The 72089-nt window shown below is 34.5% G+C and overlaps 3 protein-coding genes and 2 pseudogenes across 3 annotated transcripts in view; 3 read left to right on the top strand and 2 right to left on the bottom strand.

Annotated features, from left to right (window-relative positions):
- The window catches only part of LOC123665750 (facilitated trehalose transporter Tret1-like), a 9987-nt gene extending 3830 nt beyond the window's left edge, over positions 1 to 6157 (top strand). The window contains exons 3-9 of the mRNA XM_045600010.1: positions 1 to 273; positions 1985 to 2087; positions 2170 to 2253; positions 2621 to 2838; positions 4028 to 4210; positions 4739 to 4832; positions 6009 to 6157. The exon at positions 1 to 273 is cut by the window's left edge and continues 48 nt beyond it. Of these exons, the coding sequence (XP_045455966.1) occupies positions 1 to 273; positions 1985 to 2087; positions 2170 to 2253; positions 2621 to 2838; positions 4028 to 4210; positions 4739 to 4832; positions 6009 to 6151 (1098 nt within the window). The 3' untranslated portion in view covers positions 6152 to 6157. The remainder of the gene's footprint in view (positions 274 to 1984; positions 2088 to 2169; positions 2254 to 2620; positions 2839 to 4027; positions 4211 to 4738; positions 4833 to 6008) is intronic.
- Positions 6158 to 11524: 5367 nt separating this feature from the next.
- On the top strand, positions 11525 to 21678 carry LOC123665749 (annotated as a pseudogene).
- A 10861-nt stretch (positions 21679 to 32539) lies between these two features.
- Positions 32540 to 46860, top strand: LOC123665481 (long-chain fatty acid transport protein 1-like). The gene is made up of 11 exons (XM_045599779.1): positions 32540 to 32754; positions 36263 to 36413; positions 36912 to 37149; positions 39289 to 39523; positions 41597 to 41798; positions 42493 to 42685; positions 43261 to 43339; positions 44348 to 44421; positions 44504 to 44699; positions 45263 to 45353; positions 46442 to 46860. Exons 1-11 carry the CDS (start codon positions 32540 to 32542, stop codon positions 46751 to 46753), a joined length of 1986 nt encoding a protein of 661 aa, XP_045455735.1. The 3' UTR covers positions 46754 to 46860.
- Positions 43920 to 44039, bottom strand: LOC123665791 (annotated as a pseudogene).
- Positions 46861 to 51883: 5023 nt separating the features above from the next.
- On the bottom strand, positions 51884 to 64889 carry LOC123665748 (facilitated trehalose transporter Tret1-like). Its single transcript, XM_045600009.1, has 10 exons — positions 64843 to 64889; positions 61229 to 61299; positions 59331 to 59527; positions 57713 to 57876; positions 56283 to 56433; positions 55967 to 56195; positions 54913 to 55084; positions 54407 to 54521; positions 52949 to 53338; positions 51884 to 52141 (listed from the first exon to the last, which is right to left on the bottom strand). Exons 1-10 carry the CDS (start codon positions 64887 to 64889, stop codon positions 51884 to 51886), a joined length of 1794 nt encoding a protein of 597 aa, XP_045455965.1.
- Between the last annotated feature and the right edge of the window lie 7200 nt (positions 64890 to 72089).

Here is a 72089-nt window from a genome sequence, read left to right as displayed (position 1 = left end):
TTCGCCATGTTTGTGTTCGGTTTGAGCAGTTGCATGTTCATCGTTGTACCGATATACGTCAGCGAATTTTGCGAAGATTCCATACGAGGTTCCATGATGTCTAGTTCGATGGTGTCCTATGGGCTCGGCATGTTGGTATCATACGTAATGGGAGGACTTTTGGATTATGATACTATGAACTACGTTGGGTTGTCAGTGGCCGTGCTGGGTTTGGTCCTTTTCGGTACTATGAAGGAGTCACCACTGCACCTCTTGAATATTGGACGAGAACGGGTACTTATAAAATTGTGAAAAAGTATGATTAAAACTGTCCATATCTTTTTTTAAAAATAAACTCACGACGAACAATCAATTAAGATAATAGCTTACTAAACTAAAGTCAAGTAATAATTAACCAACCTATGAAAACCAATGTCGATGATCAAACGCGTTTAAAAGAAACACAAAAGACCTTGAGAAACATCTGCATGAACCATTAGTACGTTACACCTAAATTGCATCGTCTGATATTGAAGAAAAGGTGATGCTTAACATAAAAGTAAAGATATACATCCAATATTTAATTAAAATGACCAAAAATGCTGACCGAGCGATATCTCTTCAAACCTCTGTTATTTGGGGATGGAATATTTAACACAGTTAAAGCAGTCTCTGCACTAACGTGTCATCTCATCTAGAATATTCCTATAGAACATATTTAATTTAGCTCGTCTGTATCATGATAACCATAATATGTTTATAGCATTATAATACCTACAATGTAAGAAGTATATTCCATGTAAATTATATCAAAATGTAATAATGTTAAATAAAGAGCTCTGACTGTTTGTAATACGCGAGATTAAATTAAGACGTTTATATTTTGTTTACAAATTACATTATGTAGTGCAATGATTTGTAAGATAAACTTAACTACCTTTTGTTTTTATGCATAGCTATATATTTGAATCAGATTGTAGCGGAAGTTTTAAACTCTCAAGGTTACTAGCACTATAATTATCCCACGCTCATGACGAAAACCTCATCGCGTTGAAACTTTTCTCCTGGGAATAGCATTAGTTTATGCTACATGCCATCTTGATTTTTCAATATTTCGGCACTTACAAGCTTATAAACATCCAGTTACTGGAACTTTTGCATGTGGACGAATGGTTGCAGAATCGTGTTTATCTGGGTCAGGTTTTAAACATAAACATGTAGCAAGAACGTCCATTTCTGTGCATTTTGTTAAAAAAGTCAAGGATTACTCTAAACATGCACATATTTATGGACCTTCAACTGCCCCCGTGTCTATAGCGCTAGCAGTATGCCCAATTTTCGGACAAAATAAAATTTTCTAATAGGGGGGTGAAACAAGCTTTCTAAATCATCATCATCATCATCATTTCAGCCTATCACAATCCACTGTTGGACATAGTCGTCCACAAGTTTGCGCCAAAAAATGGCATGAATTCATGTGTTTTGTCACCACGCTTAACTGAGGTAGGGCATATCAAGAATTTCTTGCTCAAAATATGGAGCAGCCCGACTGGAGAAGTACCTCGACCTTACAGAAGATCACAGCTAAATAATACTGCTTTCAAGCAGTATTGTGTTCCTGTTGGTGAGTAATGTGACCAGAGCCCCTGGGGGGATTGGGTCGGAAACGCGCTTGCGATACTTCTGGTATTGCAGGCGTCTATAAGCTACGGTAATCTCTTACCATCAGGTGAGCCGTACGCTTGTATGCCGAACTAGCGATATAAAAAAAAAAAAAAAAAAATTTGAAACGACGTGGCATGTGGTATGTGATCAGGATCAAATTTGAAATGTTTAGAAACGTTTCAGTGTGTTTCTCTTTAAGTGCGTTAATTTGAATATATATCTTGGAAAAAACATTCGTGATCAAATAACAAAACAGTCTACAGGAATAGTTAATATTTGAAAGTTTTGATACTTTAGAAACAACTGTTACGAGCGTGAAAATAATATACTTTGGTTATAGGAAGCGCGACGATCGGTTGCCTTTTACAGAAACGTAAAAATCACTTCAAAGGTAGTTGACGAAGAGATAGAAAAAATTAGAAGGATTCTAAATCCCGAAGATGGTGAGTTGAACTCATAACAAAATACCGTAAATACTGTTTTTTAACAAATCTGTAACATAACAATTAAAATTTATCCTTACAGACACAGATACAAAAATCGAAGAAAAGCAGGAATTAAATGTACAGGAAGCAGCAACAACGAAAAAATCTCAATGGCAATGCTTGAGTACGTAATTTTCTAAGTATAACTTAAAGATGAATGTATCGATAGGGGTCTGAAAGGGTATTTGCGAAATTGCACAAAGTTCAGAAGTTTCAAAATCTGGAGCAGCAGGACTGGGAAAAGTCCCTTAACTTTCCAAAAGACCATATCCAACCATAGTGATCTCAAATAGTTTTTCTTCCTGTGATGAGTGAGGTAGCCAGAGCTCAGAAGTATGTGCTGTGACAACAGGCTAGGGTGAGAAATGCGCTTATGATAGTCTTGGTATTGCAGTTGTCCTTAGACCACGGAAGCCATTTACCATCAGGACCATCATACGTTACTGTGATATGTTACTCTGATGGAATAAATCGAATATTTATTGTTCCAGAAAAATCCCGAATAGCACAAAGAGGATTAGTAGTCAGTATTGCACTCTACACAGCTTCAATATTCCAAGGACTTATCGTGGTTCAGGTGTACGCTGGCCCTTTGTTTACTCAGGCATTGCCGACCATGTCCGCCACCGTTTCGAGTGTGTTGTTCGCATTAGTTACTGTCATCGCTAGCCTTATCGCAGCTTATTTCATGGATATGTTAGGCAGAAGAGTAAGTAGGACTGTTTATCTTTGTTTGGAATAAGTGGATTCAATTATTTTGCAACAAAAATATCTGCTTTGATCGAATCTGAAATAATCGAAAACGTCAAGTTAGATGAAACAGTTCATTAAATATCTATTCAAATTACACGCCTTACAAAAATTTCAAATATATAATAAGTTATTGTTATATTTATTTTCTTTTTATAAGTTCTTTTAACCCTTACTTTTTACGATAAATCTGTAAGTCATGACACATAATAAAAAACCAAGTACCAAGTCAAATTCTTATAGGTACAGATATGTACATATACAAATATCTATCTATATATATGTACTAGCTGACCCCGCAAAACCTCATTTTGTCATATATGTTATAAACCCCCTTAACCCCACCTCCTTATAACTTAGGGGTATGAAAATTAGATGTTGGCCTATTCTCAGACTTACCCGATAAGCACACAAAATTTCATTAAAATCGGTCCAGCCGTTTCGGAGGAGTATAGTAACTGTGACATGAGAGTTTTATATATAAGACTAACTGTGGCCGCAACTTCGTCCGCGTTGAATTCAACAAAGTAGTTATTGTTTAGTTCGCAGTTATAGTCCCCCTCTCTTCCCGTGGGTGTCGTAAGAAGCGACTAAGGGATAACAAGGTTCTACCACCAGCTTGGAACTTAAGAAGCCGACCGATGGCGGGATAACCATCTAACCGCTGACTTTGAAACACACAGGCCGAAGACGGGCAGCAACGTCTTAGGTGCGACAAAGCCAGCCCTGCGGTCACCAACCCGCCTGCCCAGCGTGGAGACTGTGGGCAACACACATGAGTTCACGCATTTTGGCGCAAACTTGTGGAGGCCTATGTCTAGCAGTGGACTGCAATAGGCTGGAATGATGATGATGATCGCAGATATAAAATGAAAATAAAAGTAGCCTAAGTTACTCTTATTACATCAGCTATCTGCCAGTGAAAGTCCCGGCAAAATCGGCCCAGCCGTTTCAGAGATTAGCCGACAAACAGACAGTTAGACAGACAGACTGACAGACAAAAATTCAAAAAAATGTTATTTTGGCATATGTACCGCGTATACATACATATGAAATTATGAATTTAGTAAAATCGGTTTTTTTAATATTACAAACAGACACTCCAATTTTATTCATTTGTATAGATATTTATTATTTTATATTTGCAGCCACTAATGATCTACGGATCTATAGGAACGGGGCTATGTTCCGCAATATTCGGGTCTCAAATACATGTAAACTGGGGTCCGAACTGGTTGACGGCTGTGTTCATGTTCCTCTACAGCCTCACCTACATAATCGGTGCTGGGACGGTACCTTACGTCGTCGTTGGTGAAATTTTCATGCCTGAGGTATTAATGATATTGTTTTTTTTTTTCAATATTACAAATGTGTATAGCATAATTTTACTGAATTAGTTAATCTATATATTTTTACGTGAAGCAAAAACTTTGTACCCCTTTTTACGAAAATTGCGCGGACGGAGGAGTATGAAATTTCGCACACTTATAGTTTATATAGAGAAGGAGTGCAGAATGCTAATATTTTTTTTTAATTATGCATAAAAATAAATTAAATCGATAAAAAAAAACATTACACCACACACTACCATGTATTTGACACACACACGTATATCTCTTTTATTAATTATCAGTCTATAGTCAAATTAAATTTTTTTTAAAAAGGTTCTTCATTTTCATAATTTTTCGGTTTTCTTTCATTTAATTTTCTTATTATGGTCGAATTTCGATCTCTGGGCGACCACTAGTTTTAATAAATAGTTATTTTAATATTGTCACAAATAAGAATAAAAGAACAGTACAATATGGTATAGATGATATAAATTTTAATATTTTTTTTCAATGTAAAATTGTTTCCAGGTAAAGAGTCTGGCGTCAATGATCGCGACGGAATGGGCTTTAGTTTGTAACTTTATTGTGCTCTTTATTTTCAACCCTCTTGTTAACAGCGTAGGTGAGTATTTTTGTTGTTTTGTAATCAGTAATTACATAAATTATCATCGTTAAGTAATTATGTAAAAAAAAACCGTCAGCGTCGGACCACGTCCTAGCTTAACCAGGCAGTCACAGGACTGTCGCTTTGTAGTTCTAGTAAATCGCCTGTGGTATTATAATGCATTTTTAACAAAAGGCATCAACATTTTGAACCCTTGGATATTAATTTTAAATGAAAAAATAAAAAAGTAATTAGGTAGGACTCATCTAAAAATATCTTGTTTTAAATCTGAAGCAGCTCGACTTGGGAATTACCTCAACCTTACAGATCACATCTAAATAACACTGATCTGGGGGTCGGAGTAGGTTCGGCAACGCGCTTTCGATGCTTCTAATATTACAGGTGTCCATAACTAAACATCAGGTGGACCGTACGTGGATACCGATCCGAAGAGACGTGTAGAATTAAATATAATTGTTGTTAGTACATATCAATCTAGTCTTGACCCATGTTATATCGATTACATGTAATTTCTATAACTTGAGACGGTAATAAAGGTGAGCATATATTGTGGTCGATGCTGTGTTTGAAAAACTGGAAAAAATGCAAACTCAGGCGTATGTCTGTAATCTAAACTCATACGTTACATATTATATGTTATATGTATATATTCATTATTTCGGCAGTTAATAATCATAACTATAATCTATACAAATAAATAAAATTGAATTGCGGTTGTTTTAATATTAAAAACATTGCCTGTTACATACATATACCAAAATAACATTTTTTACAATTTTTGTCTGTCTGTCTGTGTTTGTTCCGGCTAATCTATGAAACGGCTGGACCGATTTTGACGGGACTTTCACTGGCAGATAGCTGATGTAATAAGGAGTAACTTTAGCTACTTTTATTTTAGAAATTTATTTTATAACTCTGCGAACTGAACAATAACTTTTTTGTTAGATTCTACGCAGACGAAGTCATTGAAGTTAATTTTTATTTGTCTTTAAAAAATATATAAAAATTTAACAATAAAGAAATATATTAATTAAAAGTACAAAAAAATAACATCGAAAAACCCCCAAAATATTTGAAAACGATACGACTGCTTGCCAGAAATTCTATTTATCACTAATGCATCCTGCTACAGTTATGTGGAATTTCTTACTTATGTATTTTAAACAATTTTAGGTCTGGGACCTGTGTTCTACATATTTTCAATTTGCTGTTTCTTATCCGGACTTTTCTGTTTCTACTACTTGCCGGAGACCAGCGGTCTAGCAGTCGACGATATACAGGAACGGCTGAAGCGACCTCGTAACAATAAACCGTAAAATATTTCAATTGTTTGATTTTGCAAGATTTCTCCTTTTGGACCGAAATTCCTTATGGGGCGTTGCGGAGTGGTACCCTAGCCGACAAAAAACGTCCTTAACGTTAAAAAAAGCGTAAGATTTTTATGTATAGTAGGTATATGGTATGTGTAGTATGATGGCTATAGTGTCTAATGTATAGTCTACGTGATGGCTGTAAGTTATTATTATTGCGGTTTGCTATTATTATTATATCATTCGATAATTATTATATATATTTACAAATCATTGTAAATAAAATAAAAGTTTTAAGATAATTTTGTAAAGTAGTTTTTGATTTTTATCGATAAAAAAATCATAAAAAAAATATATACCCGAATAAATGTTTCCTTTAGACCTCGAATAAAATTTGAAATTAATATTTTATAGGAAGGAACTTCGTTCCTATCTGGTGATCACGACAGCACACGTTTTTTTTTTGTTTTTTTTTTTTTATAATGTGCCTTATGATAGTGTTAATAGGTAACACTTTTCCTTAAAGCAACGGCTCAACGACTTCTATCCCTTCTTCCTTGCTTATTATAAATAATGATTAGTTTTTACATCTATTTAATTACATTTTAAAGGACATTCTTCAAAAGTTTTCTTGTCATTATTTCATTATTGACATTCTTTTTTGTGTAACAGTGATATTAAAACGGTGACATAGTTTTTATTTTTACAAAACCTAGCTGGACGTAATTGACCGCTACTGGCTTGGTCTTAGTAGTTGGTCTTAAAAAGTGTGGAAGAAGCCACGAAAGGCCTCTCTCGGCTAAGTTCGGCTCTGGTTATTGACGGTTCCTCGAGCTGAAGAATGACAGCGATGCAGTTGGAGACTTTCTTGGAGTATGCATGGGGCTCCAGTAAAGAAAGAAAGACTATCAGATGCGTATTACCAAATAGGGATTTAAGGGCTTATATTTTAGAGTGATTGTCTGCTTCTCTGCCGTCTGCTTTGGTTTTGCTTATTCTTAAACACTTCAAGGAACATGGAAAAAAGGTCAAGGGAGGTTCATCTTAAAGAACTGACCACTAGGTATGGATAATAAATATTATGTTTGCATTATTTGGTGGTGTTTGGGGAGGCGTCAAAATAGTACTAGTGTTGTAGGCGGTTTTATTTTCTATATTCATTTTACACAACTAGGTCGGCAAACGTACGGCTCGCCTGATGGTAAGCCATTACCGTAGCCCATAGACTTCTGCAATACTAGAAGCAATACAAACGCGTTACCAACCCTACCCCGACCCCCGATCCTCCCAGGAGTTCTAGTCACCTTACTCACCACCGGAACATAACACTGGTTGAAAGCAGTATTATTTAGCTGTGATCCTGTATAAGGTCAAGGTACTATTTTCTTTAACAACTTCAATAGTTATAGCATAATATATACATCTATACAAATTAATAAAATTCGAGTGTCTGTTTGTAATATTAAAATAACCGCTTTTTACTAAATACATACAGATGTATACACATTAAATATACCAAAATAATATTTTTTACAATTTTTGTCTGCCTGTCTGTTTGTTCTGGCTAATATTTGAAACGGCTGATGGAATAAGAAGTAACTTAGGTACTTTTATTTGAGAAATTTATTTATTTACAACTCTGCGAGCTAAGCAATAAGTTTTTTTTTTAATTCCACGCGGACGAAGCCGTCGGCACAGCTAGTATTGAATACAAATATTTGACGAACACTCAATACTTCAACTAAAAGGTTTTTTTTAAGATAAAGAATGACTTAGAATACGCGTCAGCCTGTAATATCCCACTGCTGGACATGGGCCTCTCTCCCCATCTAGGAGAAGGATCAGAGCTACAACAAGGATTAGATAAAACCGAAAATAAAATCATCATATCAAATATTTCGATTTAGCGGGTACATCGTTCCATAGCTTAATTGGCTAGAGCGCCGACACGGTCAGTCGGAGACGCGGGTTCGAACCCCGCTGGAGCGGTCAATTTTTTATATGATATTCAAAAATGTTTAGAATTCCTAATTTGTGGGTAACACAAAAATAAAAATCGTAGATATTAAGGATTTGATAGTTTATCTTTAATACCACACGCTGAGTCCTTCATACATTTGTGCGGTTACACTTGAAAACACCTCCCTATACCATGTTATTATAAGTTAAAATATATTGGTAGAAACATTTTTCAGATATGTTGCGGATTTTTTTTATAATGTAAGTATAAAACTTTCCGATTATGGTTAGAAAATCAATCAATAATTTAAACTTAACGTTACCAAGTTCACACTGAATATCCTAATTGAACACAATGTTCATCTAGCCTCAACCAGCAATCTTGCGTAGATCGTCTGTTCAGAAGTCTCCTATGATCTCCAGAAGGAACACGCAAGATTCTGTGCTGACTGCGATGAGTTTTTTGTCACTTCGAACTTCTTATACTAAAGTAAGTTGTTGTTAGCATACACATTACCAGTCCATTTTCACTAATACTATTTTATCTCATTTGTAAGTTAATCCTTATGAAGCCTGTCTGTAGCACATTCAATGACATTATATTCGTAGACAGTCAGTCTCGACAGCAGACATATGTCAACACAGTTAAGACGATTTAATCATTATTTCAGCCCATCTCAGTCCACTGCTGGACATAGTCCTCCATAAGTTCTTGCTAAAAATGGCATAAACTCACGTGTGTTGCCCATAGTCACCACGCTGGGCAGGCGGGTTGGTGACCACAGGGCTGGCTTTGTCGCACCAAAGACGCTGCTGCCCTTCTTCGATCTGTGTATTTCAAAGCCAGCAGTTGGATGGTTATCCCGCCATCGGTCGGCTTTATAAGTTCCAAGGTGGTAGTGGAACTGTGTTATCCCTTAGTCACCTCTTACTACACCCACAGGAAGAGAGGGGGTGGCTATATTCTTACTGCCGTAACCACACAGCGACAAATTAATATTGTAGAGGGAAAAAATGTTGTGACCTGTTTATTAGTATTATTTAACCATAGCAACTTTAAATTAGTTTAATTCGTGGTGTAAGTAAACCATTTATGTACAACGGCCCACATATAAGATACCCCCCTTAGGAACCGGATTCACAAATACATAAATAACTGGCGTGTTACAATCATGTTACGGTTGGACAGCGTTATGCAAGAAACCACCGTCTATTGTAAAATGAATTATAATACATAGAAAAATGTTTCTTAGTAACAACTTACTAAATCTATATCCATACAAATAAATAAAATTAGAGTGTCTGTTTGTTATATTAAAATAACCGCTTTTTACTTAATGCATATGGATGTATACACGGTACATATACCAAAATAACATTTTTTACAATTTTCGTCTGTCCGTTTGTTCCGGCTAATCTCTGAAACGACTGGACTGATTTTGACGAGACTCTCACTGGCAGATAGCTGATGTATTAAGGAGTAACTTGAGCTACTTTTTAACCGACTTCAAAAGGAGGAGGTTACTCAATTCGACCGTATATATTATGTATGTTTGGGGATAACTTCGTCGTTTATGAATCGATTTTGATAATTCTTTTTTTGTTGGAAAGGTGATATCCCAAGTGTGGTACCATAATAAGGACACCAAGATCTGATAATGGGGTCCCAGAGAAATCGAGGGAAACTCATGAAAATCTGCATAACTTTTTGCGTAAAATGCGTATTTACTTGCATATTTTTTTGTCTACTTACGTTGTATTACTTGTCGATATAATTGAAGTCAGTTTTTTTTCGTTTGCCTGCAAACACAATTATATTTTAGAAATTTATTTAATTTTATTACTCTGCTAATTGAACATTAACTTTTATGTTAAATTCCACGCGAACGAAGTCGCGGGGACAGCTAGTGTACTATTGTACACTAGCTGTCCCCGCGACTATTTACAATTAAGAAAGTCAAAAAAAAAATAGCACTACTATCTACTCCAAGGACGAAGTGTTTCGACTGCAAACAGCAAAAGATGTAATTTGGAGTTATTGAGGAATATTTGTGCTATTTTAGTTTCACCATCTCCACCATGACTCCCGCTCTTAAAGATGTCTCCATGACATGTTAAAGCCAGTGTGTCAGTGATGGTTGCGTCTCACAAAAATACCAGTCCCTTTCCTCAGGGAACCAACGTCATTCGATCAAGTCTCCTGCCGTCATCGCGGTCAATTTATATAATATTTAATTAAACGCAATATTTCTGGTATGGCGTTTTAAGTAAAAAAAAATGTTGCATGAACAAAACTTTTATAACACTTTAGCCTATCGCAGTCCTCTGTTGGACATAGGTCTTACCAAATTCATGCCAAACAGCAAAAGTTAAAACATTTATAAAATACTAGCTTCTGCCCGCGACTTCATCCGCGTGGAATTGAACAATCCTGTCACACATGATTTTGCGAAACTTTATCTTTTTACGCAGCACACGCAACGGAAGCTCTCAAAAGGAAGAAAACCCCAAATTTGAAACATCCTTCTTCGATGCTCCGCTACTATTGGTCTTAAAGTGATGATATATAGCCTATAGTCTTATTCGATAACTTGGTTATCTAATATTCAAAGAACTTTTCAAATCGGACCAGTAGTTCTTGAAATAAGCGCGTTCAATAAACAAACAAACTCTTCAGCTTTATAATATTATTACAGATAACTCACAAAACAAATGCACTGTACTGATCTACTGAATACCGTTGTTCAATTACGTGTAACCGTTTGCCACTTCCAGTAGTGAGTACGACAATCAGTCTTCAAAGATGAATTCGTATGCATACTTTTGCACCTACAAAAATGTTTCACTGAAGTTATAAATGTAAAAATGTAAGGAAAAGTGCATATAGGAAAAAAAAATAAAGCAAAGATGATTAAATAACGGGTATAACTTATTATTCATTTAAATATGACATTAAATTTAATAATGTTTCATTACGTTTATCAAGATGTTTATAAAGAATAATTAAAATACTTAAGTAGAATAAACGAAAATAATCCAAGTCGTTCGGTTTAATCTTCATTTTATTTATGTTTGCCTGGTACGATACCAAGGCAAGCAGCAGTAAGTGGTGAGTTTAGTATCAATTTAGACAGAAGAGGATATAGACATATTGAATCAAAATGATGTCCATAATTCGTCAAGCTTTTTTCACTCTAATAGGTAATTTATATAATCAATATTATCTCGTTTTCATTTGAGCCATTTCCTTCTTCAACATATTTGATAATGAATAAATTAAAGATTAAGAGCTTCCTTTTAACTCCATCTTCAACTACAGCTAGCTTATTTGCCAACCAAACTGCTCCATAATTATGAAACAGCTTTTCTAAAGCTGCAATATTTAACTTTATTTAGGAGACACCTTTTCTTAACTATGGAATGCATAATGGTAAGTATGTGTAGCATCATAAAAGTTCCAAAATATACAAAATCAAAATGTTAAGTGAATGTGTTGATTTTAAGTGATTTATTATTGTATAAATTATGCTAATTGAATGTCCTTTTTTCAGTATGTTTCACATCGTTTAACGTCGGTCTCATGTTTGCTTGGCCGTCATCGACGATCAAAATATTTTCATCAACAAACACAACTCTTAACAGGCCAATGACCGAAATGGAAATATCGCTCTTCGGTAGCTTGGCGTCTATAGGTGCAGTGGTCGGCACTCCTCTATCAGGTTTTTTTAGTAGACCGTCTTGGCAGGAAACCTTCCTGTATATTATTTGCTTTGCCACAACCAGTAAGTAAGCCAAATGTTTTTTTTTTAATACTTTAAGTGTAAGTAAGCCTACGGTCAACATTATAGTAACCGGTTATCTATGTCTGCAATACTAACATCATTGCAAACGCGTTGCTGACCCGACTCCAACCCTTCACGAGAGCTCTTGCTACCTTACTCACCACAGGCATGCATCAGTTCTTGGAAACAGTGTTATTTAGTTGTGATTTTCTGTGAGTTTGAGTTATTTCTCCAGTCGGACTGCTCTAAATTTTATGTACGATTTTGAAGATAAATAAATTTAAATAAATATAAATATCTTATAACATGCACACAGCCGTCAGTCTCCATGTTAAGCAATTTAATGCTTAACATGGAGACGCGGAAGGTTTTAATAATTTAAAAATAATTAAATTTTTACTATAAACTTTTAACAGAACGAAGAGTGTCCGTTCTCGGTCGATTTTTCACCTGAGCTATTACAACTATATTCACAATTGCGAAATTTACCTTCGTATTCTAACGATATTGTAGCCATTTTTTCACTGCCTAAAAACAGGGATAAAACGACATTTTCTAAAAATGAATCCTAGCTATATCGATTAATCGCCTCCGAAATCCCCTGCATACTAAATTTCATGAAAATCGTTGGAGCCGTTTCCGAGATTCAGAATTTATATATAAGAATTGTTCGTTTTATAGTATTAGATTGCCATAATAAGTATAAATTCCATCATGCGATCATTTTAATCAAATGTAATAAATATATTGACAGTTACGTTAGCCAAATTTTTAATCATCATTCATCATCATCATCATTTCAGCCTAATACAGTCCACTCTTGGACATAGGCCTCCACAAGTTCACGCCAAAAATGGCGTGAATGTGTTTTGCCCATAGTCACCACGCTGGGCAGGCGGGTTGGTGACCGCAGGGCTGGCTTTGTCGCACCGAAGACGCTGCTGCTCGTTTTAGGCCTGTGAATTCCAAAGCTAGCAGTTGGATGGTTATCCCGCCATCGGTCGGCCTTTAAGTTCCAAAGTGGTAGTGGAACTGTGTTATCCCTTAGTCGCCTCTTACGACACCCACGGGAAGAGAGGGGGTGGCTATATTATATTATATGATAATAAATATCTTTAATCAGAAATTTAGGAAAATGTGAATTTTCGCAGATCGCTTGGGCCCTAATATCAACTATACCAAGAGTCGAAGTAATACTAGCATCTGTCTTCTTATCTGGCATCGGTGGTTGTGTATTTATGGTGGGACCGAACATTATCAGCGAATTCTGTCAGGAAACCATCAGAGGGACCATGACATCTGGCGTGATAATTTTCTATGGGGTTGGTTTGATGGCATCCTATATATTGGGGGGTCAGCTCAGCTATCACGTCATGAACTATGTTTGTTTAGTAATATCTGTAGTGTTTACACTGCTAATTACGATCATCAAGGAATCACCAGTGTACCTGATACAGAAAGGCATGGAAGAGGTAATCTATACAAATAAATAAAATTTAAGTGTATGTTTGTAATATTAAAATAACTGCTTTTTACTTAATACTTATGGATGTATACACGGTAAATATACTAAAATAACTTTTTTTTAATTTTTGTGTGTCTGTCTGTCTGTCTGTCTGTTTGTTCCGGCTAATCTCTGAAACGGGTGGACCGATTTTGATGAGACTTTCACTGGCAGATAGCTGAGGTAATAAGGAGTAATTTATTATTATTATTATTAATACTTTATTGTACAATACATTAAAGAATTGTACAAAAGGCGGGCTTAATGCTAAAAGCATTCTCTACCAGCCAACCTTAGGACGTACAAGAGCAGAGGTTTGTAGGTGTGCAAAATCGGGTATAAGTAAAATTCAGATAAAGAAGAAGAAAAAGGGAGGAAATAACGTTAGTTGCTTAGTACTTGGGCTAATTTTATTTCAGAAATTTATATATTCTATAACTCTGCGAACTGAACAATAAATTTTTTACTACATTCCAAGCGGACGAAGTCGCGGGCACAGCTAGTTAATAATAAAATCGTTTAAGTATCATTAAAGTAGATAAGAAAACTTCGTTACAGAAGGCGCTTATCATTTGAGTATTATTTTTATGGTACTGGTTTTTTTATATAATTTATTTTGCTATATTTTTGTTCTTCGACGTAAAGAAATTATTAAAATTATTCTGGTATGATGCACACAGGCAGGTAGACCAAAATTTTTATAGACATTCCAATGAAAAATGTAAAAAACGAGTGTTATTTATACCACACGAGTGAAGTATGACTTCTTTAGCTCCATCTGACTTATATCTCACTCTCAACTTCCGTTTGCCCGACCATTCTTTTTGTAACGCTCTCGCCACGCACTAACCAGCGTACACAGTACAGAACGAAGATTTACTTCAAAAAAAAATTCGAAGAATTTTTAAGAGTGTATCCTACCTCAAATTGCTTATTTTCCACTCAGCAGGATGTCCATATCTTCCAAACTACTGAATATTTAAGTTTGAAATTTATGTATGGTAAAATTCAGGACATAAACTATCTTTCATATGTTTCGAAAATACGATTCCATAAAATTTTCTCGATACAAAAAAATCGCAAAGTTACCTCTATTTTTGTATTAAAATCTCAGTAAATATAGAAGTTATGAACTTGAGATTAAGCATGGTAATTGAAATAAGTATGAAGAACATTTTATATGTTGCGTTTTTTATATAATAACTATTGATAATGTTTGTGGGGAGAAAATACATATAATTCGCGCGATGAACAACCAAGCGCTCTCAATTCTCATGTGTATTTAGTACGGGTGAAATCTGAATTCGAGCTGAGGTAGTGTAGCCCCTTAATAGACTAGGGCCTGCCTGATACGGTTATATGGTAAATAAACTCAAACATCATTGTCATTAAAAAGGTTGTTTTTTAAGTGTACGCTCGTCAGTTTCGGAACGAATTTTAATAATAATTCATCATCATCATCATTCCAGCCTATTGCAGTCCACTGACACAGGCCTCCACAAGTTCGCGCCAAAAATACGTGAACTCATGTGTGTTGCCCATAGTTACCACGCTGGGCAGGCGGGTTGGTGACCGCAGGGCTGGCTTTTTCGCACCTAAGACGCTGCTGCCCGTCTTCGGCGTGTGTGTTTCAAAGCCAGCGATTAGATGGTTATCCCGCCATCGGTCGGCTTCTTAAGTTCCAAGGTGGTAGTGGAACCTTGTTATCCCTTAGTCGCCTCTTACGACACCCACGGGAAGAGAAGTATTAATAATAATTGTAGGATCAAAAAGCTATATCTATCTATCTAATCTATCTTAAGCTATCCAGGAAGTGAGTGGTAATATTTTATTTACTTTTAATGCAAAGGTGCACCACTAAATTTATTAATTGATTTTATAATCATTACAGCCTATACAGTCCACTGCTAGACATAGGCCTCCACAAGTTTACGCCAAAAATAACGTGAACTCATGTGTTTTTGATTTTATAAACTATTTTGCAATTAAAAATACTTTCCGCGTTGCTATTGGTCCAATAAATAAAACGTACATATTGTTTACAGGAAGCTGCAAAGTCAATAGCGTTCTACAGAGCCACAACTCCGAACTCCAAAACAGTTTTACAAGAAATGGAAGTGATTAGGCGAAGTTTGAACCCGAAATTTGATGGTAAGTTTTTTTATTAAGATAGAGGGAATTAGTTGGCATTACTGAAATTACCTAAAAATAGTTTAGGAAGATCTATGGGAAGAATGAAGGAATATATAATGAGAATCTAGTAGTGAGAACTCCGCCTAGGAATGGAAATTCCTACACGAACTAGAATACTAGTAGTTTATGATGAAATATATTGTTTATCTTAAAAGAATAAAAATTTTATGGAGCAACCTAGGTTGTGAAAAAATATCGATGTTCTTATATGAAACTAGCGACCCGCCCCGCCTTCGCATGGGTGTAAAAACTATCAGTGTTCCTCTACTATATTATGCATTTACTATACATATAAACCTTCTCTGGAATCACTTTATTTACTAAAGAAAAATTCATCAAAATCTGTTGCGTAGTTTTAAGGATCTAAGCATACAGACAGCGAGAAGCGACTTGCGTTTGTCAGACGTCTATGAGTATAAGCTACGGTGATCACTTACCATCAGATGAGCCGTACGCTTGTTTGCCGACCTAGTTACATAAAAACAAAATCATCTTTTTACGAAATTATAGTGTGATCTGTGGGTAAATTTACTGCTTGCCTTTTTAAGGTTATTTATTTAAGACTTAAAGCAACGTTGATCTTAGTCACGTGTATAGTTTGGAATAAGAACACGTAATAAAACCAACACTTGCCTTGGTTCCTTTGTTAAGATTGACATTTACAGCTCTGAGATAATCTTTTATAAACAACTAGCTTTTACCTGCGGCTTCGCTCGTATTGAATTTTTTTTGGACTGCTAGATGGCGTTGAAGTGGCTAGATTTTAAGATTTTTTGACAAACAATTTTTTTATTTTTCGTAATTTTTTTTTCACAAAAAGTATCCTGTGTTACTTCTAATACTTCCAAAAATATTTATACAAAGTTTCATGATGATCGGTTGAGTAGGTTTCGCGTGAAAGCGTAACAAACAAACTTACATTCACATTTATAATATTAGTAGGGATATTTTACGTTGTTCGTAGGAGATAATTCTCTTACATGTAATGACGTTTTTAGGACGATTCGTGTAAATTTATTTACACACAGCAATAAGATCTATATGTCTGCTGTGTGTTTACGGCAGTAAAGAATTTAGCCGCCCCCTCTCTTCCCGTGGGTGTCGTAAGAGGCGACTAAGGGATAACAAAGTTCCACTACCACCTTGGAACTTAAAAAGCCGACCGATGGCGGGATAACCATCCAACAGCTGGCTTTGATACACACAGGCCGAAGACGGGCAGCAGCGTCTTCCGTGCGACAAAGCCAGCCCTGCGTGGTGACTATGGGCAAAACACATGAGTTGACGTCACTTTAGCGCAAAATTGGGGAGGCCTATGTCCAGCAGTGGTCTGCGATAGGCTGAAGTGTGTGTACCTATGTACGAAATCCTAGCGCTAGTAAAACAGACAGTTACACAGAAGCCCCATAGCATCGTCAATTTTCATTATTTTCTTGTTTCGCACAACAATAAAAGCGGGAAATCCATTTAATTACGACGCAACTTTTATTTGCACAATACGTCAAAGACCCGTGATACAACGCCGTGCAATAACACAGTAATGATAGCGTTCTTAGTAAATTCCTTTTTATGATGTTACTGTTTATCAAATAATACAAACTAGATGTATTAATGAACTGTAATCTGGGCATGTTTTAATACCAATTGAGATTCGACGATATCTTGTAATAATTTCATATTGTCTTTATTTGCTTACCTGCTTTAGATGTGTTTACAAAACAATTTTATTATAAAACTTCAATATTTATTTATTGAGTTATAATATATCCACGGCGAGACGGTGCCGTTGTATGAAGATAATACTTACACCAAAAAAATGAAGTAAGGTTTACAGGGAACTGGAACACATGTGTATATTTCTGTGCGACATATAACTATATATTGCTATAGATCAAAATAGATGAAAGAGATAGATTAAAACTCTAAACCTATATTATTTTTGGTTTGGCTTCTATTAGGCCCATAGGTTCTATAAGTCTTAAATGTCTCGCTTGAGCAAAAAAAAAATGTCCGTGTCACGATGTATGTGGGCGATAAACTCCGAAACTACTGAACATATTTTTATCAAATTTTCTAATCATTTGTAATTTGATCCAACTTGGGAGATAGGGTAGTTTTTATTGCAATATGACCCAGTAGGTGGCGCTGCTATCGGTATGTAAGGAATTATATTTGGTAGTTGTTTTCCGGGCAGGAAAACGTCTGCCGGGTCCACTAGTATATATATACTATTTTTTATTTAGTTATAACAATAAACATTTGCTATTTATTATATGATATTATTATTTTCATCATGTTATTAATCTGGCGTCCTCCCATTTAACTAGAATATCAAAATCAATATCTAATATCAAATAATAATCAAGTTTTTTTTTTATAAAAAAAGTTTGAGAGGCTCCCAATCACAAGAAGTTTTTTGTAAGCTTTTAAGGTACTGAATAAGGATTATATTTTATTTATGTATTTAAATAAGCATTTTTTTTTTCAGAAAAATCTCCGGAAGAAGAAAATCTAAACATCGAATCAGTAACACCAAAAAAACTGTCTTTTATACAATTTTTAAGTAAGTATTTCAACGTTTTCTTTTAGTTTTTAAAGTTTTCCTGTGACTTTTTTTTCTAAATGGCAATCGTGGTAAATGCTAAAAATGTTTATTCTACAACAATTTTAATACCATTTAAAATATTTTTAACTGACTTAAAAAAAGAGGAGGTTACTCAATTCGACCGTTATATATATATATATATATATATATATATATATATATATATATATTAATGTATGTTTAGGGACAACTTTATCGTTTATGAACAGATTTTGATAGTTCTTTTTTATTAGAAAGGGAATATCCTAAGTGTGGTACCATGATAAGGAAACCAGGATCTTATGATGGAGTCCCAGAGAATCCGAGGCAAACCCTCGAAAATCGCAGTGTCGACTAGGTCGTCACTGATCGTCGAAGAGGCCTATACCCAATAGTGTAATATTACAGGCTGAAGCGTAGGATTTAACAAGTTATTATTATAAATTTGCAGAAAAATCCTACCCGTCTCGTCGAGGTTTGGTCCTGATTGTAATAATATTCTTAGCGACGATCTTCCAAGGTTTGGTTGTGATACAAGTTTATTCAGAACCACTTTTTGCGAGCGCCACACCGAACATGACGGCAAATTTGTCGAGCATTATTTTTGCTCTTGTAAATACTATCTCTGGATTCGTATCTGCGTATCTTCTTGATTATTTCGGACGTAGAGTAAGTAAACTTTATTATGCGCTAATAAAATATCTTTTTCAAATAACGCTGCCGCCTGAGAGTTTAAAATGAATTTATGTGATATAAAAATAATGGACAAACATTTCCTAGCCTTAGTAGAGCTTCTCCTCTTTAGATGACTATAAAGGAGACGGGGGCCATGAGGAGGGAGTGGGTAAAACGCAAAATTAATTGGGTATCGATTCAACTATAACCGATTTCAGAATTCAAAAAGAAAAGGTTACTCGTTAATTAACTCAAAGTATTTCGATACACAATTGAAGTTGTAAACAATAAAGTGCAGATAAATAAAGCTTTTAACATTAGTACTTTTAACATTAATAGCGAAAATATCAATTAATGTCTGATTAACCAAAATGATCATCGATTTCATATTGATTGACAGCTTTGACAGCTAACTGACATTGATACTAGCCGTTTATTTTCTGCACCGGACACCGCGCCATCTCCTTCTGTGTCCCGTCACTAATTTCTTGTTTACTGTTTTCCGATGCGTTCTTTGTCCATTTCTGATATTTATTTATAGTTTTAAGTAATTTAAGTTATCGATATTTGTAATGAGTTTTCGAACGTTGCTCACTAAATATAATAAACATTAATGCTATAAAGAACTTAGTGACCGCTTTTTTATTTTTTATAGACATTGAAACATAACCTTACTTCTACAAAACGTCTAATAACTCTGCTCTCAGATAGCTAAAATATAGAGAATTTTCTGCGAGGGATCAAAAAGCTGAGTTCAGTTCAGTTTGAGGTTTGACTTTTGAGGCGACTTCAGAGTGAAATCTAGTGATCAAGAGTGATACCAGCGAAACTTGCGACATTGGCTACGACCTAGGACATCGTTAGTGCTTAGTGTTTGAACCTAGTGCTTTGAGTTGGACGTAGTGCTAGTGAATAAAGTCTTGAAAAGAGTCAGCAGGTCTTTCTCTCCAAATCCTTCGAACCCTAACACGTAACAACTGGTGTCAGAAGTGGGATTTGGAGATGCCATTGACTCCGAGAGAGAAGCCGTAGGTCGTAGCCAATGTCGTAGGTTTCGCTGGTATCACTCTTGATCACTAGATTTCACTCTGAAGCCTCAAAAGTAACTCAAACTGAACTGAACTCGCTCGCCTCCCTGCGGCTATTTATATCTGCCGAGACGAGGCCCAGACCATTTTGGAAAGTTCGCACATGTACCCGGTTTTCGATACTATACTTCTGTATTGTTCCACAGTAGTTCCTCTAAAGCCACCTAGTATTGAGTAGAGGGTTTCATGTTGTCGTTGTCTTTGAGTGGTTTTCAATGGTTGACGCTAGATAGAGCTAGTTTCTTTGTGCCTTGTGTATTCGTAACAATATTTTAACAATATATATTATTTTACGTTTCTATCATAATAATATATAATCAAAGCCGTCTATGCAAGAATCAAATCTACTAAGCGAATTTATTTTATTGTTGTATGGTAGATCATTAGTTTCTAAACAACCTATTAGAAGGCGCTGCTAGGTATAATCTGTAAACAATTTTTCTTTCAAACAGTTTTTCTTTCAATTTTACACACAGGCCTTATTTTTTATTTTCAGCCAGTGTTAATTTATGCATCAATCGCAACAAGTTTTGTGTGTGTAGTACTAGGAACACAGATACAATTACAATGGGGTCCATATTGGGTAACCGCAATTTTACTCTTCGTCTACTGTGTGACATGTACGATGGGGGCCGGTACAGTGCCGTATGTGCTCAGTCCAGAAATGTTCCTACCTGAGGTGAGTTCTCCTTAATAGTTATGAACCCCTGATACTAATTAAAAAACTTCAGTTTGAGGAAGTCAACATAACTAAAACTGTGAAAAATAAAAATAAATTACTCACCAGATAGATCTATGAGAGAACAGTGAATTTTATAAACAACACATGGATTTTATTTGAACTATTTTTTTATATTTTTGGTGAAAATTTGATGTGTAGGGTAGTTGTTAAAAATATCGTTGTTTATAAAAATTACTTTTTCACTAATTTCAGAAACAAAAGTGAACGGTTACATATTATTAAAGACTTGGATATATATAGCGATGGTTTTCAGTAAATTCTCTGCTGCCTATAATTTTGTTACATTAGAAGCTTTTCATTTAAGAATTAACAAAAGACGTGTGTACTTTAGATCACACGACTGAAGTAACGGATCGTAACTCTCTCTCTTTCTATCTTCACTTACTTATATCTCCCTCTCAACTTCCGTTTGCTTCGCCCGACCATACTTTTCGTAACGCTCTCGTCACACATTCACCAACTCACTTCCCAAGTCAAGCATGAGTAAAGAAGTTTTACTTCAAATAAATCTAAAATAATTACCTGTGGCCTTTTTTACTTTTTGCAGATTAGAGGAAAAATGACAATGCTAATCGTGGAATGGGCGTGGATCTGCAACGCCCTAATACTCTACTTATACAATCCCTTGGAATCCGCCCTCGGTCTAGGTCCAGTCTTCTATATGTTTGGAATTTTCAGTGTGATCTCAAGTGTTTACTGCTACTTTTACTTACCAGAGACCAAAGGGCTTACTGTTGATGTTGTACAAACCTTACTGGCCAAAGAGAGGAATTCTTTAAAAACGTAACGAACCACTTATATGTTTAATTCAATAGTAGTTGTCAAGCTTGCCATATCTTGTTCAGCTGCTTATGGTCTCCTAGTAGAGGTTGAAACCTTTTACGTCTGAAATTTATATGAACACATTTCATTTGTATCGTTTTATGTTCTTGTATATAAAATGATTGTGTATATATTTGGAAATGTTAAAGAATATGGAAATAAATTTTATGGTTGATGAGTTGAGCATTTGTCAAGTTATTTCGATATGGTTATTTTAGACTTTGGAGCATAGTAAACAAGAATTTAGATAACAATTAGTGGTAATTTACAGCGAGATATATAATCTTTTTGAATTTAATATAATATAGAACTGGCTGTCAAAATCATAAATTTCTTTAATCAAGAACACCTTAAAAACACTTGAATCGTCATTTTACAATTTTTTTACAACTAATTCGCCAAACAAGCGTACGGCTCACCCGGTGGTAAGCGATTACCGTAGCTTATAGACGCCTGCAACACCAGAAGCATCGCATGCGCGTTGCCGTTTGCCCAATTCCCCCCAGGAGGTCTGGTCACCTTACTCACCATTGGAATACAACACTGCTTAAAAATAGTACTATTTACGTGTGACATTCTGATAGGTCGAAGTACTATCCTAGATTGCTGCCCCAGATTTTGAGTAGAACATTTCCTACTGTGTTCTACTTCAGTTAAACAACACGTTACATAGAAGGTGCCTCCTAACTTCGTTTCTTCAATTGGGGGATGCTGTAGGTTTAATAGATTACGTTCCACGTGAAAAAATAAATCACCAAATTTAATGTACGCGCATAACTTTCGAACGACTGCACGATATTGGATTTGGCTTTTTCACTACGTAAGATGTAGGCTGGATGGGGATTGCGGAAAACCGCGATGACTGGCGTCAACTTGGGGAGGCCTGTATCAAGCAGTGGACTGCGATAGCGTGAACTGACTGACTAACTGACTTTTTCGTTTGTGTTCGTTATTGTCAGAATAAAGATTGTTTAAAAAATTGATATAAATATAGTTTTCTGAGTTTATATTAAGGCGTTATAACAAACACTGACTCACATCACTTCAGCCCAATAAATTCTTGTGCTGCAAGCTGACGCTGCAGCCCGTCTTCGGCCTGTGTATTTCAAAGCCAGCATTTGGATGGTTATCCCACCATCCGTTGGCTTTTTAAGTTCCAAGGTGGTAGTAAAACTGTAAATTGAGGACATTCCCGACTAGAAAAAAGGTCAGGCTTAACCAGATCATGTATCTGGACCGGATCAGGATAGAATGAGGCATGCCAGATCCGGCAAGCTCTATCAGGACCCGGTCTGGTCCAGATCAGGATAGCCTGATGTAAAATATAATCAAGTATGGTAAGGCATACTGGATCAGAACCCGGTCCGGTCCAGATCAGGATAGCCTGAAAGATATTACGCGAACTGAGCCTGAATCGCGCTATTAATGTTTTAAAGCGCACTTAGTATATAAACAGTTATCAGGACAGTCTAGCAGGGAGTCCATTTCTACTCAGTGGTGCAATCGTAAGTAATAGGAAATAGTTAATTAGTAGTTAATTATAAGAAGTTAATAAATAAAATTTAATTCGTAATAATAATTAATTAATAACATAAACATAAATACATTGGAAAAAATAAACGGAAATAAATATCATAATAATTATATTAAGTAACAAACATGTTTATAATATCAATTCGCTTTTTTTTTGTTAAACAATGTTTTCAAGAATATACATTCGTGTTTTTTAAAAAGACGGGACCGAACCGGCAGATCAGGATGAGATGAGATTTCGTGATTTGGACTCGATCAGGAAATCTCATATCATCCTGATCAGGTCCAGACCAATCATCTGCGTTACATGCTTTATCTAGTCCTGATCAGGCATGCCTGGTCCGGTCCTTCTAAGGAAGACGAAAAAATTTCTACTCGGGTTTTTTTTTCGTATGGACATAAATGTACTGTGTGGCTACGGTACTAAAGAATATAGCCACCCCCTCTCTTCCCGTGGGTGTCGTTAGAGGCGACTAAGGAATAACACAGTTCCGCTACCACCTTGGAACTTAAAAAGCCGACCGGTGGCGGGATAACCATCCAACTGCTGGCTTTTAAGTACACAGGCCGAAGACGGGCAGCAGCGTCTTCGGTGCGACAAAACCAGTACTGCGGTCACCAACCCGCCTGCCCAGCGTGGTGACTATGGGCAAAACACATGAGTTCACTTTTTTTTTGGCGTAAACTTGTGTAGTCCTATGTCCAGCAGTAGACTGTATAGGCTGTAATGATGATGCACATAAATGAATTTCCGTTATTTCAACGATGCTGTAGACACCATGATCATGGCGACTCGTCTCCCATATAAGTAATAGTGCTGATCGTCAAAGCTTAAAACTTACAAATAAACGCACCCATTTGATCTTCCCTGAAAACCCCTATAAGTTTTGAAAGATTTATTCGTCCCTTTGTCAATTATTATAAATATCAGAAAATTTACAACCTTACAACGTACGTAATAAAGTTCAATGCTATAAATTTTCGCTCTAAATGTCCCAATCATATATGATAATAGAGACACGAATTAAATAAAAATAAACTTTAAACCTCTTTAATAAAACTCACTTTCTTTTGTAGCATATTAATAATAACATTATATATATCTCAAAGTAAATTGTGCCTTATTGTCCTTGAAATATAGGCTATTTCAGATTGGAGTGTTTACATATGCTCTAGTACCGATAAGCGGCGTGAGAGTGGGGCCAATAAACTCAATAGTGACGTTACAATTTCACATCACTCGATATCGATAGATTATGAAATAATTGAGATGTGTGAGATTATTAATTCTGTCTTTCATGCAGGATATGATTCAGCCTGTTACATTTTGCTGTTAAAGGTCCTCTTTCTCCATGTAAGAGTATGATCGGAGCTTAATCCACTTTGCTCTTCCGCGGGTTCAAGGATATATTACTTACTATGTGTAATGATCACTATCATTGTAATGAAACCACTTTTTAGGATTCTATCGCGGCTAATTAAGTTTTTTTAGATGCCCGACGTTTCGGATACTTTACAGCAACCATGGTGACGGGATCGCTATCATGTGTATACGATGATAACCGGGACCGACAGCTTAACGTGCTGCCCGAGGTATGGTGGGGACGCGACAAGGACAGACATCTAAACCGTATAAACACAATCCGATTTAAGCAGGATATAATAACGACTAAACGTTATTGGATATTACATTGAGGTGGTCCTTTGAGAGTAACTCTTGACTTCCTAGTTCTTCTTAGCAGAATCTCCATTTTGATTCGGAGCTAACTTCACACTAGCTTTAATTTACTTGTACAGTAATATTCGTAGCACGTTTGTTCTTTTAAAGTGTAGTTGAATAAGTAAATATCTTATTTTTATTTTTATAAAATTAATTTAAATTTTTACACAAAAATTCAACAAAACTATAATAAATATATGTCAGCAATAGCACTGTCGTACGCAATTAGTAAGGAATTTATAAACAACAGATGCACATCGTTCGATATTCAACTACCCTCACTTATTATATTACTCGAGTTATTCTGACGTGTATAAAACGAATAGTGCAACTGCCGCTAAGGCAGTCTTGGCTCTGGCTTGGCACGATACATTTGTTGTATCCTGCTAGTAGCTTAACCTAGACTCATTCGATAATTAATTTGTGCATACTAATTAATTGTTACATATTATGGCGGATAACTCGAGCAGTGAAGGTGAGCGTTGATACGTATCTCAAAGGAGATCTCCTTAAACCTACACCTGGGTCGCAAGTCCTAGGCACTGCTCTGAGTTACCTACTCCCTCCGCCACACGTTACAATTTTGTTATAATCTTTCTAAGTACTACCTGCATGATATTGTAAAGAGTGCGAGTATAACCTACGCCCGCGCCCTGCAAATATAGAAAAGGACCTTCCAATTCAGTCGAAAGACTACATATATAACAGTTCATTTAAAGATGTAGCATCTCTACACTTATTGAATTGCGTTAAACGTACAAGGTCATTTAAAAAACTCGTTTTGTAGTTGAAAAATTCCTAATAACGTTATTGATACACGAACTTTGCTACCAATAAATATAGAGATACATTATCGTCACATCAGCCTATCACATTGCTATTTGTTAGATATATCATATTCTATACCCAAAGTTTGTTTAGATCGCACTTTCAGAGATGTGACAGCCTTTGTACATATTTCATTATATGTATTTATTTTTTTGTTTTTTTTATGATGAACAATAAAGGGTTTTATTATTATATACAATGATAGCTTAGGCTTCAATTCATTTAAATGAATATAACGTTGCTTCAGTATTGATATGGTTTTTACTAATTATTTTTAATTAAAAGGCTTACCAGCATACACATGAAACAAATACACATTTAAAACTATTATATAATCTGGATGTGATATGAGTGACAAGTATATCTCATATACTATCACTGGGCATAACGGGATAATGAGCGTAACGCGTTCATCGATTTGTTAGACGTTGCCACGTTAATCATGCCTTGATATTCAATTATATAAATCTATAATATAAAAATGAGTCGCTGAATGTGTTGCTAAGCGCAAAACTCGAGAACGGTTGGACCGATTTCGCTAATTCTTTTTTTAAAATATTCCTTGAAGTACGGGGATGGTTTTTACGGAGAGAAATATTCTAAAAAAAAAAAAATTTATATTCCTGAAAAAGTCTAAAAACAACACTTTTCTATACTCCCATACAAAAGATTTGTGATAATACTTAAAAGTCAATTTGAACTTTAATACCATACGATAAAGTTTGTGTTAGGCGATACGAAGTTCGCCGGGTCAGCTAGTAGCTAATAAAAATTAAATACTACAGTAGTTTGAGTATCGATATAACAATCGACGTAAGTACATCACTGCGTCCCAGTGATCTCCACGGTCGTCGGTCAGTAGTGCTGTTGCATTTGTCGAATTAACTTTGTAACTTTGTTTATTATCAATAGTACATAAAGGTGTGTTACTTTTTTGTTACTATTTTATTATATATTATTTGATAAATAATTATTTCACAATATCTACTATTAATAAGTTTTAATTCAATTTTTTTTGCATTTTTTGACATTTGGTTTGTTTTTAAAAGTTTCTTGTAGGACGTTTCAAGGATTAGTGTTGTGGACAGTCAAAAGCAGGTTTTTATTATTTTTAATATATATAAAGAACTATAAACGAATTCGAATAAATATATAATTCGGATATAGGTACATATTATGTATATATTCGAAGATGTATAAAATCCGTCCTAGTTTATAAGTTTGATCAAATTATGGATTACGAAACTCCATCAAAATCGATTACATACATCGGAATAAGAGTTTTTTTGTATGTTAGATGAATTTTGTAGGTCTATAAACATTCGTCATAATACAGCAAAATCAAATTAATTTTAATATCTTTCCATGTTTTATTAAATTTTTCTTTTTAAACTTCTGGTGTCTGTGAAATTTAAATACTTATACTAATAACATTTACAAATACAAAATTATGTGGTGTCATGGGACACCAGGTAGGAACGAAGTTCCTTCGGATAGTATAGAAGCAACACAATTTGAAAAAAAAAATGTTGAATTTTATATATATTTTCTAGTTCTTGATTTCTTTTTAATTTTGTTGATTGCTTTTTAATTAAGTACATAAAAGTATTTAAGAAATTTAGTATTTTAGAAAATAACAAATACCGCAAAATAAAATAAATCAAACAAATAATAATAAAAATAATAATTCAAACTATTAATTGAAATAAAAAACATGTCTTTATTTATTTTTGTCGACAGTATAAAATTACATAAATAATTTTAAAAAAAGGTTTACTAGTAATATTTTAGTTTTACAAACGTCATATTATGACGAAAATATATAACGGAAGTGACGTAATATCAGTCGTGTGACTGATATTACGTCACTTCCGTTATATATTTTTCTTACGGTTTTAGTATCACATTTTTTTCAGTTCAGTCGCGCAGCTAAATGTCAAGCCTACCGTAAGGAACTTCGTTTCAATACACACAATCACGAACAAAAATATTTCGAGTAATTTTAATTTTGATTTACGATTTATAACCGATGCACGTTGTGGTACCGATTTTGATAATTCTTTTTTTAATCTTAATCTGTTTGTTGTCGTGTCGTCCCAATAAAATTTAATCGATATCTGACCAGTACCATTTCAGTTATCCCCTAATAATACTCGTTATTTTGATTTGATTGACTTTGATTGACCGTTTTACCGACTACCCACGTCATATTACTTATCGATGTAATTGAAGTCAGTTTTCTTTCATTTGGGAGCAAACAATAAAAAAATTGTATCATGTATCAAAGTTTATATTTTTTTATTTATATTAAATACATCACGGGCTCTTAGTTGTCCGTGCCTCTTGTACTACATAAAATATTTGTTTTATTATCGGCGTGCGTTATTTATTTCAATAGTTTAACTTCAGACCAGAATTTCTAGGATGGTCTGACACTGACAGCTTTTTGCTGTTATAAATATATCAATATACAATAGTTAAATATGTTAAATATACAATAATACATGTTTGTTTTTTTAATTTATCGACATACACGTATATGTGTCAAATATATTGTATTCACATGCAACACATTACTGTCAAAGTATTTGAAATACTCGATTTCCGATTTTTTTATTTATATATATTTTTTCTATTTTGGTTTAAGAAATTTTTACAGATAGGCTAACAAAAGTCAGTCCCATATTTATATACATATAGACTTGTTTGTGTTTTAGAGTTTTATCACAGGATACATAGGTCATTATAGTTGAATATTATGCATCAGTTCGTAGTTATGAATCTATATATATATATGAATGTTTGTCTGTATGTCCTTTATAGAACCGCAAACTATGCTTTTGATCATGTAATGATCTTCAGCAAAGTGTTGTGCATGAGCGCACAAAGGTTTCTGAGTTGGTACGATAAAAAAAAAAGCGGACAAGGCACGAAGACTACAGCTAGTTATGAATAAATGAATCTTTTTAACGGTTTTGCAAATATATCTCGCTACATATGTGACCACAAATTTGAATTAATACGTCAAATTAATATAAATCTCAACAATAAACAAGTAATTCATAACTATAATGTATACATATATGTATTTATATGTATGTATGCATGTAAGTGGGTATATATGTATATATGTCAGTATGTATGTATGTATTTATTTATGTATCTATTTATGTATGTATGTATGTATATGTTTAATTATTTGAATATTTATAGTAAATTTGTTGTAACTTGTACACCTATGCTGACGCTAGACCATTTCCTTTGCCCTAAGGTTGCCTGGAAGAGATCGCTTTTTAGCGATAAGGCCGCCCTTTGTAGCTAATGAATATATTGTCAATATTTTTTTTTCTTTCTTTGATATGTATTATTTCTGTTTTTGGTGTACAATAAAGTGTATTATTATTATTATTATTATTAACTTTATTTAAGCCCTAGCCCGTTGCCGCAGTTTGTAGTGCGTAGTGCTTTCTGTTCTGCGGATTGCGGGTTCGATTCCCGCTTGAGTCTGGGTGTAATATAATATTTGTATTTATATGTGTATTATTTCTATGTATGTTTATAAAAAAAATTGTTATAAGAGTCAGCTGTTACCTGTAACACAAGCATTAAGTTGCTTATCATAGGAACAGACGACCGTGTGTGTATGTTATATGATATTTATTTATTTATTATTTATTTATTTAAGTAATCTACAAATGCAGTTTTGACTCGTTTTTTTACAAATTAAAATTATACTTGTTGTAACAACCGCTCTGTGCATACACACCGACGGTTTACGATTATGGTGGTATGGATACGTCTATCTTCGTGGGTCTCCCCACTGAGAACTGCTAAATGACTAATCGTGATCGATCGTAATTGTTGTAATGAGATCATTACATTTAAGGTGAAGCTACCATCGATTCGGAACATAAATACCGCAGTAAAGAATTGGGAAGAAGCATCGCAATTACTTTTAAAAAACAGTTTAATTAACTTTAGTGCTCGATGGCGTGGGTACGGCGATGTTACTAGACTTTATTAGGTATAGGGATAGATAAACGTAATGGAAAACAAACGCACTAACACACGCATATACAATAAAGCCGCATTAAGTTTTCGATTTCATATTATGACCTATTTATGCAACACCACAATGTGGTTACATCTGTGTGATACAAAGTACAAAGTGTAGATTTCATGGATTTCGAGACATATGATTTATATGAATCTAACATTGAACGTGTTTTTGTCCCCCTTGTCAATTACAGCGGTACCTCTCGAACGGATGAGGATTCTTAGCCATTTAGAGAGCTGTAGATGTTTTCACTGACTTCGTAATACAGGAGTATTTGATTTGCATTTTTGTACCTACGCGGTTTTATTCGAGCTTGTTTTTTTTTAATGAATATTTTTGGTATTGAATTGTAAACATACCTCCAGATTATTGGCATGGTAGGTACTATTCTTGAGTATGTATTGTTATGCATACCAATACCAATAATTGTGTTGGCTTGCAAACGAAAAAAAAACGACTCCAATTACATCGACAAGTAATACAACGTAGACAGACGAAAAAATAGTCTAGTAAATACGCGTTATCAAAGATTACACAAAATGTCGTAATCAAATCTCGTTGAAATTTAAATGTGACCACATAATAAGAATCAGCTTTCGATCAAATTAAAATCGCTACACCCAGTAAAAAGTTATGCGGTATATAATACAACGTAGGTCGACGGCATAATAGTCATTAAAAACGCATTATTAGATATAAAGATCGAAAAGTTGTGGTTAGATCTAAAATAAATTTAAATAAGAGCAAATGGCATGCATTACATTTCATTTATTTATTTTTTACCTAAATCCGTTCACCCAGTCAAAAGTTCTGAAGTAATATACTTAAAAAAATACAATCGAATTGAGAACCTCCTCCTTTTTTGGAAGTTTGTTAAAAATACTAAAATATTATAACTGAAATTTTTTTTAATGATTTGGATTTCTAATGTAATTATTAAATCGATGACTCTTCGAAAAGTATAATTTTACTGACTCTTTCTTATCAAAATTTCAGTACTTTTCTCTGGGGGAATTGTACGTGTGTACACAGTTTTTACAATAACTACAAAGACTAGATGACTTACGGCCAGTTTCTAGATTCTTTTTCTTCTTTTTCTTTGGCTTTAGCTCCCTTGCGGAATTCTAAATTCTAAATTTGCTTACTAGAGTTAGAATGAATTAGACGTACCTAAGCTTTCGCCTACCCGAGTAGAAATTTTTTCGTGTTATTTAGAAGGACCGGACCGGGCATGCCCGATCTGGACCGGATAAGGTATGTAACGCAGAAGATTTGTCTTGACCTGATCAGAATGAGATGAGATTTCCTGATCTGGACCACACCTGGTCCTGATGCAGTTATGTCTTACCATACTTGATTATATTTTACATAAGGCTATTCTTATCTGGACCGAACCGGGTTCTGATCCAGTATGCCTTACCATACTTGATGATATTTTACATCAGGCTATCCTTGTCTGGACCAGACCTGGTCCTGATAGAGCTTGGCGGATCTGGTATGCCTCATTCTATCCAAACCCGGTCCAGACACATGATCTGGTTGAGCCTGACTTTTTTTCTAGTCGGGTAAGCTTCACACATTGTGTCAAACGTCTGTTGCTAATAAAACTAAAGCAGAGATAGATAGATTATTGAAACCGACCCATAAGGAAGTTTGAAACAAATACTACGCGAGTAGTTTAAGTAGAGAATGCATTGGTCTACTTGCTTATACCGTTATTACTATTGCACTCGCTACCATGTTTCATATTAACTGACTGAACGATATGAAATCTGTTACTTGATAATAAAGAATTCTTTGAGATACAGTGAGTAATTTGGAGTGCCGAACCGATAAACATATTCTAGTTAGCTCCAAAATATATATGCAACTGGAAGATTTAGGCGTTACATTGTTAATTCAGTTACAATAGAAATTCGTTTTAATGAAATCACTACAAATTATATGAACCATATGAGTTCGAGATTAAGATGAAATGAGGATGATTAGAACGATCCGAACTGCTCTAAGAAGAGCATATTTACGATAATTAATATTGAAAATTTTGGTATAAATCATGTCCGCGTGGAATTGTGCCAAGAATGCTGGCAGCATTTCCCCGTTGAATCGCTATTCCGATTCTCTGGGCAAAAAATGCACCAGCATTCTTTCATTTCAAAATAGTTTATAAAAGATCGCACACAAACGGCAAATCAATTAGTACTATAGAGAAAGTATGAGTATCATCAGAGTCAAAAAGAAGAGAGGACATCTCGTATGTCTATCCTTTTCGGCACATTTCGCCATACTCAGATATACTTTATCATCTGATGGAGCATATCTGTTCTTTATATTATATAATCTAGACTAAATAAAAATGCTGCGTGGTGATGGCATTAAAGAATATAGCCACCCCCTCTCTTCCCGTGGATGTCGTAAGAGGCGACTAAAGGATAACACAGTTCCACTACCACCTTGGAACTTATAAAGCCGACCGATAGCGGGTTAGCCATCCAACTGCTGGTTTTAAAATACGCAGGCCGAAGACGGGCAGCAGCGTCTTCGGTGCCACAAAACTAGCCCTGCGGTCATCAATCCGCCTGCCCAGCGTGGTGGCTATGGGTGAAACACATGAGTTCGCGCCAAAAATGGCGCGAACCCATGTGGAGGCTATCTCTCTCTTGTGGAGGCCTATGTCCAGTAGTGGACTGCGATAGGCTGAAGTGATGAAATAAAAAACAACAAACAAATAGTTATTGTTTGCAATAAATAACTTTTTGAAAACGAAGAAATATAGGGAATATAGTTTTAAGTAATCAAACGATTAAACTTTAATATTCATTCATAGATCCTTCAAATTCCATTTTTAGTATTTTCTATTCCTTTTTAGGTAATTGAAAACTATGCAAGGCAAGTGAAAGTACCAGGATGACAGAAAAATCAGAAGTTCGCTTCGAAGAAGCTGAAAGACGAAAGGGTCTTATTCTCACAGTCATTGCCGTGACGGGTGTACTTCTGTCATGGCTCGTTCGACACTACTCGGTTTTATTAAGTATTGTGACTGTAATATCAATATATTTGCTAACTGGAGATAGATATCAATGGGTTTATATTTGGAAGAAAACTTTTTTCAGGGACATCATGTGAGTATCTATTATTCTTTAAATAAATAATTAAATACAGAGAGGGCACAACAGGCTATGTTCTGATCTAAAACTGGAACAGCCCCTCTATACTACTCTCAAGGAATGTCATATTCCCATGGTTAATAAGGTATCCAGAGCTCCTGTGTAAGGTCTAAAGTAAGGACAACGCGCTTGCGACGCTTCTGGTGTTGTAGACGTCTACAAGCTACGGTAAAGGATACCATCAGGTGAGCCGTACGCTTGTTTGCCGACCTACTTTATAAAAAAAATATTAAATTACCGTAAAAAAAATTACCGTTACGATTTCGTTGACTTCGATAATTTCAATAACTATACTTATTTACAATAAATTAAATTGTTAAACGGTTTCTTTGAAGCAATAAATAAAGCAATAAAAGTTTACAGGCCAATGCCTAGCTTTTATCTTAACTATAATATATAATGCAATGCACTTCATTTTATTTTATTGATATTCATTTATCGAATATAGTCATGCTTTGATTTACTGCGTTCGGTCTATTGACACTTATTTACTTTTATTGTTTACTAGCTGCCTGGACAGACTTCGTTCTGTCAAATTTTAATAGTATTTTTTTTTAGTACAAAACCTTCCGTGGGCCTTAAGGAACTTACAAAAAAATAAATTAGCCGAAGTGGTCGAGCCATTTTCGAGCTATGCGCTTAGCAACATTAATTTTTATTTATATAGATAGATTGTGGCCAATAATCAAGTCATATTGATAATAAGTATCAACCAAACTATTGACAATATTGTGCACACAATGACTAATCTAGTATGCTGTTGTGTCGGTTAATTGCTTTGACGAAGAGTTTCGACCATCTTAAAATATTCTCGCTTGATTGATAGATTAAGGGTCAGAGCCCCGTTATCGGTAGTGAGGTCCTCAAACTGCCACCCAGTTAGTAGAAATATCTTTTTGAGTATATATGTATATATGTATATTTTAAGTTTGTTTTCTTTCTTTAGAATCATTGTGATTTGAAAATCGAATAAAATGAAACGGCATTATGATAATGAGATGAATACATTACACAGTATTTTATGCTCTCGTTGAAATAAATCTCGTAGGCTATTTTAAAATTTTACTTCTGTCGTGTGTAAATTGCACACACACACATTTTTATTTACTTAAAAATGTAAAAAAAAAGTATGTTAAATTAAGAAACAAGTCATAATAGAAATAGGACACATTAATGACTATAGTAATGATCATTACTTTTTTATCTACAAATTATCGTCGTGTTCTTAATTTAAGATGAAAAAAATGTTTATTAATTTATAAAGATTTTCTTAAAAATTTAATTGTTATCTAAGTCGAAAGTAGATTTTTTAAAAATTGCTTAATTGATAAAGCAAAACACTTCGTACTTTACCGATTTGGTTCTAATTAAACATTGACGTATCATACAATTTTTAATCGACTTCAAAATGAAGGAGACACTATTCAGTTGGTATTTTTTTTTTATATTTACAACTTTAAATTTACTTAAAATACCTCCCACCATTGTCTAAGACTCCTTAAATACCAAGAAAACATAAATACGTAAGAGCGTCCAAAGGTCGAAGTTTGTTTGTATCAAGCACTAAGCGTTCATTGTGCCCTAGTACACGCGATTGTTCGCTTTACAAACACTTAATCCACTGTGTCTCGTCTATCGTTATTCACAAAATTATCTTTGTTATGTCGTTAAGCAGCTATATTATTTTTTAGTTACGTATAAATTTTTATTTACACTTTGAAAATAAATTTGTGTTAATAAGAAACAAAATAAGACTCAGAATGATGTGATGAAATTTTTTTGTCCAATATTGTTTGTACATCTGACAACTCAATCCTGTGATCATGATTACTGTAAAGTATCCGAAACGTCGGTCATCTAAAAAAACTAACAAAACCACGATAAAATCCGAAAAAGTCGTTACATTATAATTTATTAAAATTTTGAAGACTAGCATAAAATTTAAAAACATTTTGTCATTGACTCAAACTAAACTTATAATTTAAATCCGGTTGCATGCCTGTTCACATAATGATTCTATAGTACTGCTTGTTGCTTCAATTAATTAGACGAATCTAGTAAATTACATGCAGTCGGTCAACACATGTTACGTAACATACAATCATTCAATAACGCTCTCAACACCTCTTATGCTCCGTTGCGATCCTGGTACAATAGGTACCATCCGGTCTGTTTGTACCTAGAGGACAAAAAAATAGAAATAAAATTCCTCAATAAGTAAAATATTTTAGAATTAAAATTAATCAGTAATGTATGTAGTGAAATCTATTTTTGTTTGTTCTACAATTTGAACCCGGCTATGATTTTGGTTTTAAGCTAAAAGTTAACTTTTACTCAGTACAATCACATTTCAAATTTGACTATGGTATTTTGACAATAAAATTCATATTAATATCTAATTATTATTTAAATTGCCTCAGTCGTATTGAACTTTAACCAGTACCACACGGACCACACCTCATAAAGGTGTGTTGTAAAGAAATTGACAATTTTTCCATCGCTCGCCGGACGTCGCTGATTACTCTATTGAGTGAGGTGTCCGATTGGACCTTGGCGTCGTATGATCGCCTGGTAATGGTAATTTGCTTAGGGCGGATACAATGATAGACAAAAATGTGGGATTTATCAATTGTAATACTTTTAAAGCACGAGATAGAAATAGATTTTGAAAATAAGCTACGAAAACAATAAATTCCCTATTTTATTTATATGGTTAAGTGTTCCTATTATAATAATTTAAAAAACTCATTTTCAAAGTACAGGCAGGAAGAATTTAATAATTATGGAAAACTTGGCAGAGAGCAAATACGTTTGCGTTTTTATCATTTGATAGTAATTTCTTATAGACAAATCTAATCTATAAAAACATTAAGATTCAATATGACATAACTAATGTAACTAAATGGGTGGTGCGAATACCTTTAGAACTAAAATATTGTATAAGTATTAATTGGCTAGCCCGTTGCCGCAGTTTGTAGTGCCCTGCTTTCTGCTCCGGGGGTTGTGGGTTCGATTCCCACCCCGAGTCTGGGTGTAATATATGTATATATATATATATATATTACATATATATATACATATATTATATATATATATATACATTTATTTATATATTTCTATATGTATTATTTATAAGTATGTTTATCGAAAAAAAAAGTAGCCATACCAGTCGGCTGTTACCTATAACACAAGCATTAAGTTGCTTACTTTAGGAACAGACGACCGTGTGTGTATTGTGTAGATATTTATTTATTTATTTAATAAAAATACTTTAAATGTTTGTTTATACAACGAGGTCGGTGGTAATGAAGCGTACGGCTCACAAGATGGTAAGCGATTACCGTATCCTATGTCAATAGGACATCTATTCTGATGTTGCGGGCGTCTGCCTGCAACATCAGAATAGTCTGTCAATATAATTATAATCTGTGTACCTTCAATATATTTTGTAAATATTTGCCAGTGGTCTACGAGTGTTACTCAAGACGATGTTTAAAATATGGGTGTGGGAAAAGTCTGGAACAACTGTTGTCTCACGGTGGGCTGAAGTTGCCAAAAAAACTCCAGAAAAGGAGGCGTTTGTTATGGGCGATAGATCACTTACTTTCCGTCAGGTAAGAAACTAAAAAAAGTATAAAGCTTTATAAGCTGTAAATCCTAATTATGGATACTCAATAGTTACTTTTGAGGCGTATTCACTGAACTGTTTATGCATCAATATGATTTGCGACATATACACTACACCAAATGTACTCGTAACTTAAACTGCTGTCATAATTATACGCGCTATACGCTTCAGCCTGTAATATCCCACTACTGGGCATAGGCCTCTTTCCCCATGTGGGAGAAGGATCACAGCTCAATTCACCACGCTGCTCCAATGCGGGTTGGCGGATATATTCCCTACTATGAGTAACGATCGCTATCAGGTGTACATAATAACAACCGGGATCGACGGCTTAACGTGCTCTACGAGGCACGGTGGGGAGACCCACAAGGGCTGCATACTATACTATATACAGCTATACTATGTTCAAATTTTTGTATATCTAGATTCGATATAGTTTAAGCTGTTTGAAAAAAACAATTAAAATACCTTAACATATTTTCAGGGAGATGAACTTAGCAATCGAATAGCTTGGTATTTCAAACGTCAAGGCTTCAAAACTGGCGAAGTGATAGCTCTCTTCATGGAGACTCAACCAGAGTACGTTTTTCTATGGCTTGGTCTAGCAAAGTTGAGGGTTACCACTGCGCTTGTGAATACCAATCTTCGTGGTGCACAACTGATACACTGTTTGAGGATAGCTGGCTGCAAGGCTGTGGTGTTTGGAGATGAAATGACTGAGGGTAGGGAGAACTTTTAATTTTATAAATTCCAACTGGATGACTAAAATTATAATGATATTAATAGCATATCTTATTATACATAATAAGTGAAAGTATAGTCTTTAGTCGATAAAGCGAAATTCTCGTGTCACAATGTTGGTTAACATACTCCTCGGAAACGGCTGGGCCGATTTTTATAAAATTTTGTGTGCATATCGGGTAGGTCTGAGAATCGACCAACATCTATTTTATAGGATAAAGGGGGTTAATAACATATATGGCAAAACAACATTGGCAGGGTTAGCTAGTATATTTATGGAAGTAGGGCATAGTAGGACCTAGCTCAAAATTTGGAGCAGCCGGACTGGGGAAGAACAACAATTTTACTCGAGTAGTGGTGTGTTCCAGTAGTGAACAAGTTAGTCAGAGATCCTAAGGAAGTACTGTATTAAGAGCAGGAATAGATTTGACAGCGCACTAGTAAAGCTACTGGCGTTACAAATGTCCATATGCTATGTTACCCGCTTTCTATCCGGCAAATTATTGTAGTCAAAATTGTATTTTTGTAATGTTTATTTAACTTCAATGTTGTTTTGATATAAAATATAAATTAGATAATAAATTATGATAACAAATTAATTAATCTTACATAACTTGATAATAAGTAATTATCAATTGTTGATTGATTGATTATTTTCTAGTTAACGTAAATTGATATATTTTTAGCAAATAAACAAAATCATAGTGCAAAGAGATATAATATAGATATGTTGGGAATTTTATCATATATAGATATCGTATATATCGTATGTAGATATGTGGGAAATCTTATAAAGTGGGAAATAACATGTTCAACGAACCCTGGTAAGATTTCACTTCTTAGTGGGCAGAGACACATACAGAACAGTATCAAACGCCCAGACGAAGACAAGCATGTATCCAATTATTCGTTAAGATTAACTTTTACTCATGCTTACGGAGTTGTATTTAGTTTATTAAGAATGTTTACAAATATATTTAACTAGCTGACCTTGAAAACTTCGAATCGCCATTTTTTTTTTTTTCATGAACATAATAATTATTATAAATATAATTATATAAATCGAAATAAAACATATCCTATCTTTTGAGTTTGACAAAGTTACATATCTGTACAAAATTTCATTAAAATCAGTTAAGTAATTTAAGAATCCATCGCGGATAAACAACGTGACGCGTAATTTATATATATTAAGATTTTAACTTCTTAAAAATTTGCGAAAAGAAGTTACGTTTTTGGAAGCAAAATGTAATGAAACTAGACTTTGTTCCTCTAAATTAAGGACGTAGGTATTAAGTTTCCTACTTGTTAATGTTAATTCCCGTTTAAGCCATCGTCACAGCGGAAAAATTCGGTGCGGTGAAATTAATGAAAGTCCAGAATGTAATCGTGTTACATAACTTTGTGATAATGAAAACACCTTGTCCAAAAATTATTTTAAAATTGAATTGTGTAATATTGTGGAACATTACTTGCTTTTATATATATATATATATATATAGATTATTTATGTCAGTGTTTATATTCAAACGTTGAAACATTGTTATTTGATTAAATCTTCTAATAGGTATATAAAATTCTGGTATCGCGGTATTTGTAGTAAAACTCCTCCGAAACGGCTTGACCGATTCTTATGAAATTTCGTGCATATTGGGTAGGTCTGAGAATCGAACAACATCTATTTTTCATCCCCCTAAGTTATAGGAAGGGAGTATTAAGGGGGTTAATAACATTTATGGCAAAACAACGTTTGTGGGGTCAACTAGTAGCAATATAAAAAAAAATCTTTAAATTTACTCTCGCATCACAATCCACTAAAATATTGTATTACTAGCTGATCCAGCAAACATTGTTTTGCCATATTATATGTTATTGAAACCCTTAATTCCCTCGTTCTTTATAACTTACGGGTTTGAAAAATAGATGTTAGCCGATTCTTAGACCTACCCGATATGCGTACAAAATTTCATAAAAATCGGTCCAACTGTTTCGAAGGAGTTTTGTAACTAACATTGTGTGACACGAGAACTTTATATATAAGATTAGTAAAACCCTAAGTTTTTATCTACCCATATCGACAAATCTATAAACGGTTATAGATTTAGATCTATTGTTTGCAGCAATCAAAGCTATACAAAGCGAGATACCAGACATCCCTCTGTTCCAATTCAATTCACCAGAAAGGGAAGGATCGCCAATAATACAAGATACAATACCATTAGCGGCTGAACTAAGTGAAATGACAAGTGAACCTTTTACCGATGTAGAACCAGCTAAACCCAGAGACACATTACTGTACATCTACACAAGTGGAACAACTGGATTTCCAAAAGCAGCTATTATTACTAATATTAGGTATGTTTAAATTTGTTAACTAAAATCACAAAATTAAGGATTTCTTTATATAAGGACGTTTTAAAACTACTTTTTGATAAACCTTTTTAACTAAATTAAAAAAACGAGAGCCGCTGTAGCTGTTTACTGGGTGAACCGATTTTGATAATCCTATTTTTAATCGATAATTAGTTTTTGTCGTGTTGTAACATTTAAATCGTACGGAGATCGGAAGATTATTTTTGGAATTATCCATAATAATGATATCATTCATCATTATCGCCATTTCAGCATATCGCAGTCCACTGCTGGACATAGGCCTCCACAAGTTCGCGCCAAAAATGGTGTGAACTCATGTGTGTTACCCATATTCACCACACTGGTCAGGCGGGTTAGTGACCGCAGGCCATAATAATGATATATGGATATATAATAATTGTGTTTGCTAGCAAATGAAAAATACCAACTTCAATTACATCGACAAGTAATACAACTTAAGTGGTCAAAAAAATTAACAAACGTCGTCACTACGATTTTCGAGGGTTCCCCTCGATATCTTTGGGATTACATCATCAGATCCTAGTTTCCTTATCATGGTACCGCCCTTGGGATATCTCTTTTCCAAAAAAAAAGATTTATCAAAATCGGACTCTATAGAGGAGAACTGAGAAAAAATTCAACAGTTACTGTTAAAAAAAAGTTTGTTATCACTTTAAAACAAATATTTCAACGTACTATCATAGTTTTATCTGTTTTCATTGTTGTACCTTATCAGCTACAGCTCATTATTTTATCAACCGAACTGGCGTGGTCTTCTCTTCACGTTCGGTGCAGATATTTTAATATATTTTTACAAATATTTAGTTTCTACTTTGGATGTTTGTTCCCAAGGTTCACTTTATCCTACGTCACAGAACAAAGAAAGATGTCAATGTCCTGACCGACCTGTCTGTGATCCTCACCTATTATTATAAAGCTATCAGTCTTACCTGTTATTACAAAAAACCTCTGTCATCTGGTTACTATTAAAAATATTAAAACAATTGTTTTTTTCGTAATCCAACCGCAGTTGAGCAATGTGCAATCATTATTGACCCTTTTTGCATAAACAGATAGATTATTTTCGATCCATTCAACCACTATTAAGTTTCGATCCATTTAATATATGTAGATCATTTCCCAGGAGCGAACATTCTCAGCTTGTTATAATTTAGATCACTCACTCACTCACTTTAGCCTATCGCTCAGTAAAATTGAATTGTGTAATATTGTGGAACATTACTTGCGTTTTTTCCAGTGAACTCACTTTTGGACATAGGCCTCCACAAGTTCACGCCAAAAACGTAGTGAACTCATGTGTTTGCCCATAGTCACCACGCTGGGCGGGCGGGCTAGTGACCGCAGGGCTGGCTTTGTCACACCGAAGACGCTGCTGCCCATCTTCGGCCTGTGTATTTCAAAGCCAGCTGTTGGATGATTATCCCGCCATCGGTCGGCTTTTCAAGTTCCAAGGTGGTAGTGGAACTGTATTATCCCTTAGCCGCATCTTACGACACCCACGGAAAGTGAGGGGCTGGCTGGAGGGTATATTATTTACGGCCGTAATTACACAGTGCAGATCACATCAGTAAAATTCTTATTTTAACATATGATACTGGATAATATTCAATTTGAGATACTCGATAAATATATGTTCAACATATTTTAATATCATTCGAATTATTTATTAATAAATTCATGCCTCAAACTCCATACTCTCCTTTAGAATAGAAATACATAAGCGCCATGGCACTCAAATTTTATGTATATAATAATATATGTAAGGTATGAAGTATCTGTAAGTATATACATATCACGATTCAGCCAGTATCTTACTGCTGGACATAGGCCTCTTTCTCCATGCAGGGGGTGGATCTTAGCTTAAGTAACCAAGAGCTGCTCCACTGCCGGTTGGCAGATAAATATTCGCATTATATGAATATCTGTAAGGCTTATGCAAACTTTTATTATGAGCATATCAAACTTCGTAATCAAGACCAAAGTAGTCGTCTAACTGGTAAGTAATAAATAACCAACGTTGTCCTAAATCTACAGATATCTTCTCATACCTCTCGGAGTGCACACATCAGCGGGCCTCGTATCTTCAGATGTAATCTACGACCCGCTTCCGCTCCATCACACTGCTGGTGGAGTGCTCGGAGCTGGTCAGTGCCTCATCCTCGGCTGTACCGTGGTCTTGAGGAAGAAATTCTCAGCCAGCAACTATTGGAGTGACGTGGCCAAGCATAAATGCACGGTTAGTGTAATATTGAATTTCTAAGCATGCACAGTATTATACTGTGTGGTTACGGCAGTAAAGAATATAGCCACCCCCTCTCTTCCCGTGGGTGTCGTAAAAGACTTTGAAATACTCAGGTCGAAGACGGACAGCAACGTCTTCGGTGCGACAAAGCCAGCCCTGCGGTTACCAATCCGCCTGCCCAGCATGGTAAACATGGGCATGAGCTCACGCCAATTTAGGCGCGAACTTGTGGAGGCCTATCCGCCTATGTCCAACAGTGGACTGCGATAGGCTGAAGTGAGTGAACATTATTAAGTTAATGACTAAAAAACTAGATTTTTTTGACAAAATATAATTGTGTTTGTTCGTAAACGAAAATATAATTTAAATTAGTCGTCAAATCTCGATCAAATTTAAATGAGATAATGTGACAAGCAACACCTTTCGATTAGAAATATAATCATCGATATCAATCCCCCCTTCAAGTTCCCTTCAAGTTCTGAGGTAACAAATATTAAAAAAAAATACAATCGAACAGAGAATCTCCTCCATCATTTTGTGGAAGTCGGTTAAATATGTATAAATTAGGTAGATACACGACTAGAATAAATCATTTAAACATCCGCTTGTACGCTTATTGCGGTAATCTTAATTTTCGGTCAATCTCGTTGATCTATCTTTATAAAATGTATCATGGACATTTTTTCAGGCAGCACAGTACATTGGCGAAATTTGCCGATACCTTCTAGCCGTACCACCTGGTCCAAACGACCGGGCTCATAATGTGAGAATTATCATTGGCAATGGATTAAGGCCACAGATATGGGAGGAGTTTGTCGAGCGGTTCGGGGTTAAAAGAGTATTAGAATTTTATGGAGCTACAGAGGGTAATAGTAACTTGGGTAAGTTTTATGAGTTCGCTTATAATACATTTTCTAAAGGCAACTGATCATCAGTTCAGCCTAATACAGTCCACTGCTGGACATACGCCTTCACAAGTTCTCCCAAAAATGGAGCGAACTCATGTGTTTTGCTCATAATCACCATGCTGGGCAGGCGGATAGTACCGCAGGGCTGGCTTTGTCGCACCGAAGACGCTGCTGCCCGTCTTCGGCCTGTATATTTCAAAGCCAGCATTTGGATGGTTATCCCGCCATCAATCGGTCTTTTTAGTTACAAGGTGGTAGTGGAACTGTGTTGTCCCTTATTCGCCTCTTCAGAAACCCACGAGAAGAGAGGGGGTGGCTATATTCTTAATGCCGTAACCACACAGCATAAAAGCAATTGATATCGAATCTTAATGCAAACTTTTCCCTAAAAATAATAATTGTTGTTGTTTTTATTTAAATTTTGTTTATTAATAACAGATGAAATATAATTAAATGATAAATCCAAAGATAAGGACAGATATCGATTATCTTAAAAATCGATTGTAGAAAGTCAACAGTGTAAGAAAAATTGTCTGTACTTCTTTCAGTGAACTTGGATTCAAAAGTTGGTGCTATTGGTTTTCTAAGTCGTCTAGTATCTTCTATATATCCCCTTACCTTAGTCAAGTGAGTATTGTAAGCAAAAATGTACTCTAAGCAAACTTATTGTAAATTTTGATTGAAACTTTTTTGGCAAACTAATTGAAAAAAAAAAAAACAAATTGAATCATTGAAAAAAAAACTATCATTAACTAGCCTACATTTCGTATCTCGAATTTCTTCAATACCTACGCTTTACTCTAATAATAATAATAATAATCTATCTGTTCTAATAAAAATTGAGTTTCATAATATAATATGAAATAATATAATTTTTTATGTCAAGCTTAATTACAAAAAACTTGCAATGAGAATAAATTATATTGTTAAAATTCTTATAACGAAATTTTACGAGTATAAATATTTAATTTTAGCGTCATCTAGTTAGATTGCAATGTAATACTATCGATATAATGTTACTACCTTTGTAGTTTATATAGTAAACACTAGGTAGCTCTACCTACCAAAAACAACATAGATTTTTTTTAATTAAAAAAAAATATATCACGGTAGTTTCCGTAAACAGTTCAAACTAGAGCTTCCTAATTATCTTTAAATTTACCATATGTGAAATGCAAGAAATTTGAAAACAAACAAAGACTAATTGAACACGCGGTGTTCCCAACTTCCCAGGCGGTCATCCATCCAAGTACTGACCGCGCCCGACGTTGCTTAACTTCGGTGATCGGACGAGAACCGGTGTATTCAACGTGGTATGGACGTTTAAAATAGTGACGTGTGACGCGTTTGATCCGTAAAAATTTTACCCCTCATGCGCCTAAAGAGGATTCACTACAAAAAAAAAACACAAAGAGTACCTATTAAATTTTTATCGATTATTTTCACTAATATTCAATTCTGATTTAATAATTATGGTAATAATAAAGTGAATAGTATGAATATAAACTTGAAAGTAATGATCCCAAAATACTTCCAAATATTATTCAAATAAATTTTATATTAAATAGACTTTACAGAAATGTTGAAAAATACAACGCAAAAAATTATAGTATTCTAAACAAACTTAAATTTCAGATGCGATGAGGTAACTGGTGATATTTTAAGAGATGAAAACGGAAGATGTATTAACTGTGGTCCGTACGAACCGGGTAATATAAAATAATTCAATATGTGAAAATTTTAAAAATAATGATCGTTCAGGATTTTTGATAAATGGTTTATATTTTTCAGGTCTTCTTTTGGGTAAAATTGATCCTAAAAAGGCTATTTTAACATTCGCGGGTTACGCAGATAAAACGGCATCTGAAAAGAAAATGGTGCGCAACGTTAGAGTGAAAGGAGATTGTTATTTCAATACTGGTGATATTTTAGTTATGGATTATTACGGCTATTTCTACTTCAAGGATCGCACTGGAGATACTTTTAGGTAAGTTAAAAATTAATTTAAACATTTCAGCCTATTACAGTCCACTGCTGGACATAAGCCTCCACAAGTTCACGCCAAAGATGACGTGAACTCAGATGTTTTGCCCATAGTCACCACGCTGGGCAGGCGGGTTGGTGATCGCAGGGCTGGCTTTGTCGCACTGAAGACGCTGCTGCCCGTCTTCGGCCTGTGTATTTCAAAGCCAGCAGTTGGATGGTTATCCCGCCATCGGGAGGCTTTTTAAGTTCCAAGGTGGTAGTGGAACTGTGTTATCCCTTAGTCACCACAGGAAGAGACGGGGTGACTATATTCTTTACTTTTTTTAACGTGGTAAAAATCCATCATTTATACCCTCCAGCGCGGGGGCGCTAGAGGTTATGTCAGACTCCTACTGACTAAAAACCACCACGTGTGATTAGGAAATTCAACAACACTTATTTATCAATTTATTTAAAATTTAACTCGATTGAAATTATTTTATTATAATTAGAACTACATACTTAAAGATCTGTATTAAAAAGGAGTTATAAAAGTATTATTTGATAGTAAAAATGGATGTTCAGATGGCGTGGTGAAAACGTGTCTACAGCTGAAGTGGAAGGTGTTATCAGTAACTTAGTTGGCTTAAAGGACGCCGTCGTCTACGGTGTCTCAGTAAGTAAACATTACTTATTTAAACAATTATAAAATGTTTTCATAAGCATTTATTGATTAGAAAATACTCTATAACTTGTATAATACTCTTCAGTACGCTTCAGCCTGTAATATCCCACTACTGGGCATAGGCCTCTTTCCCCATGTAGGAGAAGGATCAGAGCTTAATCCACCACGCTGCTCCAATGCGGGTGGCGGATATATTTCCTACTATGAGTAACGATCGCTATCAGGTGTACATGATAACAATCGGGACCAACGGCTTAACGTGCTCTCCGAGGCACGGTGGGGAGACCTACAAGGACTGCACAAACACCCAGACCACGGCAAACACCTGTATGGCTAATACAAATGTTTGTCATGTGCGGGGATCGAACCCGCAACCGCCAGCGCAACAGGTACAAGCCATGGCTGTAACCGTTGCGCCAACGCGGCGTCATTCTTCAGTAACTCTTTTGCAATTTTTGTAAGTATAAACACTTATTGATATTAAAACAAATCAAAAATAACTTTATTCAAATAGGTTTCAGAAGCAATATCGTATCGCCATTTTACAAAATACAATTTTAAAAGCACTTATTATTTTTCAAAGTGAAACTGCCACCGGGACGCAGATTCTGCAGTGAATATACTTTGATATGTCTAAAAGAAATAAAAATGATATCCGAGATTTTCATATAATAAATCAAAAGCATCACTTGACTGCTGCTGTGGCTACGGCACTAAAGAATTTAGCCACCCCCTCTCTTCCCGTGGGTGTCGTAAGAGGCGACTAAGGGATAACAAGGTTCCACAACCACCTTGGAACTTAAGAAGCCGACCGATGGAGGGATAACCATCCAACTGCTGGCTTTGAAATACACAGGCCGAAGACGGGCAGCAGCGTCTTCGGTGCGACAAAGCCAGTACTGCGGTCACCAACCCGCCTGCCCAGCGTGGTGACTCTGGGCAAAACACATGAGTTCACGTTATTTTTGGCGTAAACTTGTGGAGGCCTATGTCCAGCAGTGGACTGTACAGGCTGTAATGATAATGATGATCACTTGACTCGTGACCGTTGTATTAAACCAATATTCTTCCTCCTTTAGATCCCGCACGTCGAAGGAAAAGCAGGCATGGCAGCCATTGCAGACCCAGAAAGGAAAGTTGATCTGATAAGTCTCGCCAAAGGGCTAAAAACATCTCTACCGGCTTATTCTAGACCTTTATTTGTTAGGATTCTTCCAGAACCTCCTCTTACAGCGACATTTAAGCTGAAGAAGAGGGAATTGATGGAGCAAGGGTTCAATGTCAATCTCCACGATGATCCAATGTACTTTCTTGACCCAAAGAGTGGTATGTTCGTACCTCTTACACAGAAACTATATGATGATATTACTCAAGGCGTTGTAAGGCTGTGATATGAATATTTTAATCAGATATAGAATCGTAATTACCAAATGTTATACATGAAAAAGTTTTAAGGGTGTATTCATATTTAAAGATATTAAAAGGTTTTTTAACCAAATTGATGGCGTCTATAAATATATATGAGTTGTATAAATTTATTATTTACATAGAGGGAAAATGTAATTTGAACAAATTTACGGACCAAATAGTTTATCGTATTTTATCAAGTCCATTTAATTCCTCATAATTAAGATTTTATTTATGATAATACTTTTAGTGGACAATTTCTTGACTGTTTTTTTACCGATAAGTTTTACGACTATAGATCTGATAGTGTTATATTGAACAGAAGATTCTATTTATATTTAATAATAAATGTACTTTTCCATTTTAGTACGAAAATTTTAATAAAGAAAACCATCCATATTTAAAAAAAAGCACAGTATTGTACTGCTCCTGCAGTATTATACGTATAAGTACCTATTCTTCATTTTATAAAAGTGAATTTAATATATATAAATTTATCAAATTTATCATATATATATTTATTGTGTTATTTTTCTTGTTCCTAAGTAAACACTTCTTGCACTGTTTGCCTCGCTATATAAAGCACTTACTCATGCCCATGGGTTGACTGGGAGAAATCTCTTTCAGAGATAAGTCCACATTTGCCATAAACCTTATTATTATGTTATGTTTTTACAAGTATTTTTAGTGCAATAATGTATATTATACTACTAAACAAGAAGAAATTAAAATAATGAAGTGATTTAAGTGATTTTATAGATATGAAAATCTTGAAAGACTTTGTAAAGCCTAAAAGGGATGTACAAACATATCATTTTGAAATAAAGGTGGAGAATTGAACCTCGAAAATCTTCAGAATAAGTAATATTTGTTATAAGAATTAATTATAAAAAATCCCTTACTTTCCGTATTAGTAACAATTGTGTAATTGTTTGTTTTTTAAATTTACCTATAGGCATATATTAGTGGTAATAGCGTAGTACATGTAAGTATGGTAGTAATAATTTAGTGATATTAAAATTTTCTTAATATCCATATGAAATTTGTTTTATTATTGTTGTTGACCTTAATTTACCTTTGTTCTATTAATTTACTTTTTTTTTAAGATTTAATTACTGCTACAAACTTAGACGAAGGAGTCACGTTTTCCTCATTATATAAGTGGCGGTTCCGATTAGATAAATTTAACTCCAAATCGTAATAAGCCGAACCATGACGTGAAGTGATAGATGCTATTTTATAAATGTATTGAATTTTCACAATCGAGACAGGAATAAAAAAAATGTGCGTGTCAGCTCCGACGTTTGACTGGAGTTTACTCCTACACATCGACTGTCCAAATAGCCACAAAAATGGCTTACTAGTCCAAGAAAAAGATTAATACCATATCAAATGGTGAATATATGAATCAAATAACACCATCTATCGATCGATCGGTGGCGTTATTAGAAAACGTCGTCATCTATCGTCTATTGGGCTTATTAGTTTGTCTTTCCGATAGGTGGTGTTACGAGAAACGTATCGAAATCGTCCTTTCAGTAGATTTAACTTCTCATATTTTTTTTAAACATAAACATTGCGAAACATTCAAATTATATAATCCATCGAAATAACATGCAATAAAGTTTACGACTAATCACTTCTGGTTAATTGATTGATTGATTGGTCTTCTAAATTAGACTGAAATTTTTTTGAAGACGTCTGTCTACTATGGGCAAAGGCATTTTCTTCAAATAAGTTCACTTGGTTCAACAGGTAACAAAATTAAAAAAAACCGTCTATCATTACATTTTTATTCATATTGAACAAACATCTGTAATCTCCACAAAGAACACCAAATAACAAATACATTAATTTTATAACAAAAATATTGTTGTCTTACAATTCTGCGTTTGCATTTGTAAAACCGTTTGTGATTCATATTTCATTGCAGCTCTAGCTCTTATTTGTATTGTTTGTTCTCTCGCTCATATTGATTGCCTTTAAGCATGATTAATTTTGATCATGCCTTACTCATGATCTATTTTGTACAGTATCATATAAGTACAGGATAACCACCCTGTCTTCTAGCTTTTATAGCCTTACCTGATCGAACTTCTATCATCGCAAAAATTAATCTTCCAATCTTGTGCAGTGATATGAAATCCACTACTACCTAGCTTAACAAATCAAACTGTTACACTTTATATAAAAGAGACATTGACTTTTTTCCACACCTTACATCTATACTTAATCATTACCAAACGTCCGTTTCCCAAAGTACAAATAAGTTCCCTATTCCTAATTACGTCCATATGTCTCAACCATACCACCTTTTCTGTCGTTTTCTGTCTATTCGCGTGTGAAGGAAAGAGTTTACCTCCTTCTGATAAAACCTGTTAGTAACTTATGAATAAGGTATACTGTATCAGCAATCTTTGAGATGTGTGATTCCCAAGTCTTACCAACTTGGTTATATTTGGGCGTGAGCGAGACAACTATATATTTGTAACTACCTTCTAAATTGTAACTTTTCAATTCACTATTAGTACAATTGTTAATCGGCAGCTGATATTACAATTTCGATATTAAAAAATACTCTATCTATTGTATATAAAATCAATATCTTTCAATTTTCATGTATAAATAGTAATTTCCTATAAAAATTATATTTTTACAACACTATAAAAATACTTATTTATCTAAACATCGATTCTTTAAAATACAAATTCATTTATATAATAATTATGTTGGTACAATTATACATATAGTTATATTATTTAAAATGGTTGAAATAGATCTGATTGTGACTTCTTATTTGGTAAACTACCGTCATATAACAAAATCTAATATGTCTTTCTCAATTATATCAGCATTCACAGTGACGAGAAATATCTGGTACATATCATTTTCACTATTTTAGAAAATTGTACAACTCCGTAAAATAAGTTCCAGTTACTATCAATGAAATTCAATACGAAAAGATAATATGAATAAAATAAACAACAAGTAATGCAAAGTCATATGTGTCCATTTGTTTAAGCTATTGCTTTGTCGTTTAACAGTAATGTGACGGTTAAGTTGTTACGGACTAATTAGCCAATGTCATCTAAATTATAGCAAAACATATGAGTTCACGTCATTTTTGGCTCGAACTTGTGGAGGCCTATGTCCAGTAGTGGACTGCGATAGGCTGATGTGATGATGATGATGATGATCTAAATTATTGACTTATATTTCGAGATGATATTCTTTTTATACAACTGGGTCGGCAAACAAGCGTATGGTTGACCTGATGGTAAGCGATTACCGTAGCCTATAGACGCCTGCGACACTACAAGCATCGCAAACGCGTTGCCTACCCTACCCCAATTTTCATCAGGAGCTCTGGTCACCTTACTTACCACAGGAATGCAACCCTACTTAATACTTCCGCAGTCGGGCTGCTCCAGATTTTGAGCAGGATAATTCGCGCTGTGCCCTACCTCAGCTAACAATTAATTTGGTGAAATAACAACATACGAAATGTATTTCATGTTTCTTTGATAGATTTTCAATAAAAGTCACAATCAGACCTAACAACTTTATACAACATCGATTAAACCTAACTAATAATGCACAACAGTTATTACGGAACTAACATTTGCTTTAGGAATCTGTATTTTAATCTTATTAGTATTAAAGGGGATTGATCACCTATTTACAGGCGTAGATCTGAAGTTACAGAATCCACTCTTTTTTATAACAAGACTAAAAATAACATGTTTTGAAAAAAGAAACTGTGTATGTCCTTATGTACGCACGTAAGAAGTTATTCTTCATAATCTAACTAACTTCACGTTGCTAACTTCTTTTTCGTTGACTAGCTAACTTCAGGGTGTCGGTTTTTTGGTATGTGCGCGCATTCATTGGCTAGCTAACTTCACAATGCTAACGTCTTCATCGTTGAGTAGCTAACTTCAGGGTGTCGGTTTTTTGTTGTGTGCGCGCATTCATTGGCTAGCTAACTTCACATTGCTAACGTCTTCATCGTTGAGTAACTAACTTCAGGGTGTCGGTTTTTTTGTGTTTGCGCGCGTATCGTAAAAATTTACTCTCATAATTTTTTCCTAGCGTGTCAAAAGAATTATTGCTTTAAAAAAAATCCTGAGATAAAACTTTTATCAAACTACGTGTCATCACCTAAGCTATTTTAAAGACACCACAATTGCAATACAGAAAGCATTTTGTCTGCGGATGATTTTGACAGGAATTTCATTAACATTTCAACACTGGGTTGACCAAAAAACTGCAGATTTTGACAGAAAGATAACTATCGTTCTAGTTTTCTGAAATTTTACCATTTCTTAAAGCAAAAGGTATACCTGGAAATAGTATTGTAAAAAAGTTTATGACCAATGCCTGTCTATTCAAAAAAAATCTAGAAGAAACAAACCACTTCCAAAATCCCCATCTTTATATAAATTAACTATTTAGATATAATTCTTGAACATTTTTTTCATATTTCATAGGCTTACTGTAATTGACACATTTATAAGCGCTTATGTCTATTAAATACTTAATATTTAAAAGCTTTGAATTACTACACATATTTTCTGTAAAAGTAGATTTTTCCGACTACGGATAATCCATAAGGTATTCATATTCTGTATTATCTTTAACAAATTTAACCGATTTTGTATAAAAATATCGGTATTCATGACTTCAAAGAATAAATTTATCTTCTGCGCATCTTTACTACTTCCCATACAAAAAAAAAAAAATCACAAAATTGGTTTAACAGGAGTCGTGTCTCCTACACGAATATGTCGATAATTCATCAGTTTATATTTGAACTCGATCTATAACTATGTAATCTGCTATAATTAAAAAAATACCAACAACAATTAAAATAGTGGCCATCGTCAAAAAAAATTTAGCATCAATATATTTTGAGCACTTTTTGTATCCATTCTCTTTGTCAACATTAAAAATTTGTAATAAACATTCGCTTATCTCCCAATTTCCACCATTTTGCCTACAGTACATACACGTACTTACAACTCAAATCTTCTTAACATACAAATAATATTTACTGCCAATCAATTTTCTTCAATATTTCTGTCTGAAAGTGTAAAAACACCAGTCGATAAATGTCATCGTTCATTTTTCCTCTTCTTTTTAAACAAAATCCAAGGACCCTCTAAAGCTTCGGTGATTTGGTTCTGACTCTTGCCCTTAGTCTCCGGTATGGTAAAGTAAATGTACCCGGCGCCCATGAGTGTGATGCAGGCGCAGATGTAGTACGTGGCGTGGAGACCGAGGGATATGGCGATAGTTCCAAAGTAACGAAGTAGGAGGAAATTGCTGAACCACATCCATGCGATGAGAAAGCTTGATGCGAGGCTGCGAACCTGGTTGTGAATAATTTAAATTAGACAAAGTGTTAAACTAATCATCACTATTATAGTTTAAGGTGTAATCGTTGTGTTCTATTTTGAATCATCAATAAAGAATTATCATCTTCTTGTATCATTCAAAGAATATTTTCGGTCAGATTTCTAACATAAAATCGATTTGGAGTTTTCAAAAAAATCATATTTAACCACATACATTGTTTGAAATATGATAGAATAAATAAATTTAAAAATATCTTGCAATTGCAATAATTTTGATAATAAATATATCAGATTAAATCCAAAAACGCTTACAAATATTTGAACATCGTTAAACTTTTTTTATTCTTTTTATAAATAAATATTAGGTAAAAATCAGCTCTTGGATTAATTCTATAAATACTCATTTTACATCTGACTTTATTATATGATAGAATAGCGATTATATATGTATACTAGCTGACTCGGCAAACGTTGTCTTGCCACTAAACGCTATTTAAGAATAGGGGTTGATCGTAGAGGGTTAAAAATTTAGGGTTGTATATATTTTTAAATGTTGTATCATTAAAAAAATACAATATCTAAAAATTAAAAAAAATTAGAATGGACTACCCTTAACATTTAGGGGAATGAAAAATAGATGTTGTTCGATTTTCATACCTACCCAATATGCACACAAAATTTCATGAGAATCGGTCAAGCCGTTTTGGAGGAGTTTAACTACAAACACCGCGACACGAGAATTTTAATAAGATTATAATAATATTTTACGAAGATTATAATAATATTATTCTATATTCTAAATGAAGTTAAAGCAATACTCACATTAACAGCAAATAGTTCCGATATTAATACGTAAGGCACGGAACCTAGTCCCACATTATACAAGAACAACACCAAAGAAAGTATAACCACTGGCAGCCATATTGTTATTTCCTCTTTTTCTCTCTGCTCAAAAGCATCTGAAGTATAATTCTGCTCCTCAATACTAACTTTGAACCATGACTTTCCAGTATCATTGAGCAATGGAGCAAAAGTATTGTTGTATGTTGTATAATTTTCTTGAATTTCCATTTTCCTTTCCTTATAATTGAATCTTCGTAACGGCCACAGTCTGTGCAAGTGCCAGGAGTGTATACGCAAATGAGGGTCACAGTATACTCCGAGTACAGTAAGCCCCAAGACTATACCGGTACACGACCATAATAACAGCGTCTGGAAAATATCAGCTAATGAGTAAAATTACAAGATCTAGGGGTATCTATTTAAGTATAATAAACATTTGTACGCCGCGTTGGCGCAACGGTCACGGCCATGGATTGTGCCGGTTGCGCTGGCGGTTGCGGATTCGATCCCCGCACATGACAAACATTTGTATTGGCCATACAGGTGTTTGTCGTGGTCTGGGTGTTTGTTCAGTCCTAGTGGATCTCCCCACCGTGCCTCGAAGAGCACGCTAAGCCGTCGGTCCCGGTTGTTATCATGTACACCTGATAGCGATCGTTACTCATAGTTGGGAATATATCCACCAACCGCATTGGAGCAGCGTGATGTCTTTAAGCTCTGATCCTTCTCCTACATGGGGAAAGAGGCCTATGCCTGGATATTATAGGCTGGAGCGTAGCGAAGCGTAAAACATTTATACTCAGTCAGTTCAGCCTATTGCAGTCCACTGCTGGACATAGACGTCCCCAAGTTCGCGCCATTAGATACATTTATGCTGGTTGAAGATATTTAAAAAAAATCATAATTTCTATAGCATAGGTGTATAAGTTATTATGAATAACTAGCAGTACCCGCGACTTCGTCCGCGTGGAATTAAAAAAAATATTGTTCAGGTCTCAGAGTTACAAAATAAATAAATTTGTAGAATAAAAGTGGCCTAAGTTATCCATTATTACATTAGCTCTCTGTCATTGAAAGTCCCGTCAAAACCGATTCAGCCGTTTCAGATATTAGCTGGAACAAACAGACGGACAGACAGACGATATGTATTATGTATACATCCATTTGTATTTAGTAAAAAGCGGTTATTTTACACATAAATTTACGCCATTTTTGGCACGAACTTGTGGAGGCCTGTGTCCAGCAGTGGACTGTGATAGGCTGAAATGATAATGACGATGATGATGATGATGATGATGATGATGATGATGATGATGATGATGATGATGATGATGGTTATTTTAATATTACAAACAGACACTCCAATTTTATTTATTTATATAGATAAGTAAATGTGAAATAGAAAGCACTAATTCTAAATAATATCATGTATATTACCTTTCTCCCAACTCTGTCAACAGTAACTGTGGCGACGGCTGCACCCAGTACCAACGCTGTACCGCATAGCATTGATCCAGCCTCAGATGAATCAAACAGGGCCCGCGGAACGGATCTGAAGTAAAATAGGGTTTCCTTAGACGTAACAAAAAAATCAGTCAATCGTTGTCGCTTCTTTTTTAGTCATAGTATATAATGCTGTTCAAGGGATTGAAATAAAAAATATAATAGATATATGTAACACCTAAAGGCAGTTAGATAAAATCTAGTGACGGGGGTCTAGAAATATAAATATATATTTGGATATAGATGAATTAGGATATGGATATAATGATTACAATGTATCTATACTGCCAATACAAACGTGCGATCTCTTACAATAGACAGTTGCTATGACCATTTCCCGACATACCGTCAGATATGTGTAAATGTTGAAAATATTTATATAGGTACATTTTCTAGTATTTTCTTTTCCACACTATTTCAGGAGTCACTTAGATACTAACCCGTTGTAAATAGTAAAGTTATAGGCAGTGATGTTGAGAACGGGAACGCTGTGAGTGGAGTGACGGAGCACAGCAGCGGCGAAACTATTGACAGCGCCGGCGCCGCTGCCGGCTGCAGCGCACAGTACGACGAAACAAGAGAATAAGGCGCGACGCGTGCCGCGGTGGAGAACTAAAACACGTTCGAAAAAGATATAGAAAGAACATTTAAAATCCCATCATTTATTTTTATGTAAAAAGTTAAGCACAATATTAAAAATATATTGGGATAAGCAATGATAGATTTTGAAATGTAGCTATTTAACCGACTTCAAAAAAGAAGGAGGTTACTCAAGTCGGTCGTATATATATATATATTTTTTTTATGTATGTTTGCGGATAACTACGTCGTTTATGAACCGATTTTAATAATTCTTTTGTATTGGAAAGAAAATATTCTAAGTGTGGTACCATGATAAGGAAACCAGGATCTGATGATGGGATCCCAGAAAAATCGAGTTAAACCCTCGAAAATCCGCGTAACTTTTTACTGGGTTTACCGATTTTGATGGTTTTTAATTTAATCGAAAGCCGATGTTTATCATGTGGTCACATTTAAATTTCATCGTGATCTGATTACATATTTTGGAATAATCTTTGATAATGTGTATTTACTTGACTATTTTTTCGTCTACCTACGTTGTGTTACTTGTCGATGTAATTGAAGTCGGTTTTTTTTTGTTTGCCAGCAAACACAATTATTTTCACTTTATGAGCCAATTTTGTACTAAGCTTGTGTGTATTCTTGTAAACATGCAGCATGGATTTCTGCATTAATATTGCAGTGGTCGTAATCCAAATAACCGAATAATAAAATAACAGTTGAAGTTGACTCTTGTAAGTTGTTTTTCTTAATTGTTGTATTGAAAAATTACTTGAAGCATCTCTAAATGAATATAACACTTATTTATTGTGTATATATATATATATATATATATATATATATATATATATATATATATATATATATATATATATATATATATATATGTATGTATATCATTATAAGACTTACACAGTTCTCTACATGCAGACTTTTCAGCTCTTTCTCTGTCTGAATTAGACTCTAGCCCGCTACTACGTTTCAACATCGGTTGAAATGTATCAGAATCCTGCCTCCTCATCATCTCCTTTCTTCCATATCCCTCTGAAATACGTATCCGCACCTCTTGTTGTTCAATCACGTCAGTCAAGTCTTCTCTGAAGTCTGATCCATCAAACCAGCACATGATTTTCGCTGCTTCCTGTAAAAATTAAAAACCCCTTTTTTGTCAAAATCTTCTCAATTTTTAACGATGTTTAACTTGAGTTTTTTCTTTACTTAAAAATACCTGAATTTTTCCAACACTTATAAGAAATGATGGTGTTTCTGGAAGCCAAATCAATGATAACAGTAGAATAGCTGGAGGTACAGCCATTGATAGAGACAGTGCATGCGCAGATAACATCCCACCAGCTGAGTAGGCAAAGAGGATGCCGCAACTGAAATATTAAAAAAATGTTATTGGGCCATCAAACTTTCATACAGCCTAATAGTAGGAGACCCGAACTGGAGACAAATTTCACTTTAACTTTTAACTAACTTCCAAAAAAGAGAAGGTTATCAATTCAAGGGTATTATTTTTTTATGTATGTTAACTCAGAACTTTTGACTGGGTTGACCGATTTTGATGATTTTTATTTTAATTGAAATTTGGAACGTGTCATGTGAAAAGGGACCTTTTCAATTTAACTGTCATCTAATAAGTACTTTTTGAGTTAATCTAATTATGTGTATTTACTTGACTATTATTTCGTCGACCTGCGTTGTTTTATACCGCATAACTTTTTACTGCTTATACCTATTTTGATGATTCTTACTTTAATTAATAGCGAATACTTCTCAAGTAGTCATATTTAAATTTGATTGAGATATTATTACTACTTTTTGAATAATGTTTGATAATGCGTATTTACGTGATTATTTTTTTTGTCTACTTACGTTGTATTAGTTGTCGACGTAATTGAAGTCGGTTTTTTGTTTGCAAACAAACACCATTATATGTGGCTGAAATATTTCTGGTCAGGTTTATGTTCGCCAACCAGATTTTGAACCAGATTTTTGGGAAAACCAGATTTTTAGCAAAATTGATCCAGAAGAAAAAGTCTACAGTATCTAGAACTAAACTAAGCTTTTTATCGTGCTCTCTCTAAAATGCTCATTCATTTATTTATGTTATATACGTATTTTACGTTTTTAATGAACAATTCATATTGTTAATTTAGTCATTAAATGATATGCTTCGAGACAGTAATTGAATATTCAACTAATTAACATTACTTCTCATAGTCTCGCCTCCAAATTTTCGCTTAATGAGCCAAATGAAATTATTCACTTTCAGAAATTGGAGTCAAGCCAAACCTGATAAAAGCACATATGTTTTCACTGTAGCACATATATTTTCTCGTGAAATGTTTATATATTAGCCTAATGACGATTCAGGTTTTTTTATGGTATTGAATAAAACCTGATTTGTGATAATTGTGATTTCATTGTTCTTTCCAGAAATAAATTATGTGGTGTATTTTGCTAAAACCTATATGTAGAATCATTGTTAGTGAATACCTACTCCTTCTATGTTGTAAATTGACCACACTGAATAATCTCCGTCATATGTTCTCCATCCCACGTGACATTGTCAAAATCACCTGTTTCGTTTTGTCCCTATTGGAAGCCATTTATTCAAAGGAATTTATGAATAAAAATAGATTTAGTAATAACCTGCAAGCTAATGCTGGCATGGCAGCAAGACCTCTAGTCCTCGGTGCTATTTCTGCACAATATAGTGGAGCTAAGGCTAATGCACCCGCTCCACCTGCACCAGCTGCAACCCTTGCCGCCCACACACCTCGAGCTCCACACCAGGCGGCTAACGACCAACTTATCTGAAATTGCCACGGAAAAAACACGAATTACGATTGACAGGGGTTTGTTTACCAAATGAGAGTGTTCCAAAAAAAATTGACAGCAGGGAAAAGTTTTTTCAAGAAGTGGCAACACTGTAAACCACCTTTACGCATCTTGACAGCCAGCGTTCTTTTTACATGACGCGAGTTATAGTAGAAACTCTGTACTTATAGTTATACAACTCGTGATAGTCGCTTTCTCATGATATATGATAAATATGTATCTTGTTCATGATATCGTAAAAGACATAAGCTTTATATTTGTGTATCTGTGTGTACAATTGTAACGAAAATAGAAGCCTATAGAATAAGGAGCTACCAAGCATCACAACAAAAAATAATCACAGCTCTAATTAATGACAGACCTAAAAGTTGTTCTATCAAAGAAACTTTACAGCTAATTGAAGAGCTATATTCAGTATAAATATCAAAACTAGATTAACTGCTGAGTTTCTTGCCGATTCTTCTCTGCAGAATCTACATTCCGAATCGGTGGTAGCTTCACTTTTACAAAAATAATAATTTATTATTAAAGTTTTAATTTGTAAAATGACGATTCGAAAGTGCTCTTAGAGCCTATTTGAATAAAGCTATTTTTGATTTTGATTTTGATTTTGATTGTACAGACACATATATGATAGATGTTATATATTATAAATCAGCTTAATTCAAATATTTTTCAAAAGCACCTTCTAATCGATGACCAGCCATCTTATAAACTCAAATTTCAACTATCGTTTATAGTGAAGCTATCATCGATTCAGAATGTAAATTCTGTAGAAAAGAACCGGTAACAAACACCGCAGTTTTAGGATCATATATTAGGTTCGCATTTGCTCTTCATAAACAACTGAGGAATCAAAAAGTTTTCAATAAAGATGATTTTAACAGGAAAAAGGGATTAAAATAAGCATCATAATAAAGTACTGATAAATTGTATAAATAAACCATTGCAGAAGGATACAGCCGGCGTCATTTTAAATTATGTGGCTTTAAAGATTTTATCTAGCTTATACCACACGACATTATGAAAGATTTCTAGCAATTTGTATGTGATAAAAATCTAATCGTGTAATTTTCGAAGTTTATTTTCTATGCATCTAAGTTATATAAAAGAAGTAATAGGAAAGAACTTTACATAACCAAGTGGAAGATCATCAATAAATACACATAATAAAAATGTAACGGATCGCCGTCTGTACATGGAAAATATATGAGAAAAAATATTATTGGGACCCTTATCAACGCACATATTATCATGATTGTGATGTCATTGATTGTCAGAATTTTTGATTTTGATTTTGATAATACAGTATAGATAATATAGATAAACACTTTATTGTAGTCACAAAACAAGTTATGTGCGCAAAGGTGGTCTTATTAATATTAGCAATCTCTAATAACTAATAACTTTGTGTAATTAATAAACTTACTATAAAACTAAGACATATACAAAGAGCCCCTGCTCTTCTTCCACGTGTATCAGCTAACACAGCAAACATTGGTGCCGCTGGTAGCGCGACCAAGCATGGTAGGGCTGCCAGCCATGCTCCGCCAGTGAGTGCTTCGTTGCCCAAAACACCAGAAACCCACCCCGTGCTACAGCCATGAGTGAAGCAAGATAGATTGTCTGAAATAATATGACAGCATTTGTACTAATTTGTGTTAATGCGATTAAATAAAAAATGTAAAAGAATCAGATTGAGTTTCGGAACAAAATCCTTACAGCCGTTTTCAATAATTTATCTCCAGTTTTGCCTACTAACGATGAATCTATAGATACAATTTGTATGGACCTTACGCCTAAATTCTTTCACTATTAAGCAAATTCAGAGATAGATATTGAAACTGGCCGTTAGTAACCAAATACAAAGTAAATAAAATAGCTCGTGTCATAGCAACCTGAAATATAATTAAATTTTGGCTGTGAAATAAAATTATCGTTGTATTTTGCATACCACTATAGAAGAAAATGCATGTGTAAACCTATACCTTGATAATCAAAATATTTTAGTACCTTATATTTAGTACCAATGAGCAGCAGTAACCATTTAATATAAGATGGCTCTATCTGCTCGTTAGCTTCCCTTTCAATATTAAATCAATATTATAATAATTCGTCGCTTCGCTTCAGCCTGTAATATCCCACTACTGGGCATAGGCCTCTTTCTCCATGTAGGAGAAGGATCAGAACTTAATCCACCACGCTGCTCCAATGCGGGCTAGCGGATATATTCCCTACTATGAGTAACGATCGCTATCAGGTGTACATGATAACTAGAGATGCCACGAATAGTAATTTGGCCGAATAACGAATACCGAATGTTCGGCGAGGCTCTTGGCCGAAGTGCCGAACATTCGGCAGCCGAATATTCAGCCACACTTAGTACTTTTCTCGGCGACAAGACACAACTCGTCACCGTACGAGTTTAAACTTGCATCGCTGAAGTAATACGTACTTCACGGTCGTGTTACAACCTGCTTTATTTGTTGGTCGTTGGTGCATCGTACGTACTGTATACCTACTAAAATATAACATTTAATGTTATTGATTACCATAAGAAATATCACCGTTGATTCGAGTAAAGTTAAATGAATCCAATTATAAGAAATCGCCTATTTGGAACTTTTATGAAATTTATAATGAAGACAATAAACTGGCAGTTTGTTTGTTGTGTTTGTTTCTTACCACTGGTAGATTTTAAATATTAATTTGTTAATTCTTTTTTTGGTTAAATAAATATCTTTGTGAGTAATATTTTGAGTTTTTTCATAATTTATTTGGTGATCCTTACTGTATTTTATCATAAATAAGGAAGTAAATCTGTTTATCACGATTTCACGCCGAAACTGCTGAACCGATTTTAATAAAATTTGGTACACAGATACTCTAGAGCCTTAGAAAGGACATGGGCTATAATTTACGCAAAGTCGCGGAAAAACAGTTCGTAGGAAATAAAAAAAATTGCTATTCGGTATTCGGCCAAACGGTTAACCATATTCGGCCGAATACCGAATAGCGAAAAAAAGAGGCCGAATAGCCGAATACCGAATAATTGCCGAATATTCGTGGCATCTCTAATGATAACAACCAGGAACGACGGCTTGACATGCTCTCCGACGCACGAGGCATTTTAACAATTAGCAGGTGAAAATTTTGTGCTTACATTAGCTGGCCAAGTTTAATTCTATCCAATATTCCTCGATTAAATCTCAAGTTTGTACACAATATCTCAGACCCATCTTGATAGAATTCCCTATTCTCCAATAATTAGTTTGCCTATAACGTTGACACTAGGAGTTTCAAAGTTTGTTCAAAGTTTTAACTCACACACTGTAGCGGCGACCACACGGCGAACTGAACCTCGCCATCGCTTTGAGGCTGTCCTTTCTATGCGGTTTCTGGAACAAGTAGCATAATAAATGATTTAATGATAAACATTAAATAAAAATAACATTATCTGAATCTTTAAAAACATTAAATAATTAAATAAATAACGGGCAATAATATTAAACGACACTTTTTATTTCAATGTCCTTTTTTTAAACGACTTCAAAAAAAGGAGGAGGTTACTCAATTCGACCGCATATTTTTTTTAATGTATGTTCGGGGATAACTCTGTCGTTTATGAACCGATTTTGATAAATCTTTTTTGTTGGAAAGCAGATATCCCTAGTTTGGTACCATGATAAGGAAACCAGGATCTGAAGATGGGATTCCAGAGAAATCGAGGTAAACCGATTTTGATGATTTTTAATTTAATCGAAAGCCGATGTTTATCATGTGGTCACATTTAAATTTCATAGAGATCTGATTACAATTTTTGGAGTAATCTTTGATAATGCGTATTTACTTGACTATTTTTTCGTCTACCTACGTTGTATTACTTGTCGATATAATTGAAGTCAGTTTCGTTTGCCTGCAAACACAATTATTCAGATCTAACGTTATGTTGCAGATTTCAAAGACATTTCATACATTACACAATAAACGTAATTGCTATACAGCATGCTACGAATATAACAGCATAGCGGTAGCGGATCGTAATAAAAGATATCGAACAATGTAAATAACTATACAAGAGTATATTGCTAAGAAGCAAGCAGCAATGAAGTCATCTGCGTATTCCAAGCACTAATTACAAATATCAATTGGAAATCATAAATAACTCCAATCTCCAAGAGTTTCGATACAGTGACGTTACAAGACAACAATACAATAGGAACTAGAACAATTATTTTAGTACAACTTCAAAACTTGCATATGATGTTTGAGATTTTGCCGATAAATTTAATTTTCGTCCATCCAATCCACAGCTTGTATCACAACACACATTTCATTATGAAATCTGCATTATTATTCATTTATGAAATTGATTATTTGGAGTTTAACCTTTAACTAGACAACATAATGCATACCCCATAAAATATACTTATATTCACTGCGTAGTGATGTGAAGTGAATATAATGAATACAAATATAAACATAAGGAAATAAAATTGTACTTTGCAAAATTTCAAATTCATGAAAATTTTAATTATTTTGTAGATGGTACTGGTACACTAGGACAGCAGTTGTTGAATGAGGATACTTTGAGTTTTAGCGAAGTATAATTAGGGTGCTCCAGTTACGATGTCGACGAAATCTCTTTGAAATTCTTATCGCGTACCATCGCGCAGGTGTTAACAATTTCTTAAGTTGCCGAAAGATGTAGATTCGATTATGAACTGGTTACTTATCTTGAATAAATGATATTGCTGCCTTCAATTTAAGACCGCTTTAAACTATACAAATAAATAAAAATGGAGTGTCTGTTTGCAATATTAAAATAACCGCTTTTAACTAAATTCATACGTATGTAGTATGTGTATACACGGTACAGATACCAAAATAACGTTTTTTATATTTTTTCTCTGTCTGTCTGTCTCCTTGTACCAGCTAATCTCTGAAACGGCTGGACCAACTTTAATGGGACTTTCACTGGCAGATAGCTAATGTAATAAGGAGTAACTTAGGCTACTTTTATTTTAGTTTTTTTTTTCTAATTCTGCGAACTAAACAATAACTTATTTTGTTAAATTCCACGCGGACAAAGCCTTGAGCACAGCTAGTCAATCATAATATCTTTACTGATAAAGGAAACGATTTTTATTGAACTATAATACAATTTTATTTTAAATTATATAACACTAGCTGACCCCGCAAACGTTGGTTTGCCATATTATATGCTAGTAACTTTCCTTACCCCCCCCCCCCCCTTATAACTTAACTCTATGTTGGCCAATTCTCAGACCTACCCGATATACATACAGAAATTCATAAAAATCAATCTAGCCGTTTCAGAGGACAATGGTATCCTAACACTGTGACATGAGAATTTTATACATAAGATTTTTCACTGAATATTATGTTCAATCTTAATAAAATATAGCCTATGTCACTCCTGATTAGTGTAGCTTTCTGTTAGTGAAAGAATTTTTGCGATCGGATCAGTATTTGCAAAGATTACCCCCTACAAACAAACAAAGTTAGAAACTTTACTTCTTTATAATATTAGTATTGATAAAAAATAGATATCTCTGATTTTCATCATCAAATTATCTGCAGGTTATTAACACTATTTGTGTACGGCTGGTTAAACCTGAGTAAAATAATACTTTCACAGAAAATTAGGAAGAAGTGGCTACTATATCTCCTGCATTGGCTACTATTGAGATGCCCAGAGCCAGAAACAAAAATCGACCTCGTATTTAAGTCTTCTGCTCAACTCTACTGTCCTTCTTACTTTTAACAATAAAATCATTTACAGCTCACCTGACTCTGCAAATATTTAGGACTATCGATCTAAGAAATCAGGTTAAACTGTTCTTTAATATTTGCTCAAGGCAGAAACATTTAAAGGCCATTATTGAAGCAGAATGATATTCTATTAAAAATGTAATATTAATACAATATTTTGGATAGTTTGCCAGCTCTACTGCAGTATAAACACAGATGTTCCGTTCTCAGGCGAACGTGTCATGTTATTACAGGTATGTATTATATATCTATATATTTGTGCAAGGTGTGCTTGAAATGCATAACACTAGTGACTGGAATATTTAGAAACTTTAAATTTTGCTCAAAATTTGGAAGTTAATATTTTTTTTGTGAAATGAAAATCAGTTGCTAAATGGAAAATGATTTTTTTTTAGTTACATAATGTCATAAGACTCTTTCAATGAAAATATAGAAGCTATTATGATATTATAATTATATATTAATTTCACTCACTTCAGCTATTTAGGATATGACTTTGTACACAACACGTAGGAATGTTTTCAAATATTAATAAACACCCATTAATCTAGGAAAGACGCTTGTTACTTTTTCACTGAATTGCCATAAAACTTGTGTGGATAACTTATCTTTAAAAATGAAATAAATAAATTAATAAATAAACGCTTCACACTCAACGCATACAACGCAAACGCACAGAACACAACAAATTTTTCATCCCCTCAGCCTAATCAGTCCACTGCTGGACACAGGCCTCCAAAAGTTCGCGCCAAAAATAGCGTGAACTCGTATATTTTGCCCATAGTCACCACGCTGCGCAGGCACGCTGCACGGTTGGTGACCGCAGGGCTAGCTTTGTCGCACCGAAGACGCTGCTGCCCGTCTTCGGCCTGTGTATTTCAAAGCCAGCAGTTGGATGGTTATCTCGCCATCGGTCGGCTTTTTAAGTTCCAAGGTGATAGTGGAACTGTCTTAACACTTAGTCGCCTCTTACGGCACCTACGGGAAGAGGGGGGGTGGCTAAATTATTACTGCCGTAACCACACAGCATTAAAACAAATCTTTATATGGCCAATATAAATGTTTGTCATGTGCGAGGACAGACCCACGACCGCTAGTATAACACCCAGTGCTGACCGCTTCACAAAAATGCGCCAAACATTTACCGCAATACTTGTCCAGCCTTCACTGGCAATCCTACGTAGATCGTCATTCCAGCGGGCCAGAGGATGATCTAGACTGTGTTCGCTAACACGCGGTCTCTATTTCAGGATACGTCTGCTCCAGCAGCAATCGGTCCTGTGACACACGTGATCAGCCCACTGGCACTTAAACTTGCTAATTATGTGGGCTGTGTCGGTTACTTAGAGAAATTGTTTCAGTCTAGTTGGATGGTATGACCTAAGTAGATATAATCCTGAACCACTTTGAAAACGGTACCATCGACCGGTGCCGGTCTCGGTCTGACTTGACATAACTTTCGTTTTGTCCAAATTCATACCGAGACCCATCCATCGGGAAGACTCATGTAGGTCGCCCAAATTATTTATTTATTTAAACTTTCGCACACCAATACAAGATTTTAACAGTATTACAAATAATATATAAAAATAGAATTTGCATCATTTGCAACAGGCGGCCTTATAGCTAATACAGCGAACTCTAAACTAAATAAGGAGTGTGGGATGGGGCGCAAAAATTGTATGTAACATACATATGAACATATTATACTCATATACGTACATATACATACATTTACGTATACATACACAAATACATATATATATAAACATATCTATCTATAAAAAACTTGATAAATTAGGCCAAATTAGGCCTAGCTCCTCCAACGTCTCTGTCAAGAAGAAAATATCGTTGGCGAAATGAAGATTAGAGATGTATTCGCCGTTAACGTTGATGACTCGTCCCCCTTTTAGGCCTTAAAGAAATCTTCAATTGTGGAATATGAATAGATATCAAATACTAATATTAGATCTTCATCCAGTGGTATGACATTAGCAAGCTGGTTCAATTCAGTTAAATTTAATATGTAAGAACATGACAGACCAAGTTTTTATGCTATCGTTTAAAATATATATTTGCCTAGCAGTTTACTTTTTTATTTGTCTTGTTATTTTTTCTTACGTTGTACGTTTATAAAAGTCTCATGAAACTGATCGTTAGTCTGCGGGGTCTATAATAAAGGAATTCCAAGAGAAATGAGACGCTCTTTGTTGTAACGACTTTCTTTATAATCGTCGAGTACCACGAACTTTATCCATAAGATTAATGTGGAATAATCTGCCGTAGTCATCAAATTTGTCGAATAATCTAAGAATTATATCATCATGCCTAAATTGAAAATTCTTAAAATGATGAAATGTTGTTTCAACTTACGTTTATTAATTTTAAAATTACTACTTTCGACTAGCCTGTTGGGGCAGTTTGTAGTGGCCCTGTTTTCTGTTATGGTGGTTGCGGGTCGATTCCCACCTGAGTCTGGGTGTAATAGGTTTATTTATATATGTATCTTTTCTATGTATATTTATCAAATAATATATTTAACTATAACAATCAGCCCTTACCTGTATCACAAGTATTAAGTTGCTTGGCATAGAAACAGACGGTCATGTGTGTTATAAGAAATAAAAAAAAGAATAAATTGTTTCGTTTTTATTTATGTATTTCATAATGTACACGAGTCAAGAAAAGAAATTAGTTAGTTTTATTATTATTTTAAGTATTGTAGTTGATCTTTGGTTAGTTCAATTGTGTATCCTAAAATTTATATGCGATACATTCTAAGAGTTATCTAATTTCAAGTTTAACCAGCTACAATATAGGTACTTAAATTGAAATTTTAGTTTGTACAGCAAAAGGTATTTAGCATAATTAAATCCATTACATAAATTTAAGAGTTTTGTTTCTGAGAATGTTATAGCTAGAGAACTGTTTCTATCGTATACTAACTAATGTAAAATTACTTTTGATTAAAGTGAACTTTATTTGGATAATAATCAAAAATAGAGTCACAAATTGTTAGATTGTTATATTTATACTATTCCTTTTAAACAGCTTAAATGCTAGATACAATAAAACATCAACAAACTCTAAGGCTGTATTTACCGTTTAACTGAGGTAGGGCATAGCAGGAATTTCCTGCTCAAAATCTGGAGCAGCCCGACTGTTTTCAAGCAGTACTGTGTTCCTGTTGGTGAGTAAGGTGACCAGAGCTCCAGGGGGGATTGGGGATTGAGTCGGCAACGCGCTTGCGATGGTTCTGGTGTTGCAGGCGTCTATAAGCTACGGTAATCTCTTACCATCAGGTGAGCCGTACGCTTGTTTGCCGACCTAGTGATATAAAAAAAAGCCGTGGATCAATCTGCCAGTCATTCTTCAAAAGATTTGGTATATATTAGCTAATCTGTGTAATAAGCACAGTTAACATAACGTTCATTTTCCTGCGAAGAAATTCATCACATAAATTCCCTTCCTTGGCTGCAAATTGAGCCCAAAACGTAAATTGCGTTCGTCAAATTTCTCGAAAGTCGTTTTAGTAGAATATCAGGGCAGGATGCCCTGATATTCTACTAAAACGACGTCATTTGTCACAGTGCTTACTAAGATTTTCCATTAACACATTTCATTAATAAAATAATAGAATTATTAATAAATGAATGAATGAAAATATTAATAATAGAATTATTTTATTATGAGCAGTCACGTCTTGTTATTAACGCGTGTCCCTAATTTGTGTTCGCGACCCCAGAGGGTCACTGTGACAGCTTTATAGCGTCGACGATGTTAGTTTAAGCGTTATTGTTTTATTGTGTTAAATATTTGTTTAACGTATTCTTTGGGACACATTTTACGGTACCTGTTATCTGTCTAAATGATAAGTAATAATAAATCGTTTATGTCAGGAGTTCGTGTCCTTTTTACTAGCTGCACCCTGCGCGCGTTGCTACGCTTTTTTTAACCGACTTCCAGAAAAGGAGGAGGTTCTCAATTCGACTGTATTTTATTTATTTTTTTATTTTTTATGTATTTTACATCAGAACTTTTGACCGGGTGGACCGATTTCGACAATTTTTTTTAATCGAAAGTTTATGTGTGTCCATTGGTCCCATTTAAATTTATTTGAGATCTAACAACTACTTTTCTAGTTATATCTAATAATGCGTTTTTACTTGACGCTTTTTTCGTCGACCTACGTTGTATTATATCGCATAACTTTCTACTGGATGTACTGATTTTGATAATTCTTTTTTTGTTGGAAAGGGGATATCCCTAGTTTTGTACCATGGTAAGGAAACCAGGATCTGATGATGGGATCCCAGAGAAATCGAGGGAAACTCTCGAAAATCCGCAATAACTTTTTACTTCGTGTACCGATTTTGATAATTTTTAATTTAATCGAAAGTTGATGTTTATCATGTGGTCACATGTAAGTTTTATTGAGATCCGATAACTAATTTTTGAGTAATCTTTGATAACGCGTAGTTACTTGACTATTTTTTCGTCGATCTACGTTGTATTACTCGTCGATGTAATTGAAGTCGGTTTTTTACGTTTGCGAGCAAACAAAATTATTTTTGGTAGTAACAACTCAGAAACCTTTATGAGCTACACAACACTATGCTAAAGGTGGTGCTATGATCAAATACATAGTTTACGATTCTATAAAGGACATACAGACAAACAACTATTTATATATGTATATTTAAGACTAAAAGTAACTGCTATTGACAATTTATAAAAAAATTAATTTACGAATAACAGTGACCTCGATAAATTAGCAACAATTAAATTGTACAATACGAAACGGTAGGTATTATCAAAATCAATTCAACTACTTGCCATGTAAATTGGCAGGGAACCTACCTAACTACCTAACTACCCAATGTGTCTGCAATAACCTTCATAATAAACAAACGAGTGTTTTAAACATTTACCTTCCTAAACATTGTCTAAGAGCCGAAAACGATATACAGAGTGTTGTATGAACGAATGAATACTGGATTAAGTACTTAATTTTTTAACTTAATCAAGAATTTTATCAATTTTTGTCAGGTTCTTAGTTACAGATAATTTCCTTTTTCAAAACTCTCATTTAAATGACAATGTATGCATCACAACCCACCGTGCCCCGGAATGCACGTAAAGCTGTCGGTCCAGGATTGTTATTATAAATACTTAATAGCGATCTTTACTCATAGTAGGTAACATATCCGCCATCTCGCAGTGGAGCAGCGTGGCGGATTAAGCTCCGATCCCTCTCCTACATAAAGAAAGAGGTCTATGCCCAGCAGTGGGATGTTACAAACTCAATCGTATGTAATACTCGCAACAAAATTTTATATCATATAAATTATGTATTGACGTCATATGCTTAATTGTAAAAGCCATCCAGGTCTTTTTAGCGAATTTAAACAAAATATTGGCTTAAAAAGTACGTTTAATATATTCATTTAATACCTATCAGCAACTCCGCAACTAGAATTTCTTTTTATATTGTCACATAGTTCTATAAACATACAAGAAACCTCTTTTTTTATACCTCTTTTTTTATTAATTTAGTCTGTATAAAAAAATCTAACACAACGTTTGATGCTTCTAGCAATTCTCGATACCGTATTTTTTTAAAGTTGACAAGTATAATAGACAAACTAATTTTTTTCTATTCCCGTTTATATATTTTTTTCGCTTTGATAACACATATTGCCAGCTTAGAAGCTTAATTTTTGTTAGAAGTAAAAACAAAATACTAACGTGCAGCCTGTATATACTTACGTCAAGTCGCGTGTAAGCTATCAGTAAAGTCGGCATGTAATGACTGAGAACCCAGGCGTCTTATACAGTGAATAATGCATACATTTTTATGCAAAATTGTCTTACTAAGTGACACGGTAAATATTTAACGTTTTTAAACTATTTTTAGTTTTGTAAAGTATTCTTAGTTAACAATATTATTATTGGGGGGCTTCATAAAAACGGGGAGGGTTTCAATTCGACTGTATTTTATTATATGTATGTTATCTCAGAACTTTTTACTGGGTTTTAATTAAAAGGTTATGCTTGTCATGTGGTCCCATTTAAATTTAGTCGAGATCTTACAAGTACTTAAGTGTAAGTGTTAAGTGTAGTAACTGAGGTAGGGCACAGCAGGAATTTCCTGCTCAAAATATGGAGCAGGCCCGACTGGGGTAGTACCTCGACCTTACAGAAGATCACAGCAAAATAATACTGTTTTCAAGCAGTATTGTGTTCTTGTTGGTGAGTAAGTAAGAATAACTAAATGGAATAACTGGAATGGTCGATTTATGACATGATATTTAAAAATGTTTAAAATTCCCTAATTTGTGGGTAACACAAAAATAAATAATGATTAACTGCGGAGTTTCTTGCTGGTTCTTCTCTGTAGATTCTACGTTCTGAATCGGTGGGAGCTTCACTTTTTACAATTTTACTTCACTTTAAATAACTCTTGATGCCTATTTGAATAAAGTTATTTTTGATTTTGTGGTGAATTGTTGATTATAACAAACTATTTTAGTACTGACCTCAATAACTTTAGTTTGGTTGCCTATTTTAGCATCTGAACTTTGAACCTGGACTAGGAAATTAAGTGGAACTTTAAGCATTAAGCGGCGATAGTAGCGGACAATTTGTTACTGCTTTTATTTTATTGTTATTCATAGATCTGCCCCTCTCTTCCCGTGTGTGTCTTAAGAGTTGACTATGGGATAGCACAGTTCCACTATCACCTTGGAACTTATAAAGCTGACCGATGGTGGGATAACCATCCAACTACTGGCTTTGAAATACACGTGCCGAAGACGGGCAGCAGCGTCTTCGGTGCGATAAAGCCAGCCCTGCGGTCACCAACTCGCCTGCCCAGCGTGGTGACTATGGGCACACATGAGTTCACGCCATTTTTGGCTTGAACTTGTGGAAGCCTATGTCCAGTTGTGGACTGCGATAGGCTAAAGTGATGTGATGATGATGATAATTCATAGAACAATACCAATTATTTATTAATTTATATAATGGCTTATCTGTTTGAACGGTCATTTACTTTATGAAGCAAAATGATCATATTTAACTTGTGTTCAACGGTAATAGGCTCTTGTCATTCCTAAAATGGAATGTTTTGTATTGTCTATAATATATTTGTGTTTACTCGCAACGGAAGAGAAGCTGACCTCAATTACATAGATTAGTAGTAATATGACGTAGGTAGTCAGTAAAACAGTTAAACATTACTAACACTCAAAAAGTACTCGTCGATGTAACTCAAATTTAAATTAGACCACAGGTTAAGCAACAGATTTCAACAAAAAAAAATGATCATAAAAATACAGATAAAAAATGAAATCGAATTAAGAACCTCCTCATTTATTTTTTTTAATTCGACTAAAAACTTCTTCGTAAACATTAGTATTACAAAATCGACTTAATTTTTATAAACAATACGAAAGATAAAATTTTAAAATTGCATTTTTTATTTGAAGTTATCAAACACTGCTTTATACTTTTTAGCAAGCTACTGTAGTACTGTTACGTACTTATGCATACAAAGTTTGAGATTCATATCAATAAACAAAATTAATGTATATTTATAGCTTCAAATACCTGATATAATACCTGGGAATTACCAGAATGTTAAAGGAATATACTGAAAAATTTAAATAATTTTAAGTAAAAATAAGGAAATTGAGTTACCCTTATTTCCGGTAATGAAGGACAAGCATTTCATTTCTAAAACGATACAATCTCTCGCAAGGAAAGACCCCACTGTAGAACTTATACTGTAAATAATGCTACACGCAACTTTGTTAGTTTGATGTAATGAGTGTTGAAAAAAATAAATTTTTAAATATAATGTTAGTGCTTAGACATAGCATATTCGTGACAAAATCACGCTTCAGTGGTCAAAGTATGTATACGCTAAGTATTAACAGTTTGATCTCCGCCTATTCACTCTCTCTCACTCACTTCAGCCTATCGCAGTCCACTGCTGGACACAGCTCCACAAGTTCAAACGCAAAAAAGTATGAGTATCAGCTCCACTCTGGACTGGACTTTACTTCTGCAGATCGTCTAAATGGACACAAAAAGGCTTACTAGTCTAAGAAAAAGAACAACATCATATCAAATGTGTCGATTCAGTCTGTAACATTCCACTACTGGTCATAGGCCTCTTTCCCCGTGTAGGACAAAGATCAAAGCTTCATCCACCATGCTGATCCAATGCAGGTTGGCTGATATATGATATCCCTACTATGGGTAACGATCGCTATCAGGTCTACATGATAACGACCGGGACCGACGGCTTAACGTGCTCTCCGAGGCACGGTGGGGAGACCCACAAGGACTGCGCAAACACCCAGACCACGGCAAGTTTGTCATGTGC

The sequence above is a fragment of the Melitaea cinxia genome, chromosome 24, assembly GCF_905220565.1.
Source record: "Melitaea cinxia chromosome 24, ilMelCinx1.1, whole genome shotgun sequence".
Taxonomy (NCBI): domain Eukaryota; kingdom Metazoa; phylum Arthropoda; class Insecta; order Lepidoptera; family Nymphalidae; genus Melitaea; species Melitaea cinxia.
Note: the sequence above shows the minus strand (reverse complement) of the source record. Positions and strands in the feature narration are given on the sequence as shown.

Excerpts from the sequence above, each read along its gene's own strand:
- LOC123665481 (XM_045599779.1), top strand. The coding sequence starts at position 32,540 with ATGACAGAAAAATCAGAAGTTCGCTTCGAAGAAGCTGAAAGACGAAAG. Across the intron at positions 36,414-36,911 it reads GATCACTTACTTTCCGTCAG|GGAGATGAACTTAGCAATCG; the intron begins GTAAGAAACTAA and ends ACATATTTTCAG. Across the intron at positions 39,524-41,596 it reads GCTATTATTACTAATATTAG|ATATCTTCTCATACCTCTCG; the intron begins GTATGTTTAAAT and ends CTAAATCTACAG.
- LOC123665748 (XM_045600009.1), bottom strand. The coding sequence starts at position 64,889 with ATGACGATCTACGTAGGATTGCCAGTGAAGGCTGGACAAGTATTGCG. Across the intron at positions 56,434-57,712 it reads ATGCCAGCATTAGCTTGCAG|TTGCGGCATCCTCTTTGCCT; the intron begins GTTATTACTAAA and ends TTAATATTTCAG. Across the intron at positions 52,142-52,948 it reads CGGAACTATTTGCTGTTAAT|GTTCGCAGCCTCGCATCAAG; the intron begins GTGAGTATTGCT and ends ATTCACAACCAG.